Source organism: Gossypium raimondii, chromosome 1 (genome assembly GCF_025698545.1).
Source record: "Gossypium raimondii isolate GPD5lz chromosome 1, ASM2569854v1, whole genome shotgun sequence".
NCBI lineage: Eukaryota > Viridiplantae > Streptophyta > Magnoliopsida > Malvales > Malvaceae > Gossypium > Gossypium raimondii.
In genome coordinates this window covers 19,369,756-19,441,844 of record NC_068565.1, presented here as the reverse complement: position 1 = coordinate 19,441,844, position 72,089 = coordinate 19,369,756, and the positions used below count along the sequence as shown (strand labels likewise).

The window sequence follows — 72,089 nt, the reverse complement described above, 5'->3', positions numbered from 1 at the left end:
GCTTTTACAACAAACGCTGCTAAAAGGCTGATAATTAGCGGCGCTTCCTATAAAGCGCCACTAAATCCCTGAAAGCTGGCGAGACGATGTCGTTACGCTAGATTTTTTTGCGGCGCTTTCCCAGAAACGCCGCTAAAGACCTGAGCATTAACGGCGCTTTATAGGAAGCGCCGCTAATTCCGTGAATAGCTCGGGAAACGGCGTCGTTGCGCTTAGTTTTTTTTCGGCGCTTTTATACAAACGCCGCTAAATCCCCAAAATCTCAGAAACGGTGTCGTTGGGCTTAGGGTTTTTAGCGGCGCTTACTTAAAAACGCCGCTAAATCACCAAATGCTCTTGAAACGGCGTCGTTGCGCTAGGTTTTTTGCGGCGCTGTACCTAAAAAGCCGGTAATGTTTATTTTCAGCGGCGTTTTTAATGATGCGCCACTAATGGTCTATCTTTAGCGGCGTTTTGTATCCAAACGCCGCGAAAGACGCCGCTAAAAGCCTGCTTTGGTGTAGTGCTTGTTGTAGTGTTGTGTGATTTTTACACCTAATGTGGATTTGTTTCGCTTGTGATTCTCCCCATATCAATGTAAATAAGGAAACATACTTTTGTAGAAACCATGTTGTGTTAAAAACTCAAATTTCTGAACCTGATAGTCTTCTCTGCTACCTGTTGTTTTTCATCTTCGCACTCAAATTTTGTTTATTTTGTTATTTTCTAACCAAATTTCTTCTGTCTTCATATTCATTCTTTTGTTTTATAGTGACCAAATTTAAATTTAAAATTTCTTTAATTTTTAATATCATCCATTGTGGGCTATTAGTAGCTCGTACCGCTTCTCTAGTTCAGGTAGTTTAAGAGTTAAGCTAGCTTAGTGAATCGATTTCAGTATGCAACTCTTCCCCTTCATCCCTTGCTTCTTTGAAAGTGTTTGAGTGAAGAGTTACTAATTTTAAATAATGTAGTAATGTGTTATGTTACTGTATTAATCCTTTTCTTAAAAATAAAATAATTTCACATGAACACAAATGTCGGTTTAGATGCTATATTTTTCTTCGAAATTGAGTGAGAACAATTAAGATCTTTAATTACCTAACACTCTTTTTTTTTTTTAGCATATGGTTCCTGAATCCTGTCATCTGGAAACTTGTTTTTTCATTTTTAGAAAGCAACTTTTATATATATATATATATATATATATATATATATATATATATATATATATATATGTATGTATATATATCATTACCGTAAAATTGCCTTGAGGTGAGTTTTGTATTTCAATACGAGGCTATAGGATTAAGGGCACGTTTGATTCACTGTAATAGAATAGAGCTGTAATGGAATAGAACTGTAATAGTTCAATTATTTGGTTGAATGGAATAAAATAGAACTGTAATAATATTCTTGTGTTTGGTTGAATGGAATGATGTTGTAATAGCATAAGGAAAAAACTAAAATGACTAGAATACCCTTAGCAGAAATTTTTTAGGTAGATGATTATTGTTATTGTTATTAAATTTTAATAAGATTATTAATATAAATAATAAATAATTTAATCATATTTTAACATAATTATTATTAAATATAATTTAATAAAAATATATAGTTTAATAAAATTCTTAATATAATTATTCTTATATGAATTTACTAAAATCATAATATATAATACTATAAAAATAATATATAATCTACTTTATTATTTTTAAACCGCAATACATATTTAATATGCTAAAATATCATTAGTGAAACAAATAATTTAATTATTCTACAATAAAAAAATATTAGAAGTAATAAATAACTTGAGAATTATATTTTGCATAAACATAATATTCATATATTAACAAAAGGTTACATGATTTCATTAGTTTATATGTCATAATTCACATGTTATAAAATTTTATTATAAGAAGATACCCAATTGATTAATATAGTGTGTTAAATAAAAACGGTATTTTATTATAAGAAACCGTCAATATTGCCAAATGAAACTGTCTATGTATTTTTATATTATCGAAAACAACACTATCATCATTTAACACATTGGAATTTACTCATATATTGATAAAAGTAAAATTGAAATTTCAAAGATTTTAAAATTTACTCATAATAAATTATTTTGTATAAAATAAAAGCACCTAATTTTATAAATTCTCAATCTCGTTTATGAAATTAATTTTCTATATCCGTCTATTAAATAATTATTCTAAGTAAAAATAAAAAAACTGTAATATATCAACTCTTAAAATATTTTAGAATTTCGTCCGCAAATTTCTACTCGAATTATTAGTTAATCAATACAAAATTATAAATATAATAATATTTAATATTTTAATCATACAGCCAACTATTTCATTTGATAATTTACTAATAAAAAGCAAAACTTTTGAACAGAATAGAAATTCATTAAGTCTGATTAATTCAAAATGGCATTTAAAAATATTAAATAAATTTTAATACAAAACATTTTTATAGTAAAAAACTAAAATGAATTATAAAATAAAGAAAAATGATTTTATTTTAAACTTGTAAACGAAATCAGATGCACAAATGAAGTAAAACGAAAAAGGAAAGCTTAGAAGAAGATGACTTTATGAATTGTTTAGTGTAATAATAGTTAGAACAAAAATAATAACATAGAGAAAAAAGAATCAACACAATCCATATTTGTTTTTTTTCAATCACCAAATGAAACGAGAGTACAGTTCTTCCCCATCGGCTAAAGCTCAATACTTTTTCTTCAAGTAAGTCTATGCAGCCCAGATCAATAATTAACAATCCCACAACTCACAATAGTCACTCAATACTGGTTTCCACAAATTGTTACTACCACCTTACTCAACTAAACAAATAATCGAACAAGAAATGAAACAAATAAGGGTATATCAACATATCAGACTAAACCCTTTTTAGATGTATTATATTTTCTTTTATGAGATAAAAACTGCTAGATAAAAAGAGTTGCTCTGTTTTTCCCCCTCCTCATGAATACTCACTAAACTCCCAAGAAATAATCACAAATGTAATATTAAGCGGGCAAAGCATAATAGCAACTAATCATTAAAGTAAATGTCTGCCTTTTTCCTCAATCAATTGAAAGCAAACTTCCACAACACCACACAGCAAGATTATTTCAAAATCACAACACATAACATGTGATTCTATACCAAGAAAAAAAATTATAAGATATATTTGCTCACTAAACAAAAATAAATTCTAGCATATTTTGTGACTTTGGAACTCAAATAATCCAATGGTTGGGCTTAGTACAGCAGAGTGATCAGTATAAGTTTCAAGAACTCTACACTGAATGAAATTGACCCTAGCTTCTCAGGACAAGAAAATGGACCCTGTGAACTGTACATAACTATGGCAGGGATTACATGCAACCAAAAAACAGCAATACCTCTATCATCAATATTGATTTGTTGTGATAGATTTTCGTTATAGCAACCCTTGTTCACCACATCTACACCATCCTCGTTATTTATTCCTAAAAGCACTAATTTCCCATGCACAACTTCTCTAATTAGACAAGTGAATAACCATATCCGTCCCTCTATCGAGGCTAGCCTAAAGCGCCTAGTTTTGACCCTTTCCTTCATTCTTGTTTTCACAGGAACAACAAAGATAAAAAAATCTGTATAGTAACATTGATTCAGTAAAAGTAAAGATCACAGCAAAATATTTGAAAGAAATTTCTGATGCAGTTCCGATAAATGAGGTAGCAGGTGATGTTTTGCCTGATAGATTTAGTCAATTACACTGGAAGTTTGGTAATACACCACCAAAGGGGAGCAAGGTTTCAACCTGAAAAAACCATGGATGCCAAGCCTACAGCAAAATATGAGGTTTTGGATGAATGGACTGTCCAAGTAACATTGATCTAAACTATCATCATTACATTACATGCCCGATTAAACAACAACAATAGTGATAATCCATAAACACAAAAGAAGGCAATTCTGTTCAATCGAACATGCAATAGAATCAGTCAAAGAAAAACCCAATGGAAATCATATAACAAATATTGCAGATTAGAGGTGAAGCAAAACTAACCTGTAAAATAAACAAGGAAAGAGTGTGAGCTGCTAAAGAGTGAAACTGGTAATGACCTGTCAGGCAGCTGTGGAGTTAAGAGTAGAAAGAAAAGAAAAAATGATCTTCCCGGCCCTAACCCAAGAAATGGGTTTTAAGCAAAGAGTGAAAAAACATTTTTTCGTTCCTGATAAAATGAAGAAAAGAAACGTAGGAGAAGGAAGCTGAAGGCAGAAAAGTTTCTAACTACCCAAACGTAAGAAGGAAAAAAATTACCTCTGCAATTTGGAAAAGAAGGAAACGTAGGAGAAGATGAAGCTGAGGGCAGAAAATGGAAACTAGGAAAGAAACGGCGGATCGAATCCCTATTCAGTGCTGAAGGGAATGAATGGCTATTACAGCAGATGGGTGTAATAGGCCTGAATGGAATTAGGCTGTAATGATATTACAGCCAACCAAACTAACGTTTGGTGGTGGGCCTACCGAATTGGGGGGAATGCATTCCTATTCCCCACAACCAAACATGATGTAAGAGTAGCTAAGCAATTAAGAGCAAAATTGTGTTATTCAATTATTATTGGATGAGAATTGATTTATGTTTTATAGAGCATGTAATTTGCAGGGTTGAGATCACAAGCTTAGTTTCTTCATTTAATCTCATCATTTTTGTTTTTGCTTTGTTTTATTGAAGAAACAAGCTATTTAGTGAGGCAGAAAAACAGTAGGCCTAGGCAGGTTGCTATCACTATCTCACACCCTTTCCTTCGAAACAATCAACCTTAGCGACGTTTCCTAAATGATGTGTGTTTTTTTAGTATTACTTAAAGACATGTGACAAGTTTGATATTGTATCACAAGGCTAGCGTAGTTAAATAACTAGTTTATTATCTCGTGCAATATATGAGTTCGGTATTATACTATTATGTAATATGTATTAATTAAAATATATTATATTTATTTTCTCAAAACAGTTATAAAATTTGTAACTTTTGAAAAAGTAAAATAATATAATTCTTCACTTTTATATTTGAAAAGTAAAAATAATATAAATATATCACATATAGAACATTTTCTTTTGGTTTTGGAGGTTGAAATAATCTTACAAACTAACACATGATTTTTTTCTTCTAGGTTTGCTATGTCTTATCCCTTTTGTAATTTTGGAAAAATGAATAAATTTTAATTTTGGTCTCTCTATTATGCCTAAATTTGATATTTAACTACTACACCTTAATTTTTAAGGTAATATTATGTTTTAATATACTTGTTACAAAATTTGTAACTTTTTGAATTTTTCGTTTTAAGTTATATTTTTCTACCAAAAGAAATTCACACATTAAATGTTGATGTCATATAAATATAGTGTTACATGTTAAACATTAAAAATATTTAAATTTAAAATATTTACTTACCGCTTTTTAATAAAATACTAGAAAACTATTAACTATGTCATTAATTGCCCAAAATGAAATTTAAAATCCAATAATTTTATGATTAGATGTCGAATTGTAATTTACCTACAAATGTAGGGCCATTTTGAAGGTGCATGACATGGATGAATCCTCAAATACGAGACAATATTTATGTTCGTTATTTAATTTTAATACATGTATATAAATATATATATAAATATATATATAAGATTTATATGTATATAAATATATATAAGATTATTTAATTTTAATACATGTATATAATTTTAATACATGAATATATATAATATATTCAATAACCGGGTTATAAATAAGATTATTTTTGGATTTCAGGACTTGAATTTTTATGACTATGGCTAGTTCGAACACTCCTATACCTATGGACGATGGGTTTAATGAGTATGAAAGTGCTCTCAAACGTCAAAAGTCTACCACTTCAAAGGTGTGGGATGAAATGACAAAGCTTGATTGCGAGAACAAAAATGAATTGAAGGCACAATGTAATCACTGTAAGACTATCTTCTCTGCTAAGTCTTCTAGTGGAACCTCTCATTTAAGACGTCACCTAAATAGGTGTTTGAAAAAAGTTAATAAGGACATCACTCAATACACCATAGCCACTCAACCATCACCAGAAGGTGTTCCATCTATAAAAAACTATAAGTTTGATGCTAATGAGTGTCGTCAAGCTATTTCTACTTTTCTTGTGTATGGCAAGCATTCATTTAGGACAGTTGAAGAACCGGGATTTAGATACATGATGAGAATTGTTAGTCCTAATTTTAAGAATATAAGTAGACATACAGCTGCTAGGGATGTCCTAATGTATTATGCAAAAGAGAGAGATCATGTTAAAGAAGAGTTGGCTAGAGCATCTGGTTTAATTTGTCTAACTTCCGATAATTGGAACTCGGAGCATACTAATGATGAATATATTTGCATTACTGCTCATTGGGTTGACAAAGATTGGAAGTTACAAAAGAGAATCATAAGGTTTAGAGCTTTATTTCCTCCGTATGATAGTTTGAACATAGCGAATGAACCTGTTTTATGTTTATCTCAATGGGTTATAGATAAGAAAAATTTTATCATCACTTTGGATAATGCTTCTATAATGATGTTATGGTTTCTTGTCTTAAAAATCATTTTCGTGCAAACCGAGCAATTTTGTGTGATGGTGCTTTTTTTCAAGTTAGATGTTGTGCACATATATTGAATCTTATAGTTAAAGCTGGTTTGGAACTTGCTAATGATGTTGTTGGTAAGATTCGAAATGGAATTAGGTAAAAGTCAGGAATTCATAGGAAAAGATTTTATGATGCGACCGACAAAAGTTTTCATTTGAATGTGACCAAAAAGTTGCGTCAAGATGTGTGTGAGAGATGGAATTTTACTTATTTGATGCTTGAATCTTCTCTTTACTATAAAGATGTGCTAGATTATTGGGGCCAACGGGATAAAGATTATCAAATGTTTGCACTTTCTAACGAGGAGTGGAGAAATATTGCTATTCTTTGCAAATTTTTGAAAGTCTTTTATGATGTGACTTGTGTTTTTTCTGGTTCTAATTATCCAAAGGGTAATCTTTATTTTAGAGGGGTTAGGAAGGTTCACAAGGTCTTGCTTGATACAGTTAAAGGTCCTTATTCATTTTTAACTCCAATGGTTAAGCAAATGCAAGAGAAATTTAATAAGTATTGGGTTGAGTATTCGTTGATATTGTCATGTGCTGCAATTTTAGATCCTCATTACAAGTTGAATTATGTGCAGTATTGCTTTAAAACAATATATGGTATGCATGCTTCAGATTTTGTTGAGACCATTCTTTGCAATCTTAGACTCTTGTTTGATGAGTATGTTAAGAAATCCAAATCCACGTCTTCCTCTTTGGCTGAGAGTTCTAATGTTTCGGATAAAAATCCCGTTGATTCTGGTTTGGATGAACACAATGTTAATGGTGCTAATTTTGGGGGATATTTTGATGAGAGTGATGATTATAAATGGTATTTAGATGAATCTAGCACTAGGAGTGAAAAGTCACAGTTGGACATTTATTTGGAAGAACCGGAGCTTGAGTTGAATAGTCAAATAGATGTTTTAGATTATTGGAGCAAAAGTTTAGTTCGATACAATGAGCTTTCATTATTGGCTCGTGATCTTTTGGCAATTCCAATATCGAATGCAGCTTCCGAATCAGCTTTTAGCATGGGTAAGAAAGTTATCACACCTTTGAAGAGTTCACTTCAGCCAAAAACAGTTCAAGCCGTTGTTTGCTTGGATGATTGGATGCGAGCTAAGGGATTTTCAACAAGTAATTATTATTCTCGTTTTATTGTTGTAATTTTATATTATTTTTTCATCAATTTGGTTATCTAATTATTTATTCTTATTTCTTGTTAGAAATTGGTTGCAAAGAGGACGATGAAGACGATGAGGACGATGAGGACAATGAGGATGATGTTTCTTCGGTTGCTTTTTAGGATATTTCATTTCTAATTGTTGAAAATTTAATTTAGTTTACAATTTATATTTTGTTATAAAATTAAATATGTAGATTGGATAATGTATGGATATTTTGGTTGTTTGCTTATATTTTGCAAGTTTTTTATACAATTTTAGTGTTTACCAAAAAAAAACGGGCCGAGTTGGGCCTGGGCCTAGGAAGCGGGATTTTTTTGGGCCCGTCTCGGCCCATGATCACCTCTAGTATAGTAGAGTAATACGTATAAATATTGTTTAGGAAGATTCATTAAAATATCATGTGTCTCTTTATAAAATCATCATCATTTAATTAGTTCACAGGCCACCTACTATTTACGTAATTTGTCCAATTTTACATTCCATGCAAACTAAGCTCGTGATTAATTTCCAGTTCACACATAAAACGTATAAGACTGTTATTTCAGTTTCTTTTTCTATGTATATAAATAAATTGATCAATAATAAAGTCCTAGGAATAATATGATTATTCTTAAAAGGTCCTTAGTCAAGTATTATTGTGGGCTTAGACAATAATAATACTTTGAGACTAATGTGTAGTTAATTGATGAAAAAGTGTTGTCATTGATAAAAAGATGTCACATGAGCATGTGTTAGAGAACATCATACTGGACTAACCCACCATGAGTATGTTTCTTGGATTATTATGTAATAGTCACAAACATTACTCATAGTTATAACTATGTATATGATCCTCAGACTTGAGATCATCATTGTTTCAACATCGTGAGTTGTATATTTTGATACAGTCAAACGTCTACCGTAACAGGTTGAACTATAAATACTAATGTTAGATATAGCATAATCCATGTAGTGGGATATGATTAATCTAGATAGGATTTATCTCTCCTACATAATGAGAGGAATATCTTGGGTCACTTGATAGAGTAAGACTAGAAATGCATGGCCATGCTCAAATAAGTTTATATGAGATATCACACTTATTTGTTTATTGTAGTCTACTCTAAATATCAAGAAATATGATATTGGGCTATACAAGTGTGACTATACCATGACTTGTGTCCAATCTAGATATAAAAGATAAAAGAATATGATACATGAAAAGTTTATCATAGAAAGGTTATATCGAATCATGACTTCTTGTAACTTGGGTAGCAATGTTGCATTGTTAGACGCTACTTATTACTTGTAACATTAGAAATTTTCTAGTATTACTACCAACGTTACAAGAACCTACAGGGTCACTCTATGATTAAAGTGAATAGACTTCACGCCAATATAATGGGTGTATACCCTCCTACATATGATTACGTCGGATTCTTATCCTTGGCAAATAAATATTGCCTGGTGGACAAAATAGCCCGGCGAACAGTATTGCCTATCGAATAGCATGTCTGGTGGATAAAATAACTTGGCAAATAGAATTACTTGGAAAATAGATTGCCTGGCAAATACGATTCGCAATATCTTTCTAGAGTTAATATTTATGGAAGTTAGTATTGTTTTGGAAATAATATAATTTCAATTTCTTCCATGATTTTCTCTAAAAAGTAAAAGGGGAATTATTCTATTTTTAATATACATGATATTAATAAAAAGAATACAATCCCAGATTATGTAGTGTGAGTAAGAAAATCAAACTAGGCCTAGCAGCCAAAAAGTTCAAAGAGTTTTGTTGTTCATGCTTAACTGGGTGGACTACATAGAGGCCAAGACACTTTGTTGTGGCTAGGACTGACATCGCACAAAGGATTTCAACCAACAACGTTATTCGTCATTTTTTAATTTTAAGAGGTATATCTTCAACCCTATTTCAACTCGATTCATTCCTCATACATGGATTCATGGTTGATGATTGTCAGAATAATTTTTCTACTGCGCCACAAGACATATCGATGGTCAAACACATAACCACATAGGACGAGTTAGTAGAAAAATTTCTACATAAATTTTTCCCTATCAATAGAACCATCCAGCTTAGACGCGATATTACCAACTTCAAGCAATTTGAAGGTGAAACACTATACAATGCATAAGAGTGTTTCAGATCAGTGCTACGAAAGTGCCCTCACCATGGATTGTAAGAGTGGCTTCAAATTCAGGTATTCTATTATGGTGTAGATAGCAACATCAAGTCTGACATAGAAGGAGCAGCCAGAGGATCTCTTATACACCATACTTATGAGCGAGCATGTCAAATTATAAGTGACATGACCATGAACTCGTATATGTGGTTGAATGAGAGATTCACGTGCAACCCAAAGCCTCCAACAATGAAAGTGATCTGTGAACAGGATAAATACCAATAAATTTTAGATAAGTTGAATCTTTTGGAGACGACTATCAAGCCTGTGAGAGTGGAGTCACACTTGAAAAACCAACCGTATGAGGTGAGCTATATAGGTAATAGAAGTGGAAATCCCTATTCAAACATGTATAATCCCGGTTGGAAGGATCACCGAAATCTCAAGTAGGGAGGTAATCAAGAATGAGGAAACCAAGGGCAAAATAGACCTAACCCTCCATACCAACCTCTACATTTACAAATACCTCAAGAGAAACCTATGGGAAATGACCGCACTATATGTGGTCAACGATTAGATCAAATCAAAGTGGAGATGCAAGTCATACATTCATAATGTACTCAAACCTGAGCGGAGATAAACGACATAAAAGAGCAGATGCGCCAAATAATGGGTTTGTTACAAAAACAAATTATTCAAGGCATCCCCAGTAACACTAAGAATAACCCTTAGAGAGGTAGGAAAGAGCATGTAGTGATTGATAACTCTTGAAAAGAGTTATATTTTAGGCTTCTAAATAGAATTAATTATTTGAAATTAAGTAAGTACATCTGCATTTTTAGGATAATTTTAGAACATTGCATAACAAAGCTTGGATTGCGCTATATTGTTCATCAGTTATTACTTTTATTACTTGGGGAAGGAAAAGTTGTGGTTGTGGTTGGACACAGGTGCAGGTAGAAGAAGAGGATAAAGAGGATGTAGAAAGAAAATAAGGGAAGTGAAACATTAATGTGGCAAATGGTGAGATTGATTGTCAACACAATTGCCATGGCAATTATAGGAAGATGACTCAGTACTCTATCCACGTCACTCTCAGCCGGTTGGACGTGTACCAGAAAAACCACCCTAAAAAAGAGGATAAACAAATTTGTGCTGAGAGGGACGAATCCACCCAATAAAAGAGGAGAAAGAAGAAGAAACAGAGGGAGAATTAGTGTGAGAAAGAGATTGGTGATAGTAATTTTCTCTCTGCACAAAGAAGAACTCCATTGGAGAATTCCAGAAAAAGAAAAGGGTGGAAGCTTAGAAGAGAGCAGAATACAGATGTGAGGAAGGGGAAGAGAAATCATTCCTAGATTCACGAGCAATCTAAAGAACTAAAAGGAGAAGGAGTGTGGAAATAACTTCCTGCAATTCTGCCTTTATTTTCTAGATTCAAATTTCTATGATTCAAAATTATTTGAGAAATATTGATGAATGATTCTATTTTGATGTTTACTTTTCCACCCATGAACTAAGTCTTTTATGGGTTGGAGTTGTTTGGGTGAATGTTTTATCATTTTTAATGCCTAGGATTTGAGATTGTCTATATCACTGTTACATTTGATTTATGCTTATTTTAAATACATGCATGCAAGCTCTAAACATAATTGAATGTATGGTGTGTTCTTAGATGTATTTAATTCTGAAAAGGTTAAGAATACTGGATCTTGAATCGTTTGATGCAAGCGACTACTCGACAGAATATTCGTAGCACTCTAGACATAGATGTTGCAAGTTGTACAGAGAGGACGTTCATTGCAGTTATCAATCCCAAGTTCTATAGACGTACATGAACTTAGATTTTTAGCTTGAGATCTACCTACAGAAAGAGGCAGATCGCAATAGCGAATCTCTGGGCAGTAGATTAGGCGATATTTTGCCATGGCATAATTTTGATATGGACATTTCACCTAAATAATTCCAACCCTATTCATTCAACAACATAAATACTCTTGATATTCTCTGTGAATTGAATTGCCACATCATTTTTTTTGCCATATCAATTCTTTTTTCTTTATAATTTAATTTCAGTAATTCATTATTCAAGTTTCTTATTCACTCTGAGATTATTTCCTAATATTTAATGTACTCAATTTCTTACCAGTTTCCGATCCTTGTAGAGACGATACTTACTTATCACTTTATTACTTGAATAGCGTGTACACTTGCACAATTATAATAGTTATTTTACGCGCAACAGTGATCACCTTGCGATCAAGTAAGACACTTGATAACCCAAGGACACCCATACATGAAGAAGAGGTTGTATCCGAGTTTGTTGATAAGCTTGTAGAGGAAACCAAGCATAAAGATCCAATCGAAGAAATAGCGAAAATGATGGTTGAGTCAGTAATTTCAAAGCTGAGCACAACAAATGTACCATTCCTGTCAAGGTTAAAGGACAAACAGAGGAGGGAAGAGTCGGATTTTGTAAGTTTTCTTAACTTATTTAAATCCCTCAATGTTAATTTGTCACTCTTAGAACTCATTGATAAAATCCTGAAATATGCTAAGTACCTAAAGGAAATTATGGCAAGGCATAAGAAATTGAAAAAGAGTGAGCAAATCAATATTGACACCTTATGTAATGCTATCATCACGAAAAAGATACCCCCAAAATTAAAGGATCCTGGTAGTTTTACAACTCCAGTAGAGATAGGGGATAGGCATTTCAATAAGGCTCTTTGTGATTCAGGTGCCAATATTAATTTAATGCCTCGATCAATCTATTAGAAACTTAGATTAAGAGAGTTAAAAAATACTTCGATAACACTACAGTTAGTCGATAGGTCCCTAGTACGCTCAAAAGGTGTGCTAGAGGACGTATTAGTTAAAAGTGAGAGGCTTCATAATCCCGATAGATTTTGTAGTCTTCGAATTTGAGGAAAATCAAAAGATCCACATTTTGTTGGGTAGACCATTTTTGGCCACATCTAGATCCACCATCGATCTCGAAAAAAGTGAATTAATAATGAAAATCAATGGTGAAATAAAAGTGTTCAAATGCAGTCTTGATTCCCAAAGTGAGGGATTACTAGGGGAGGAATGTTTCATTTTATTCAATATAACCCCTAACAACCTTGATTGAAGGTACTTGTGTAAGTGCAAGTAAGCTAAATTCGAAGGAGCGGGACAAATGGAAAGATCCCGGTTGGAAGGGACTCTGTTGGACGGACTGTGATGATCAATAGAGGCAAAAAAATTCGATTGTAGAACTCAATGAGTTATCGGACGGTTCTGGTGGCAATACATAATTTTTAAACCATCAAATTTCAATTAAATTTGTAAATATTATAAATTAATTTTTGTTTTACAATTTTTTTATTTTAGTATTTTTATTGGTCATTTATGTTAGATTTTGTAGGAAGATGGTTTCAAGCAGCAAGAATTAATTATAATTTTCTATTCTTTTCTTTGTAGAAAAAATTTATCTAGAAATTTTCATTGTAGGTGTTTAAAAATTAAGTTCTTGAAAATATTAATTTTAATTGATCGAAATTTTCAACACTTTACCAAAAAGTGCATTAGTAAATTTTAAATATGAAATATATTTTTAACAATTATCTTTTAATGTTGACAATATTTAAAATATTTTACACTAATTTGTTTAATTTAAAATATATTTTACACTAAATTTTGCTAACAAAATAAGTAAGCAATAAGGCATTTTGTTGGCACCCAAATACCAAGGTTTAAACCCTACGTGGTGGGTATGCCTTGCATGTATCGAACTTTTTGCAGGTAATTAGAAAGACAATCGACGAGCAACCGAAGAAGGCCCAAAACAGGTCCGACGCGACAACGTTTGAAACAGTGAAGCAGAGACGACGTCTCAATGTGTTCCCACAAATATCGGGTTTCTTTTCCTAATTAAACTCTGCAATCTTTTCCTAGTTGAACTCTGATTAATCTATGATATTTTAATTTTATTAACACTCCGTATTTAGCCTATTTAATGGGTCTTTGTAACACTATTTAAAGATTTCATAGATATATCTGTTGTGTGAGATTTGATAAAGAATTTTGGTGAGAGTTTTTTAGAGAGCTTTGTTGCATAACGACAAATTTAGCTCCTAACATTTATCCATTTTGCTAATGGGTTCTATTTTTTTATTACTTTAACCTTAAGTTTCAAATTTTAGTCAAATTTCTTTGTTTGGGAAGGAAAATTTTATTAAATTGTTAACATTTTTAGAGAAGTCGACGTGGCTCTTGCATGGCAGTTTACATATACTTCATTGATGTCATACATATATATTTTTTTAAAAATTATAACCTATTGGAAATTTGTTGAATTATTTAATAATTTTTATTTTTTTAAATATTTTTATGAAGTACATGTGAATTCTGGCATGAGTTGTCACGTTAGTTTGCTAAAATTTTTATGGTTTAGTCAACTTTTCCATCTAGAAAAATGAAATTTGATTAAATTTTGAGAGTTAGGACCAAAGTGAAAAAAGGGGTAAATATCATTATGCCAAAAAAATTCCGAGATTAAAAGGATAGAGATTAAATTTTAAATGAGCAAAGAGTAAAGGGACTGAAACCTAAATTAGACCAAACAAACGAGAATTGCAAATCTAATATAAATATTAAAGCAGGAAAAAAAAAACCCCGAAAAACTCTCATCGAATAGAAGGTAACTCCCTCATCAGTTATCACCTTGGGACCTTGATTATAGGTTGTCTTTCATGTTTTTGCGCTTTAATCTTTAGTTTAGTACATTTCTAATTCTGGGTTTATTTTAAAAGTACAATTAGTAAATACTAGATTTCAATCAGACATTGATACCTGCATACTGTTCGATGAAATGCCTAAGAGAGAGAGTTAGTGTCGACATTGCTTAGTTTTGACATTGCAAAGTCTTTTGCTTGTTTCTTTTCAGATTAAAGGGCTTGAAAATGGGTTCTCAACAAGCTATGGAAGCATTCAAAGTATATCGTGTCCTTCTTAAAGCAGTGAAAAACCACATTGGAAAAGAAGAGTATAAAAAGCATTTTAGCCAGTATATAGCAGAGCAATTTAGGAAAAACAGTCAACTTTCAGACCCTTCTTTAGTTGCTCAAAGAATTAAGCTTGCCAATGATTATACTTATTTGCTTAACAGTGTGCATCATCACAAGGTAATTGCTATGTTTCATTGCTTTGGTTTTAGATTCACATATCTTATTTTGTCTGCTACGTTTATACAACATCTAATTGTTGATATAAGTAATATTATGCATTTTCTTAGTTACAAAAGATGATATCTTTTTACTTCTAATTATCCAAAGATGTTTATTTTTATATTTAAATGCCCTTTGCTTTTTTTGATGCGCTTCGGCTCTGCCAAGAGCCCTACGAGTCCAAGGGATACATCACACAAGTCAAGTATTGTCTTCGGTTGGGGTGTTGTCTCTTGACTTTGCCGAAAGCCTTGGTGGCCTCATAGAGTGAGAGCGTTTCAGAATGAAACCATGCACAAATTGAAGAGTTTGCTCACAGTTGGACTCAAGCTCATAAGCTATAAGGCTCTCAGCTGAGTTGGGAGACAAAACTACCGGGGACAATATTGAATTTTTGAGGGTCTAATCCTCAACAACTTTATTTTTCATAAAATAAAAGTTAAACTGCAAAACTAGTAATCAAAAGGAGTCTATTTCTCCTAGTTTAGCATTGACTGTTGCTTGTTAGACTGTGGACTCTGGTGTGAGTGTTGGAATCTGGTTTTGTGCCTAACACAGGTATATTCAATTTTTTAAAAACTTTTTCTACGGATGGTTCTAGGAAGGCTATATCTTCATGTCCATATCCAAACATATTGGATGATATGTTATGGGAATGTGACATGGTTTTTCTAAGATTGAAACAAGCCTTTCTTTTTGGCCAAGGATTAATAGAAGGCTTTAAGATGCTTGTTCATTGGTTTTTCTAATGGGAATATAGCTATAGTGTCCCTGTTTTTTTTTTCTCTTGCTGCTTGTATGGACTATGGTAACTTGTGTCAATCCATGCTACCTACCAATGCTTCATTTTTGTGCTTTTGAATGCAAGAAGTTTCCCGAAAGAAACGAATGTGATTTGCTTCCGGTTTTGCTACTTATTTGGCAGGACTTATTGTTCTCATACAACATAGCGGTTGATAGGTCAGATGAAATGAAAAGATTACTTGGAAAATCAGCTGCAAGTGTTGGTCTCAAGCTTCCTGAGGTTTATCAGCCTTGATGTCGGTGGATAATAATTTTCATCTTATTATTTGTCTACGGGAGAATAAAATTCTTCATCAGGTATCATTTTATTTCATATAATTCATATGTTAGTTTTTACGAGACAAATTCTTGATTTTTCTTTATCCAAGATGTTCTGCATGATGTGTTGTATTTTTTAATCGAAACTCTTGACAGTAACGAGGTTTTCATCGTGAGCATAGTCCTCTTGTTTGAGTTTGGCTTTCATATATTTCGATTTCCCAACAGTAATTTTCCTGTTGTGGTTGTTTTGTCAATACCGTGATCATGAGTTTTGCATGTTTCAAGACACAAGATAACATGATTGAAAGTATTCTTCTTACTGACAGAAATCAATTGCTAGCATTTAGGGTCTATTTGTTCAGTGGAGGATTTTTTCGTATTGAATGTTTGTTTCACGGAAGATAGTTTATCGACAACAAATCCCCTGAATGACCCAAGTCCTTAGAACTTGGGGCAGCATTGGGTTCTGCCATTGATGCTGTCTTTGCGTGTAACTTGTTCTTACTGATGATGATGATTAGGAGTCGTCGAAGTTGGTGCTTCAATGCGTCAATAAGTATGGTGAATAAGCGGAGAATACCGTTATGGGTGGGTCTGGTTGGTTTTGGGTCGATCATTTTGATTTTAAAAAATATTAGGTTTGGATTATTTTTTAGTTGAAGTTGGGTCATTTCGAATTTGAGTCTAATCAAATTTGACAGTTGGATTTTTCGAGTTTGGATCATCTTGGAATGAATGCTATTATGATGAATGATGAAAACGTATAGGTATCCAGATATATTTGGTAAAAGTCATGAACAATGTCATAAGCTAAAAATAGAGTAAAATGCAAATTTATTTATGATTTTCTTGTTATATTTTATACGCAGTTATGAAATTTAATATTATCTTCTTTTTTAATTCATTTTAAATTCGTTGACATAGTCACATTTAGAATTATAAAATGATAAATTATTGTATGATATAAAAAGAAAACTATTTTGAATTCAGTCAACAATTATTAAATATTGGCTAAATGTTCAAATTGAGCTCAACATTTTAGGGGTTGCTCATGTAAAGTTAAATTTTTTAAAATGGTCATATAATGGTCTAATCTTTTATAAAATGCTCAAATGAATGTCAAATCTTTCCAAATGGTTTCTCAATTATCATATCTGAAGTCTCAAATTATGTTTTATTTTTTTTCTTTTTATGCAGTAGTTATGTGTTTTATTCTAGATATGTCATCTTTACTTAATTTTCACTATAAATTGGATTGAAGTGCATGAAAATTATTATTTAAAGACTTTTGTGAATGTTAGGTTTTTATATGATCATTTTGAAAGGTTTAGTCCTTAAATGAGCAACTCTTAAAATGTTAGATTCTAACTTAAGCATTTAGCCTTAAACTTTTAACATTTTTAGCTCAAAATAAAAATAAAAAGGATATCGTGAACGGGCAATTTACCAATAAAAGTCTTATTTTTTCAAAAATTACCGAAATGGGCTCATTATTTTATTATTTACCGGAATGGTCCTTTTCCGGGAAATCGCGTCCACGTCGTAGCGATGTCGATTACAGCGTCGGGACATCGCGTCCGTCGCCAACAAGAATGTCTGTGCGTGCCAACAAGATCGCGACGCGATTTACTTCCACGTCGACAAGAATTGCATACGACGTGGACGCAATGTCACCCAGCGTGAAAAAAGGCTCAACGGTCAAAAATTTGACCGTTGCCCCCCCAACGGTCAAAAAAAATTATAAATACCCTCACCCCTTTTTATTTTTTCACAAACAAATCCTCTCTCATATTTCCTCTCAAATTCCTTCCAAAATTCTCTCAATTTCCTTCCAAAATTCTCTCAAATCTATATTTAATTTCAATTTCCTCTCAATTTCCTTCAAAAATTCTCTCAAATCCATATTTAATTTAAATTTCTTCTCAATTTTATTTTTTAAAATAATTTTAAAATTTTTTTATATTTTTATAAATCGTAAAAATTTGTCTGATTTCATCAATGGCCGTATCATTGACTCGTCTTGATAGGCATCACATATCGGTGGAACAAATGACAATGGTAAGTATTAAATTTAATTTTTAAATATTATTTAAGAATTTTTTATTTATGCATTTTTAGATAATTATTAATTTATTATTTGTTATAAAAGGTTGTAGATCGGGTATTGGAATGCAATATCCGGAATATGCATGCTCCTCCATCACCGTTGGTAGAGAACTACCTGCGGGAAGCGGGTTTCTGGCACGTGGCGACGGTGGGTTGGGGATGCAAGTTGGACCCGAAACTGATCAGTACGTAGATCGAGAGGTGGAGACCCGAGACGCACACATTCCATCTTCCATGTGGAGAGTGCACTATCACTCTAGAAGAAGTTAGTCTGCAATTGGGATTGCTGGTGGACAGGCACCCAGTCACCGGGTCTGCCCAATCTAGCAATTAGGAGGCAGTGTGCTACGAGTTTTTGGGCGCTATTCCGGAGAAAATGGAGGGAGGTAAGGTCGAGATGGGCTGGTTACGTGACACATTCCTTGATCCGAATGAAGATTCAACCGAAATTGAAAGAATCCGATATGTTCGGGCATAAATTCTTCAATTAATTGGAGGTTATCTGATGCCCGACACGTCACGGAGTCGCGTACATCTAAGATGGCTGCTAAAACTGGTTGATTTTAGAGCAGCCGGTGAATTTAGTTGGGGGTCTGCCGTCTTGGCAACATTATATCGGGAGATGTGCGCGGCGACGCGACCGAGGAGAGCAAACATCGGAGGTTGACTGTCACTACTGCAGTCATGGGCACGGTTTCGGTTTCCATTTCTACGTCCTCGAGTGAACCACCCATATACATTCCCACTCATAACGAGGTAAATTTTATTATATTACATTTTACAATTATTAGGTAGATTTTTAAAAATAAAAGTATGCTAAAAATTTGTTTAATTACGTGGAACCATCCGGCAAGTTATGCTCGATTACCGTCCTGTCTTGAAGATATACGGCTTCTATTGGACCGACGGTCGGAAGCAGAAGTAAGTATTATTGCAAATAGATATTTCCATACATTCGCTATTCGATTGATATTTAGTATTTAGTATTTAGTATTATGTATGTATATAACTAATATTTCTATCATGTTCATATAATTTCAATGGACACCATACGAGGATCCGGCAATTCGGGCAGTAACCCCGGAAGAGTTTTTACAAAATCCACAAGCTTGGCACGTGAAAGTCATGTTGGTCAACTACGCAACCGTGGAGCCGCACCAGACAGACAGAGTGCTACGACAGTTTGGATGTATACAACCGATTCTGGTGGATCTGAGGTGTTTGACGATCAACACAAAATCGACCTTCGGTAATTGAATACGGATTGACCGAGATACTGGTTTGAGTACACGGAAATGTGGGAAGATTGGTATGAATATCTACCTACTCGGGAACCAATCATCGTTTCAGAGTTATCGTGCGTTCTAGAATACATGTCATGGTTTAGGATCTATGGCAAGCTGTATTTACTGACGCCGGAGGAGAGGCAGCGGCAAATACGTGTCGAAAGGGCAAGATGCGGGCCTCTAAATCCAAGATGACAAGACAAAGGTAGCCCCTCAACGAGGCCCAAACATTCACCCGGCTCATCATCAGCGACCATGCAATCACCAGGCCCAACGTGAGCACCGACGCCCCCACCCGACGCAGTAGTTGAACCGATGATACCCACGCAACCGCCTTTTCAGATGATGTCAGGTGCGTTTCCTAGCCCTTATATGTACCCTAACCCTTATATGTATCATTTTCCGAGTCCTATGGCAGGTTGGAGCCAAATGTCCGGTTCAGCTCCATTTCCTGTTATGCTGATCGGACTGCCGATGTATAGGCCAGCCGCCCAGGAGGGATCGCAAAGGGAGCCGTCGGGGAGCTCTCCTTTTTACCAATCCCCACCAACGTATGAGTTTCAAACATCGTCGTCGTTCCTAATGCAAACACATCCACATACACTATTCTTTGAAGGTGGATCATCGTCCCAAGTCCGACAACTAGCTGCCGAACCAGAAGAACCAGGATCCCCACCGGAGGAAGAACAACCGTCGACGGCCGCCATGTGGCACTGAATCCCCCGGTCATAGACATTGATGGCCTAGCCTAATTTTTTTGTACAAATATTTTGAATATTTTGATATTATTATATGTGAAAAAATATAAATTTGTTGAGCTATTTTGATATTATTTGATGTAATAATAATTAAAAACCCTAGCCTAATTGTCTTTAAAACCCTTAATTAAAAACCCTAACCTAATTTAATTAAAAACCCTAGCCTAATTTAATTAAAAGCCTTAAACCCTTAAATAAAAGCCCTAACCTAATTTAATTAAAAACACTAATCCTAACCTAATTCATTTAAAAACCCTAAACCCTTCTACCAATAACCCTAACCCTAACCTAATTTAATTAAAAGCCTTAAACCCTTAAATAAAAACCCTAACCCTAATCTAATTCAATTAAAAACCCTAAACCCTTAAATAAAAACCTAACCCTAATCTAATTTAATTAAAAGCCCTAAACCCTTAAATAAAAACCCTAACCCTAACCTAATTCAATTAAAAACCCTAAACTCTTAATTAAAAACCCTAACCCTAACTAAATTTAATTAAAAGCCCTAAACCCTTAAATAAAAAACCCTAACCCTAGTCTAATTCAATTAAAAGCCCTAAACCCTTAAATAAAAACCCTAACCCTAACCTAATTCAATTAAAAACCCTAAACCCTTAATTAAAAACCCTAACCTAATTTAATTAAAAGCCCTAAACCCTTAAATAAAAACCCTAACCCTAATCTAATTCAATTAAAAACTCTAACCTAATTTAATTAAAAGTCCTAAACCCTTAAATAAAAACATTAACCTAATTTAATAAAAACCCTAACCCTAACCTAATTTAATTAAAACCCTAACCTTAACGTCATCGTTAGATTTGGGAAAATGTTTTGACCGGTACTAACAAATAATAATTTTACATAATTTGATAATTTTACTAACCATTAATACAATTTTTGACTTAATAATTTTACATTCACATAATGTTAGATTTGGAAAAATGTTTTGACTGGTACTAACAAATAATAATTGTATATAATTTGATAATTTTACTAATCATTAATACAATTTTTTGACTTAATACAATTTATCAATTAATAATTTCACAAACTTAATTTTTTTACAATTACATTCAACTATTGCGATTAGGGCATGATCGACTTGTATGGCCTGGATTCCTACACCATCCGCACAACTTCGTTTGGCTGGCTGTTTCTCGGATATCCATATTGTTAAGTATTCTAGTCGAGCAAGGTCGACCCTTTGGTTTGCGACATGATTCTCTATCCGGTAACAGCTTAAAAGGAGCAAGAGATACGGGCGGCCACTTATGTTCATCTGGGACCGGTGGGAAAACGCGTCTCCATACGTTGTACATGTTTTCTAATTTGTACACTTCGTCCACATAACTCATTGGATCCAGACAGAGTTTCTGACAAGCTGCAATAACATGAGCGCATGGATACCGAAGTGCATCAAACATCTCACAGACACAAGTCCTATTTAGCAAGTGTACACGATATTGCCCGCTAACAACACCTTGGTGCGGTCTGTCAAACTCAGTCACGCGAAACCATAAATTGTCTCGATCGTGACACACTGTGTGCATGGTGTTTGCCCTCGCCTTGACCTTGTTAATTTCTTGAACTACCTTACTGCACCATACATGGCCTCCCTACATCTGGCCTGCATAACTTGCTGCTCGCTTTGGAAATAGCGCCGCCAAACGAAAATATGTCTCTCGCACAACCGATGTTATCGGTAGATGGCGCGTTCCTTTAAGAACAGAATTTATGCATTCTACCAGGTTCGAAGTCATATGGTCATATCGTGAGGCGCCGTCGTATGCTTGTGCCCTTTGCTCAAACGTATGTTACAAAGGTAGTCCGCCCCTTCGCCGTTTTGGGATCGTAAAATTGCCAACATCTCGTGAAAACGATATTTATTTATTTCATACCCTGCCAATATAATATCATAGCGAATAATTTATACCACTTCTACCAATAAAACTAATTCAAATTGACAAACGAAATAACACAGATATAGACTAAATACCCATGTTGGTCACTTGTCGTCGTTCGCTCTTAGATGGATATTGCCTGTAGTAGTTCGAAGCAACATGTCTTAGGCAATATCTATGGTGTGTGCGCTGCCATAAGCTTCTCTCTCGATCAAATGCAGTTAGTATATCGGTGCCCCGATCTGAAATAACACAGATATCAGGTTGGGGGCATACATGCCACCTTAACCTAGAGAGAAAGAAATCCCAGTCATCAGACGACTCCCACGGTGTTATTGCAAAAGCAATTGGAAGAATTCTCCCACCGCCACCCTGTGCCACTGCAAGCAATAGCCGATGAGTATACCTACCGAACATGAAGGTACCGTCAATTTGTACCAACGACTTGCAGTATGGAAATGCGTCTCGGCATTGCTTAAAGGTCTAAAATAGGCGTTTGAACACTTGGCATCCACGTAGCAATCGGCCGTTGTAGTACGCATGTTCTGTTTCAAGGTTTGTGATGGCACCGAGGACGTATCTCTCTAGCACCTGACACCACTGCCATATTTCATTATATGAGGCGTCCCACCCACTATGCATCTTTTCCAACGCCTTTTGCTTAGCTATCCAAGCCTTGCGGTAAGAGGGCATGTACCCCATTTGGCTACGGATATTGGCAATTAACACCGGCACTGAAGTCCTGAATCTGCCTTTATCGTGGGCAGTATCAAGCTAGCTAACATAGCTGGATCCATTTTCGGATGATCTTGTGAAACACCTACAAAGGGAGTACATTAAATAATTAATAATTGCATAATAAAAGTATTATTCAGATACAGTCAATACTGTACCTGCAGCGCATGTATGTGGACCTTTGTACTTTTTTATCTCCCACAACCCTGTCCTTTTCCTTAACGAGGCGTAGATTTTCCATGAACATGTGCCGTCTTGCACCGCACACTTCGCCTCAAACTTATCAGATTTTGATTTAACGACGTGGTAGTTAACGCCATTTTTGATGCTATGTTGTTTCAAAGCACCAATAGAACTATCCTTGTTGGTAAACTGATTACCAACTTCAAGTTCACCGAAATCTACCCCCCGAACTTGTACGATCACGCAACCGGTGTGGTAGATCTGGAAACTCTAACGCATCATCTGCTGACAGATCGACATTATGCATGTGGGCTAGAGGTGAGTATGCTCTGAATCGTGGATTTTCTTCCTCATCTAAACTCCTGTCAGCATCTTCAACCTCTGTTGGAATAGGCTCTGGTTCAGAAAATAAGCCAACTTCTGCACCATCCGGCCCGGGCTCTCGAGGTGGATCCACATCCGAGTCATCTTCTAACCCACAATCATCTGCAGTGTACGAGGTCCCCTCACCGGTTGACGTCGTAGGCAGTACATCATCCCTTCTTCTGGGCATTTGATAACGTCCCCAATTGAATGTAGATTGCCACCCGCTAGAACTTGATGCCGCTCCCAGTACGTATTTCCAGCATCAAACATCGAGCCACCGACGTACATGTCCCATCCACCGACAGAGTGTCTTGCAGGGGAGGTGCAATCGACACCGCTACCGAACATGGGCTGTTCCGTATTTTGTAACCCGTTGACCGAGTGTCGGCCAGGGGTGGTGTATACATCTCGAACACCGATCGTTGGTACATCAGTTGGTGATGTAAATTGTACATATTACTCAATATAAGCTGTTCCACTAGCAAGATGAGTCTGCACCATTGCCTCCAAGCTACGAGCACCTTTTATGTCGAACGAGTCACATGTAACCGGATCAACAGAAGAACAAAATCGATATGTGATAGACAAAACTTTCATTGGCGTCATTCCAAAAATTTTACGCCTAATCCTTTGACGAAGTTCTGTCAAATCTATGTTCTGGTTAAAAACCAGTCGCACCGTATTCTCTGACAAAAAAATAACACCATTCTCGGTGTGGCAAACCTCACCATCGTAGTAAATAACAGCACTAATACGTTCACTCATATTTGAAACTCTAACCTTCTTAGCCTCTCTAAATTATTTCTGCTGTGACTTATGCATTCTGAGAACATTTTCTGCCTAATTTATAGCCTCAGCCCAAACATGCTACTGTAGCAAAATCGCTTCCACGAGGGCGCGATTTCACAAATTCTTCCCAAATAGCATCCTGGTATAAGCGATTTTATATTATTTGCTCAGAAACGTCAAAAAAATTATAGATTAAAAGACCTACTGTAGCAAAAGTGCGCTGACGTGGCCGCAATTTCACAAATTCTTCTCAAATAGCATCCTGCTAGAAGCAATTTTATACTATTTGCTCAAAAACGTCAAAAAAATAATTATTTCTTCCGTGACCTACTGTAGCAAAAGCGCGTCCACGAGGGCACGATTTCACAAATTCTTCTCAAATACCATCCTGCTAGAAGCGATTTTATATTATTTTATCAGAAATGTCAACTCGAAATTATTTCTTCCAGGACCCTAAAACCCTAAAAAGCTTGAACCCTAAACCCTAAAAGCCAAAAACACCTAACGTGGAAAAAACCGCGAAATCGAGTCCACGTCAGCGCGATGTCAGTGCACACGCGGACGCAATTTCCTGGCGCGTGCACTGACATCGCGCTGACGTGGACGCGATTTCGCGGTATTTGGACCATTCCGGTAAATAATAAAATAATGGGCCCATTTCGGTAATTTTTGAAAAAATAGGGCTTTTATTGGTAAATTCCCCATCGTGAACATAAGCAACTCTAAAGTAAATCTATTTATGGGTCGAGCTATTCATCTAGACCTAAAGACCTATCTAAATATTGAGAAGGTTTGTGCAAGAATAATAGGCCTGTTTAAAATATGGACTGGACTTGAGCATTCAAGGCTTGAGGTTGATCCAACCTGTTTTTAAGTTTGTAATATTTTATATTATATTACTTTTATATATTATATCATGTATAACACATCAAAATTAAATCTATAATAATATATAATACTACTACAATATAAACATTAAAAAATGTTAAGATAATTTTATATAATATTTTAATAAATAAAAAAGTATATAAAATTTTAAAAATATGGATGGTTTTGGGTAAAATTTTAAACTTATATTTTGAGCCAGGCAGAGCTTAGGCAAACAAAAAGTGTGTTAATATCATGCTTAAGCCCAGATCGAACTTGGATCGGACTAGCTCAACCCGTGAATTAAATTTAAAAATAAAACATTATACAATTTTTTTTGTCAAACTATTATATCATTTGAAATTTAAAAAATTAAAAAAAACTCTTAATATTTTTGTAATTAAATTTAAATGAAATATATTTTCATTAATAAATAGTAATTCGAGTCAGGTTAAATTTGTTAGAGGTAAAAAACCTTTTATCCATGCTTAATCTAAGTCGAGCCCACCTTATCAGATTGATGGCAGATTGTTCGCCTTTTAAACAATTTTTCACAAGAGAGGAATCTACTTACATCGGTGATTTTACACTTTTTCATAATTTTTGATACAATTAATATTTCAACAATCCTACTATTAAATTTATCAATATATTTATACTTGTCATGCATGTAAAATCAATTCAATATTTCATCTTATCAATTTTAAAATATTGTCAATATATATATATATATAATGATTGAAAGGTTTTTCATATAAAATAAATAGTTAAATTTTTTTAATTTATACGAAGCTGGATAGGCATGATAGAGAAATTATTAAAATATTAATAATATAAAAAGTTATATATATATATATTTATATATATATATATATTTTTGCGTGTGTTTTAAACAGGAGTTTTATAAATTAATGAACCCGGTCCAAAACTTCCAATTGGTTGACACATAAGCCCGATCAGAGGTATTTGGATTAAGCCCAAACTAAGTAGATCGAACCTGTCCATCTTAAAATTCTCAAAATTCCAATTTTGTCCACAATTAAGCATCAAAATTCCCATTTAAGATTATTATTTCATTTCCCTAAACAAGAAGCAGCAGCCTTCATCAGTCAATCTCCAAAAAAGTTGTGGAGAAAATAATATTACGTTTGGGAAGCGAGAAAGTGCGAGAAAATGAGCGGAGCAGGAAAGAAAGTAGTGGATGTGGCTTTCAAAGCAGGAAAGAGCATTGATTGGGAAGGGATGGCGAAGCTTTTGGTCTCCGATGAGGCTCGCAAAGAGTTCGCCACTCTTCGTCGCACTTTCGATGAAGTTAACTCCACTTTGCAGACCAAGTTCAGCCAGGTTAGGGTTTTCTATTCTCTCCCATCTCATTTTTTTTAATAACTTAGGACCATTGGGTTAATCTATAATTAGATCTTTAGGGTTTTAGTCTTTTTTTGGTTTATTAATGTTATTTATTGAAATAAATAATCATTTTTGAAGCTTCTATTTGTCAGTAAGGGTGATTTTTCATTTGATGCTTGTATTAACTTTCTTGGTGATAATCTGATTCTGTTAAGCAGGAACCTGAGCCTATCGATTGGGAATATTATAGAAAAGGAATCGGCTCGCGATTGGTGGATATGTACAAAGAGGCTTATGAGAGTAAGTTTTTTTTGTCATGGTTGGGTTTTCTTTCTATACTATTTCCTAGTTGCCCCCTTTATTCTTAGATCTGTTGTAGGGTTCCTAAAAGCATAAAAATGGTCTGCTTGCCTCATGTTTGAGGCCCTCACATGGTTGCAGTTTCCTTGATTTGTGAATTGAATTCACTTTTGTTTAAGCTCTGCTTCTTGTTATGAGATGATAATTTTATGATTCGGATGATGATATGGTCACCTTGACTAGTTACAATGTTCCTTTTTTGTTTTTATTGTCTCGGAATAATTAGTGAAGTGTGGAATTTAATTCTGTCATCCATTCTTCGATTGTGGATTTTTTTATCTTTGTTAAACATATTCCGATGGCCATATTGCCTATATGGATGTTGTGTTCATCGATTGTTATATTTTTTTATAGGAAAGTTCTTAATATTGTATATAAACGTGATTCTTGTTGTATATAAACCTGATTCTTGTCCAAAACGCTGTAAAAGTTTCTATAGAACAACTATGATTCTCATTACTCCTATGCTTTGGATGTTTGATGTAAAATAAACTTTAACTCAGACCTTTATTTGTTACAAAAAAAAAGAAAAGAAAAGAAAAGAACAATGTTTCTCAACCAATGAACTAGATGATTTTCAGGTTTTTTTTATGGTAAGGTGTTCCTCGAGCACCTTCTTGGAATTAACTGTGTTAAATGGAGCTGCTTCCTTTTCACTGTTTACTTGGCATATTGGTTGGTTACAATGTATAACTCTCTCTTTAGTGTAATTTCTTTGCTTTGATTATAGTAATTTGTCTAACCGGGTTGTCACTTGGCTACAACTTTTGGTATCCATGGTTTATTGTGTGAGTGGTTTCGATGAAGCTGTGGGGAGTTTGCGATTTCATCTGTTTTAATTTTATCTACATTTTGAGTTATTAACTCTCATCTTTACACATTTTATATGCTTCCTTTCAGGCGTAGAGATCCCCAAGTTTGTTGACACAGTCACTCCTCAATTCAAACCGAAATTTGATGCATTGGTGAGAATCAACAGCATTCTTGATCCTCTTTTACCTGTCTCAGTGGTTTTGGTTTTCTTTTTCATCATCTGATTTGGTTATTACTTGTGGTTAATAGTTGGTTGAATTGAAAGAAGCAGAGGAGAAATCTTTGAAAGAGTCCGAGCGTTTGGAGAAAGAAATTGCCGACGTTCAGGAACTGAAGGTAATTGCAAAACACTGCCCAAATGAATCTTCTCTTTATTGTAATTGTAGTTGCAATTGTTGATTTTTGTTCTATTCTTTTTTCTTTATTTGAACAGCAAAAGATCAGCACCATGACAGCAGATGAGTACTTTGAGAAACATCCCGAACTGAAAAAGAAATTCGATGATGAGATCCGCAATGACAATTGGGGCTATTGAGACATGTTTGGTAATATAAGGGTCAGGCTATAAAACAGTCCCAACCAGTATTTCTGAGTTGGTCTTATCATTTCTTTTGTTGTTTTAACCCCAAATGATGATTACCGAAACTCTGTTTTTTGTGGTAATTTCATCGGGAACTAATAATATTATAATTCACTTGAGAACCAAAGTGGATATTGCAAGACATGCTTTTCATTTAAGTGGCATCCATGTTCATGAGTTACATTCTTTTATTTCATCTGCCTCATTTGGGATGTGCAAAGCTAATGAATAAATCCTTATTTTTAGAGTGGAACCACATACAAGTTGTAATGTTGATTCTTAATCTAGCTTAAATAACTTTTGGCATTGCCTTTATGGTTCAGAAGTGTGCAAAAAGTATGATTGGTAAATTTTAAGTGGATGATGTTGTGAACGATGTTAGGGTGGGTTTGAATGGATGGTGCGTAAATAACAGTGACGGTGAGATTAGATGCCGTAGCAATATTGTTACGTGAGTGTAAAATAGCAGTGAAATTAGATACTGTAGTAATATTGTAACGCGAGACAAAAGTAAGCTAAACGCATTGCATCTCATCGTCTATACAAACTCACCCTTTAATTTGATAATAACGATTACTGTGAAATTAGTTAATATTATTAACTTAGTTAATTTAAGTGATATTTTCAAGTAATTTAATTTAAGTATATAAATTATATATTTGGTATTATTAATATTATAACGAATACTTTGAACAAAATAATAATGATAACAATTATTATTAGTTTGAGAATAACAATTATTTTTAGATCCATGCATCTATGCAATTTAATTATTACAAAATAATACATAATCATATTTTCAAATTAAAGTGAACTCATTAAAATACAAGTAATGTCATCTTATAGCTTTTATTGCATAATCAAGTGCATTGTCGAATTCACTATCATCATCACTTTCACCATCATGCATATCGTTTGGCTTAGTAATATTTCTCATATTCGCTATCATTATTTCCATATTTCATAACATTTACATTATCTAAACCTCGATGTTTTCGAGTAAAACTGTGTATCGTCATTGTAGGAACAACGATAAACTTTTGTTATTCAAAATTATAACTTGGCATGTCCCTTAAAATTGTCCATTTTTTAAGTATGTCAATAGTTTGCTCAATCACACTACATACTGATAAATGTGCATGACTGAATACTTCTTCTTTACCAGATATAAGTCTACATTTATTAAAGTCAAAGTAAATGATATCCTTCTCCTTTATACGGTTCAAAAAAACCTTTCATTTTTAAGATGTCCAAAATCAACAAGATAATATTTCCTATACGTCATTAGATAATAACCAATCAATTAAAATCACATTTAACCATAATGTTTTAAGTTGAGACCCGTTTTCGTTCGATCTCAAGAATTTATTCATTTGGTGAAAGAATCGTCGCAATATGTGTATTATCAATTGCACATATGCAACCCCAAATAAATAATCATATTTAGTATGCATGCATATTCAAAGCAAACAAGCATATTAAAATATAATATTGTACTCTAATATGTTACCTTAAAATACAACATATCTAAAATTCATTGTGTATTTGTTCACGTATTGACCTAAAAGTACAGTCATCAATTACAATTCTATTAATAGTCAACTTTGAAACTTTCTCAGGCATGATTGTAAAGTATTAACTTATTGATCCGAACCTTTGAAATGTCCATTGATATTGAGAAACTTTTGCATCAACACTCAACATATGCAAAAAAAAAAAAAACAGTACAAACAAACATTTCATGAGAAAAAATGTTTCTTAGAACTTTACAATTATATCGTTTTCAAAACCCTCAACAATCTTCTAACACCATGTTTGGTTGGGGGAAATGGAATATCATTCTCCTTATTCATTGAATAGTAAATCATTCATTTGTTTGGTTGAACATAATACTAATTTAATGGAATGACCATTACTTCCCTATTATTTGTTTTCTCGTAATAGCTATTTTTTGGAATGGCTATTCCATGAAATATTAAATAACAAAAAAGATTAATTTCTAGATTAGTCCTTTAAAACTTGGACTTAGAAAATATAAAGATATATTTTAATATAATTTAATATAAAACTAAAAATTAATATAATTTAAAATAAAACATTTTAATATAATTTAATATAAAATAATTATATTAAAAATATTATTAAATTATATTAAATAATAATTATATTAAAATATGATTAAATTATTTATTATTTTATTAGATCTTATTAAATTTTAATAACAATAACAATAATCATCTACTTAATAAAATTCTGCTAAGGGTACTTTGGTCATTTCAATTTTTTTTCTTATGCTATTACAACATCATTCCATTCAACCAAATACAAGAATACTATTACAATTCTATTCCATTCCATTCAACCAAACAATTGAATTACCGATTATAGCCCTTACAACTCTATTTCATTACAGCGAACTAAGCGTATTACAAATACGGTTGATAACATTTTGAAATTAATCATGCAACGTGAATCATGACCATCAAGGATCTCTTGGACTTATGCTTCACCTGATTTTTTCTAATTCATACATGGTTATTTCAATAAACATTTCTTATAATATAACTTCACAACATATGTTGCAACACTGAATAACCTATTAAAACTTTTTGTATGGTATCAATACTACCATAGTAGGTATCAGTGCCATAACTTGATTTGCTTATGTATTGATACTCGTTCTATGAGTGTCAATACCTTTGTTCAATTAAACATGCTTTGTATGTGTCGATACTTGATTGCAGGTTAGTCCCAAAACATACATCATACAATTTTAAACTATGCCATATCAATTTTTAACATTAAACTAGCACAAGTTAAAAACCCAAACAAAGAAAAAAGAAATAACTCATTAAACAACTATCATACCTTGAAGAACCATTTCTGCAATTGTTTTTGAAACATGGGTCTAAAAATTGGTTTGGTAGTAACTGAATGTCTGTAGATAAATCCTAAAGTTATGCTTGAATGAAAAAAATTGTTACTTCACTTTGTATTTGGGTAGATATGAATAAGTTTAATATAAGTGAATTAGTATTTTTGACCTGAAAAGTACTTTTTGAAAATACTTTTGGTTCTAAGCCCAATCTATTTGGGTTTGCTACGGCAGATAAAGTGTTTTGTAAAAAACACCCTAAAGGCAATCTCGAACAAGCTCTTAAACACACCCTTAAAATCACAATTTTAAATTAAACTTATTGTAACTTAGAGCTCACTCAACTCGAATTTATTATCGAATGATACCAAATAATATTATATGATTTAAATTTTGTTTTGATCTAAGTGTTTCAATTGTTTTGGTGTACTCATATTCATGACCCGACCACACTAGCAGGTAGACCTATTCATGGGCCGGGTCGCCCGACTTGGCCCGAATGATTGTCCGAAAAGTGGGAGAGTTTGAATAAAAATATAGATCCAAAAAATGAGCTTGGGCAAAAAAATAAAGCCCGTTTAGAAAACATATTGAGCCTCATGTAAGACTTTTTTGGCCCGAGCCCGGCCCGACCCGAATATACAAAAAAAATTGATGGGTGTCAAATCCACCAATATAAACCTACACCTAATTTTGCAAATTTAAGCAGTATAGGGAGTAGGGTCGATCCCTCAAAGACTGGGTTTACTGCAAATTGTTGCTCTCTTGACCAGATTTATGTCGGGACAGTTGTCGTGCCCAAGAAATTTGGGGGAGGATAAAATAAAAAACCTAGAACCTGAAATAAATAAATAAAACGCGTAAAAAGTAAAAGCTGAAAATAAATAATAAAAAGCAGTTAAATAAATCTGAAGAAAAATTAATTAAAATAAGCTCAGCTTTAGACACTGATTTTTCCTCGTCTTTGAACCGACCGATCCTCGAATTTAGATGAACTCCTCTTTTCCAATAAGCTAGTTATAGCTACCAAGGACGCCTCGGACACCAACTCTTCCTTGTGTAAATCAGTTATGGAACGTCCAATAACTAACCCTTACCGATCGAACAACCACGAAACGTTCGTGATTTAGAACTCCGACAGCTTTACGTTCTAGAAGAGCCTAGCTCGAACCAATGCCCTCAACCGCGTGGGACATTTAAATCCGGTTACTACTTCCCTTGACGGAACCAAACAGCAATCTCCACTTGGCACGCCAATGTGTTCACAGAAAACCGATTAGAAACGTTCCTTTCAGAATTCCAACTGTACGTCTAACCACACTAAATCAAACGACGTCTTTTTTGACTTAATGTTGATCTGACTTTGTGAGTTGACAAAATCATACTCTTAATTCGAAGAAATAATAAGTACTGGAATTTAGGAGTTAATTTGCTCGAAAAGCGTAACTCACGGGTTTTGACGAGGCTAATTCTACCTAAAGTGAAATGGATACTTAATAAAAAAACTTGGTAATTAAAAACTTGATTAATGACTTGATTCAAGACTTGATGATAAAATGAACAAAGTAGTCCACTATTTATACTAGTGGCTTTGCTAAATTAAGAGCCAACTAGTATAGAAAATCAAGGAATAAAATATTAAAAATCCCTACATAATCTCCCACTAAGTCAACAAAAATTTCAGCTAATTAATCTTGGAAAGATTCTGCTTTGGTCCTCCTTCTTTTCTTCTTTCTTCAATCTAGCCCAATTGTCTCCTTTTTCTTCTATTTAGCCCCAAATTACACCGCTGCACAAAATTCAACAAAAACATGAAAAAATTAGTGGTGCACTCTCATAAATTAACCAATTTAATTACATAAAATATGTAACTTTAGCATTTAATCAAATCCCCCTACTTAGCTTATGCTAGTCCTCGAGCATTTTGTATGTATCTGCAAAAAGAAAAAAAATTTCTCCAAAATAGGACTTGACCACCATTGTTTGCACAATTCAACAATTTAATCCTAGCACATTAACATCTCAAATAACCTAGCCTAAGAAGTAAGTAAATATATTTCAAAATTTATTAGAGCTTGATAGACCTACCCCTAATTTATTTTTATTTATAATAATAATAATAATTTTTTGTGTACTTAGGATATTTTCGAATTTTTTTACGCGAGACAAGATGACAACCCAAGCACCATGTTCTGATTACTCGATTCGGATGTCTCTAAGTGGGTTATTTCGCCCTACTCGTGATAGCTTGTTAGCGGAGTGAGTGCAAAGAAATTAGGTAGTCACACGAACCTTTTTGCGTGAGATGTGATGACAACCCAAGCACCACATTCCAGTTACTTAGCCCGATGTACAACCCCAATTTTTCACTCTTAACATTCGTATCAGAGGAGTATTTATTCATTTCTTCTTTTTTTTCTCTTTTTTTTTCTTTTTCTTTTTAAGAAGAGAAGGCAAAAAATTGACATGTGATATAAGGTAGGCAGTCAAGCAAATTCATAATTCCTAAAAAAAAAAAAATTCTTACCCACTAAGTCTAGACTATTGAAAAGTTTATGTGTAAAGAACTAAATAGCTAAATAGGTCAAACCATAAGTGTACCATCCTAATTTATCAAAAGAAAAATTTTAACTTTCACGGAAAACATGCAAAAACAGCGACAACGAATAAGCAAAATAGAACCAATATATGTTCCCTTCCCCCTACCTATTTTACATTGTCCCTAATGTAATTTGAATTGAATTAAATGATAAAAAGTAAAGGTAAGTAGGGAAAGGAAAAAGAAACTCCCCATGCATTTCAACATCGTGGAGGGTTGCCTAGTAGGTGTGTCCACGGTGTTAAATGGTGGGTAGGTGGATTAGGCCTTGGCTGAAATTAAAAGAATTTTGTGGGCTGACATGGGGGATTTAATTTTGTCTTGGAATGTCTCCCTACAAAATAAAAATAAAAAAAATAATAAGAAAAAAATTAAAATTAAAATGTGTATTTTTTTATTTCTTGAATTTATTAGCTAAGCTATAAACTCGAGAAATAAATTATTAAAAACTAAGATTACGAAATTTGGTAAAACTGTCGTGATACATGCACCAAGTAAGTTCCCAGGAAAGAGAGGCGAGTCACAATGGACATTCTTAAGTACCAAGTCTTTCCTTAGACAGAACTGATCCTCGACATGCATTTTCATTTTCCGTTTTACCAAAAATTTTATTTGCATAAAGGGAAAAATTTGGGTTGCCTCCCAACAGCGCTTTGTTTAACGTCGTTAGCTCGACGACCTATTATTCAAATTCTGGGCTCCTCGAGAACAATTGTAAGTGTTGCCAGTCCCTGGCAACGGCGCCAAAACTGATGGGTGTCGAATCCAACAATATAAACCTACACCTAATTTTGCAAATTTAACCAGTATAGGGAGTAGGGTCGATCCCTCAAAGACTGAGTTTACTGCAAATTGTTGCTCTCTTGACCAGATTTATGTCGGGACAGTTGTCGTGCCCAAGAAATTTGGGGGGAGGTTAAAATAAAAAACCTGGAACCTGAAATAAATAAATAAAATGCGTAAAAAGTAAAAGCTGAAAATAAATAATAAAAAGCAGTTAAATAAATCTGAAGAAAAATTAATTAAAATAAGCTCAGCTTTAGACACGGATTTTTCCTCATCTTTGAACCGATCCTCGAAATTAAATGAACTCCTCTTTTCCAATAAGCTAGTTATAGCTACCAAGGACGCCTCGGACACCAACTCTTCCTTGTGTAAATTAGTTATGGAACGTCCAATAACTAACCCTTACCGATCGAACAACCACGAAACGTTCGTGATTTAGAACTCCGACAGCTTTGCGTTCTAGAAGAGCCTAGCTCGAACCAATGCCCTCAACCGCGTGGGACATTTAAATCCGGTTACTACTTCCCTTGATGGAACCAAACAGCAATCTCCACTTGGCACGCCAATGTGTTCACAGAAAACCGATTAGAAACGTTCCTTTTGGAATTCCAACTGTACGTCTAACCACACTAATTCAAACGACGTCTTTTTTGACTTAATGTTGATCTGACTTTGTGAATTGACAAAATCATACTCTTAATCCGAAGAAATAATAAGTACTGGAATTTAGGAGTTAATTTGCTCGAGTGCGTAACTCACGGATTTTGACGAGGCTAATTCCGGCCTAAAGCTGAAATGGATACTTAATAATAAAAAACTTGGTAATTAAAAACTTGATTAATGACTTGATTCATGACTTGATTCAAGACTTAATGATAAAATGAACAAAGTAGTCCACTATTTATACTAGTGGCTTTGCTAAATTAAGAGCCAACTAGTATAGAAAATCAAGGAATAAAATATTAAAAATCCCTACATAATCTCCCACTAAGTCAACAAAAATTTCAGCTAATTAATCTTGAAAAAATTCTGCTTTGGTCCTCCTTTGCTTCTTTCTTCAATCTAGCTCAATTGTCTCTTTTTTCTTCTATTTAGCCCCAAATTGCACCCCTGCACAAAATTCAACAAAAACATGGAAAAATTAGTGGTGCACTCTCATAAATTAACCAATTTAATTACATAAAATATGTAACTTTAGCATTTAATCAAAAATTCTGCTCCTTTTACTTAGCTGTTTTTTTTTGCTATTTTCTTGTTATTTTTTTACTATTTTGCTACTATTTCATTATTATATTGGTACTATTTTGTTGTTATTGTTTAAATATTGTACAACTATTGTTTTATTATTAATTTTATTACTATTTTAGAGGTATTTGTTTGTTAAATTAGACCTATTTTAGTATTATTTAAGTATACATATATATTTATTATCAATTTGTTGACAAACAATTATTTTAATATTTTAGTATTTTTGATGTATTATATTTTTTAAAAAATTTATAAATAAATAATATAAAAAATTAATACAAATAGACCGGACCAGAACCGAATTTTAGTAATTTTATCCGGACTGAATTTGAACAAAATTTTAAGCCCTTTTTTTGGACTAGACCAAGCAAATAGCCTAAACTTTTGGTTCAACCCAACCCATAAATGCCTCTATCAAGTAAAAAGCTTTAATATCTTAAACCAAATATTAGTATTAATTTAATTAACATCACGATGAATTTGAGAATTTAAGGATTCTTTAAAAATTGTATAAATATAATATAAATAATTAAATTAAATTATTAAAAATTAATAATTTCATATTTTAATTTTATATGCATGTAATTGAAATATATTTGGGCTACAATATTTATAAAATATACATGTAATATTTAAAAAATGTCCATAAACCAGATTCATATAAAAAGGCATTTTCAATCTATACAAGTGAAAAATAAGAACGATATATGAAAACTGGATTTAAGATACAAAAAGTAACCTAAAAGCCCATCAACCAATCATCCTTGGCACCGGCATATACTAAATATATAGTTCAAAAACAAAGTCAAGTAAGGTTACAAAAATGAGTAGTAAACTGCAACAAAAATTACATGTCTTTTACCCCAAAAGAAAAAGGTGTTGTCAACAAATTAAATTTGAAGAACTTGCTACTATACCCCAAGTGCACAAAATTTTCTAACCAAAAAAATCCAGAGGTCTTTTGGAAGGATTTTTAGCCTTACTCAGATTTTAGCCAATTTCTTTTGGGACAGTTGATCCTCTTCATTTTTTACCATGGCTTTCTTTGCCAACTCGTAGCCGGCAAAGTTCATGGCGCCTAAGGGAGCAATCCAGAAAAACCGGGGTACTGCTCCTTTAAACAGACCAAGAGGTCCCTCGTGACGGAGTATAGAAAAGGCTACCACTGACATAGATATGGGTCGGCCCCCTGGAGCAGTCATCATTCTAGTTTTCATGACATCAAAAGGTGTAGTGACAACGGCAGCTAACCCTCCAGATACAGCTCCAACGGCAATAGTTTCCCATGGTTCCAGTTCCCGTTGAAGAAGTTGTTGGGCAAGCTAAAACAAGATGCAGAACGCAAATGATAATTCTTATAAAAGGTAAGCAACAAAGTTGTAGATGAAAAATATTTTTTGATAGAGTCCATATACCGCGGGAGACTATATCGAGTACCCAAAATTTCTAGGAATATTTTCCAATAAAAGACGGCCTAGACCAACGTCATAAAATCTGTAGTTCATTAGAGATCTATATACATACTGGTTTTGAATGGAGTTTTATAATTATAAGGAGCTTGCTTATCTAAGACAAAGCACCTTTTTAGCACTGATGCATGGGTGATACAAACAAAGTTCTAGTGCCTTGAGCATGGGCTTTGACTACACCAACAAATGACTCTTGGGATTAAATAAAAGTTCTCAATCTAAAGACAAATATCTATACCACCAACAAATATTGAGTGTAACATAAATGACATTGCACTCCAAAGAGAACACAAGTTCAAACTTGGAGACAACATTCTTGAGAGGGGCACTCACAAATCCCCAAAAGGATTAGTTTTCATGGACCATAGAATGAACATGGAAGATACCTTGGTTATACAAAAAAAAAAAAAAAAAAAGAAGAAGAAGAAGAAAAGAAAAAAAGACAACAATCAATACCTTTTTGGATTCAGCATAGAGGCCCATTCCAGCAACATAGAATGGCACCTCACGGCAGAGAGTGGCTCCAGTCCCACGGAAAAAACCTTTTAGACCGTCTTGGTTCCAAGTACCAACAATAGCTTCTCCAACGTTGTCAAAAAGACCAGCTTGCAAACGCTGCTTTAGTACCTCACAAGGAATCCGCACCGCTGTTCCCAAAAGTGTACTGCAGAATGATGCCATGGATTGAACCTACATAACATGTAACTACAAATTTTAGCACGGTTAGCAAAAAAAGTGTACCATACTGAAATTGGGAATTTGAGTGTTCAAAGATCAGTTCCTTCAGCATGAGCAAAAACAGAGACAAACCCACAAAAGCACATAAGGATGCACTAGCATACAAAGGAGTGATAAACTTCTTGAGCACATAAAAACACAAACAAAAAAAAAAAAAACAAGAGGATTTGAAAACCAGAGTAATGGGTAAATGCTAACTTGAAGTTAGATGTTACTTTTCAAAGTGGTATTGAAGATAAAATTGTATTAAACAGTTTCGAGTTTGCTTTATTCCGTTCCCCTCAAAAAACAAAGTTATGTTCTACTTCATTCATAGAGTGTGTATCAAAAGTTCACTATGCATGACCTCAGGAACCCCAGACAAATATTTGAATAAGGTAGCCCGTTCAATATCGCTTACGCAACAAAGAAGAGACTTCAGCTTCAACATGCGACTTTTACTTTTTCTTAGGAACGGCACTTGTAAGGAAATTTGAGCAATGTACGATAAATTCCTTACGATAGGAAAACCAAGGAAAGCTAAAGCTTAGTGTTATAAAGAAACAAGAGAAACCCAACCACAATTTCTTAGGTTATTTTTTATGTTCGTGCATAGAGTGCACATCAAAAGTGCACCATGCATGACTGCAGGAACCCTGGACAAATATTTGAATAAGGTAAGACTGTTCAACATAGCTTATGCAATGAGAAGAAGAAACTTCAGCTTCACAAGCAACTTGTCCATTTTCTTATTTCTAAGGAAATTTGTGCAATGTACGATATTCTTTCCAATGGGAAAACTAAGGAAAGCAAAAGCTTAGTGTTATAGAGAAACAAAAGAAACTCGATCACTATTGTGTATTGAATAATAGTGCAACAAGAAGTACCTGGATGTCTGGGAGGTTTGGAGCAACATTGATCAGTACAAGTTTACTTGCTTCAAATATTCCTGTTCGCAGGCCATGGCTGCAATGTTCAAAGAAAGCCAATCAGACAAATAAATGAAAGAAAAGAAAAGCCAAATCGAAGTCAGAAAAGAACAGAAAATATATAAAACCTTGAAAACTGTCCAAGAATTGCAGGGATTGAACCCCGATATAACCCCCGTACTCCAATTTGTGGAAGCTTTGAAATAATTTCAGGGAAGGTAAGCGTTGATGCTTGAACTCGAGTCTGATAAAAAAAGAAGCAGAAAGAACAGAAAAAAATATATCAAGAAAAGCCCTGTTGATTGTCACAAGATGTATTCCATAAAAGAGAATGGCATAGCCTAATACTAACAAAAAAAATGAGCTGTTTCAGAAAGAAAGCATGCAAGACTATGTGCATCTTTAAACATAGACACTCCATTGACCCCTTTTTGAGCTTAAGTGCTTTTTACTATTGATACTTTATTTTGTTTAATCATGAACAAGGATCGGTGAAGAGTCCGTAGGGGAACTTAGAACTACCAAAAAGATGCCTCTACCAAATGAAGGAGACAAAAAAATCTTATAACAAATATTGAAGTAAACAACATTACGTTACATAATAAGCAGGGGCAAGAAGACACGTAGAACCAGTTACACAATAAGTTGAAAATGTTCCGTTACTTGCACAACTAGGCCAAAGCCCGAACTATATTTATCAAAGAAAATGGACAAAACTCAGGTACCAGGAAACTGTATCAAATTATGGAGTACTTGAATAAGGCTTCCAGAAAATGTACGTAAAACTGAAAAGCAAGTGTCTAACAGCATTAGCAGGTTTATATTGCACAAAAGCAAGCATAAAAAATTTTAAACAAAGACCACCTGTAATATAACTCAACATATTGTAAGTTTCACAAAGACTATTTCCACCACATGTGAAGGAATATTAATGGTTATGAACGTGAACGTCACACATGAGCTCTCCAATCTCCATACTCCACACAGACAAATAAACACTAAGATGGCAGATTAGATGTGTCCTTGCAGAAGAACAAAAAGATATGATGACTAGATGTTAACAGTTAGTAGATTTTATTATGTAAAACAGCAATCAGCTGAAGCACGTGCCTTTATAGTATCAACTGGGTGCAGTAAAGATGTGGAGAGTGCACATGAAAGACCCCCAGCCAACGCGGATTTAAGAACACTTCCAGCATGTATTTCCACAGGTGGTGCAACAGCAACAACAGTTGCAGCTTCAAACCAGATATTCCTTTATGTAATATAAAAGGAAGTAGTGTCAAAGTGAGTCGTTACAAAACTAGTGAAAAGGAGTGCACAAGCAAAGCAAAAAGTATATGTTTACCAAAGGAGAAAGGAAGGTGAAGGTAGCCACTAGTAGTATTAGGCTGCCAAAACTTTAGACTAAACATATACATGGTTCAATTAGAAATAATAGCTTTTTTAACAAGGTATCCAAAACAGGAAGTACAGAGCAGTACTGCGGTAGAAAAAAACAATTTCACAAAAAGGACCTACATACAATAACTGGGTAGCCATGATCCAAATTATAAAGTTTTAATTTTGAAAGATACAGCCTGAACAGAAAGGCAATCCAATCATAAATAAAATTAGAACTTGAGCTTCAGCTGCAGTTCCTAAATAAGACTAAAATGGAATTATTAATCTTACCGAGGGTCATCTTGAAGTAGGCGATCAGAAGGCAACAGAAGCATAAAATTGCGGAAGTGTCCATATGAAATAGATTCTTCAGTGTCTGCATTCAGAAATCGCATCATAGCAACAGCATTGTCTTCATTTGCAGGAAGTCCAGCATTTTTAAGTGAGGCCAATATTTCACTTTTCTGGAGGGTCCCAGACTTGCTTAAACAGAGAGAAGTATAAGCTCGAAGAATAGTTGGCTCCTTCTGTTCCATCAAAGACAAAAACTGCTTCCAATTGAAAGATTTAGAAAATAGATGACTTCTCGTGCGGCGCATGAATTCCCGAGCATATCTCTGTGGCAATTTTCTTTTTCTCATAGCAACTTCAAGATCTTCTAAAGTTACATGTCCGTCACCATCTCTATCCAATTCTTCAAAGAACCTCCTCCCTAGAAGAAGAATACATGAGTAAAATTGGTGCATAGCTAGTTTACTGTACTAATCTTAATCACCATGGCAAAGTACCCAACATGAAATTAATGCTACAAAAACTCAAAGAATATGAACTCATTGAGGAGAAAGTTTGATAAATCTAATGAGTAGAAGACAAATTATCAATGATAAGTCATAAAAACAAAAACAGAACTTATGTTATGCTGGAATATTACAATCTGAAATTCAGAATCTTCAAGTTCAATTAGGATTAACGGAAAGGAGTTAACCAAAATCAGAATCCTACATACACAATTCATAAACTTCCACCATGAAGAGAAACACACTAACGGATGCTGCAATTCAAGGAACCGAACAAAGTGAAAGAAAAAGATGCAACAGTAGTTATTCACTAAGTTGCCTGAGAAACCATACCTTCAGACTCTGTGTATCTGAAGAAATCCTGCACAGAGAATAATTTCTTCTTGTCAGGATGGTCTTGTGAAGAGCGGCCCAAAAGCGGTAGAAGCTCAACCAATTCTGTCAGTGAGACGGTGGATAAGGTGGATCTCAAACGCTCCACATTTGATAGAGGAATGCTAAGAATCCCACTGGCCAGTTTCTGTGGGGAATTACCAGTCGATTCTTCCCTACGTTCGGTACTAACATCATCATCACCCTCTTCATTCACATGAGAAGCAACTCCAACCATACCTGACGGAACACCTCCCACTCTAGCAAACTTCAAATTTCCCAAAAACCCATTTACATCAGCTTTTTGACCTTCCCAAATGCTTGCCACTACTTTAAAGTAATCAAACTGAGAGGGAGGAGATGGAGTCTGTGGACATTCACAGTGCTTACGATTACTTTCCTGTAGAAGTTGATCAAACTTCTGAAGATTTTGAGTCAACTGATCAAGAATAAGCCCTATAAAACATTCAACATGTTTCCCATCACTATGTTCCAAACCCTCATTCTTTGCACTAAACTGAGCCTTTGCCTCTCTATGCTTACACTCAGATGAAGCCTTCGATTTCATGTCATGAGTACTTGAATGTCGACACCCTTTATCTTTGTCACCCATTTTCTGAATTCTTTTCCTACCCGTGTTAAACGAGCTTGGTATAGCCTGAACAAAACCATTAACCAACACTGACCAAGTAGCAGAAAACTGAAAGCAATTCATACAAGACCCTTCATCTCTATCCACATCCTTTTCTTTCAATCCTTTCCTAACCGCCTCAACCTTCTCGTTGTTCTTGCCATTTCCCGGCGAAAACATTCCTATAAAAGCCTTGATCGGAACTTTAACAGACGTCCCTTTCTTTCTCTCTTCACTACCAAGACAACATTGCCCATTATTAAGAATACTACCAAAATTACCATTACTCTTCTTCATACCAAATATTTGAACCTTATCATTCCTATCACTAACATTCAATTGAGGAACCAATTCAACAAGCTTTCCTTTATCATTCGACACCCCGAAACAACTTTCGACATCTTTTGCAGCTTTCTTAATACCCAATTCAAGAGGTAAAAATGCTTCTTTTACAAATTGAATCGAATTCGAAATCGATTCAATTGGATCATTTTTAGACAACATTACTCTTACCACCTCAAAAAACTCCTAATTCTTCAGTACAATGTTCTCCCCTCTGTGGAAATTCAACAAGAACCATATTCAACACACTTAAAAAATAAAAACATAATAATTGAAAAACCAAATCTTCAAGCAACTCAAAGGATGAAAAAAGATTATACTTCTAAAAAATCATATCAAAAAATAGATTCGAACAACCCGAAATCTTTAATTTCCTAAAATAAAAAGCAAAATTTGCACTTCTCCTAAGATTCTTACACCAACTTAAAAAGAACCCACCAAGCTAGAACCACAATAACACAAAATAAAAAAACCCAGAAGGAAAACTAAATCTATAGCCAATAAAAAGGACATACAAATGAATTAAAAGGAGAATTTACTTGGGAGGAGGATCCGTTGAAGAAACCGATGCTGCTTCTTAAAGCAAATCAAGCTTATCCATACTGACAAAATAGATAAATGGGGTATTAGTTTCTTGTCTGTTCCGTGGAAGAAGATACTATTTTCACCCGAAAAAAAGAGCAAAAAGAAAAAAGAAAATTATATCTCCAAAATGGGTTCTTCAGAATTCTGAGTTCTCAGTTCCTCTTGAAGTGAAACAAAGGGCTGTTTCAAAAAGGAAAATGGAAATTCAAGGACTAAATGCTAAATTTAACCCCCTTTTTCGATTTTCTTTTAAAGATAGCGAGAGATATGGTTGTGGGGTGGCAAAGCAGGAACCTAAGAAGGAAGAAGAAGAATAGGCCTCTGGTTTTTTGTATTTATTTATTTATTTTGATATTTTATTTTTATCGAATTATGGAAATGTTTAATTGGGGATAAATAAGCAGGAATGGATAAAAGGCTGACGCAAGGCTCTGTAGGACCTCTGTTAGGACTTCCATTTCTCCAAAGTATAATAACAATTTTATTCAAATTTAAATCTAAAATCGAAGTATTTATCCATTTGGTAAATAATAATAATAATAATTGAAATACTGTATAATATTTTGTATCTTTGTCTATTTGTGGTTACTTATAAGTAAACTTCTATTTTTATACAAAAACAATTATTATTATAATTTTCTTTATTATTAAGTGCTATCTGAGAAATAAATAAAATAATTATTTAATTAAAAAATATTAACTCAATTAGCATTATCTTAAAATTTTAAACTAAATTGTTGTTTATTATAAAAATATTTAAAATATATTAAGAAACCCAAAATATATATGCTTGTGAATAAGCATAAATCTTGCTACATATGCATAAAACATTTTAACAGACAATAAATTATTAAAAGCTTTAGTGTACAAAATTATTTTTGAAAAATATGTGTGGGAAAATAAACAAAAGTTGTATTAGTGGCTAAAATCGGTTGCCAAATAAAATTTGACATCTACCTTTCTTTTGCACTTGTTCTTGACACGTTTCTTTTAAGACTTAATTTTACACCTGAGTTTTAGTGAAAAATCTAAATTGAAAAAAACCCTTTTATCTTTCTTTTTATTTCCTTTTAGAATTAAGGAAGAGAAAATTTATTTGTTTTTGGGTTTTAAAGAAAAGTACTCAAGTTTTTATAGAAAAATTTTGAGTTTTACCTGAAAACCAATTTATTTGGTTTTTTTATTTTTAAAAAATTAATTTAGTCTTTTCATAAGAAGGAAAAAATTGGAGTTTTACAAAATTACCTTAATTTTTATAAGAAATTTTAAAATTTTAGAGGAGAAATATATTTTATCTTTTTATTTTCTTTATATATTTTTCAGAATTAATTTTATTATTTTTCAATAAAAGGAAAAACTTAGAGTTTTACAAATAATTCTTGAATTTTTACAGGAAAAGCTTGAATTTTTACATGGAATGGTGAAAATTTTGGTTTCATCTCAATAGCTAAATGACTCAGTTTCTTGTAAAACATCAGTTTTTTTTAAAATAAATTAATTCTAAAAAAGAAAACACTTGACCAAAATGAAAGTATACTAGAGTTGAGAAATTAAAATAAGTGTATGTAATGACAAATTAACAATAGTGACTAAAATGATTAAAGTATGTAATGACAGTGACTAAAATGATAAAAGTATGTAATGCCAATGTCCATTTTGTAAACTTTTATATTTTATGCCTAAAATAAAAATATATGAAAGTTGGGTGACTAAATGTATAGTTCATCATTACAATAATATTTATTTTAAATCTATGATTAAAATAGTTTGTTTTACATACAATTTTAAACAAGAATCAATACTATTAATAAAATCTCTAATTGAGTTGATATTACGGGTTAACCGGTATCAACTCGGTTAGAAAATAACTAATATACCCTTTCTCTTAAATAACTACTATTATTATTTTTGATGGCTTTTTGTCTTTTCATACTTTTATATAGTTTGTAAATAAAAGAATTAAAATTAATATATCTAGGGATTAAACTCATATTTAATGGATTTATAAACAAATTTTTACCATTATACCAACAATAATTATTGAGTAAATTAAAAAATTAACATAAAATGTTTCTCTCACTAAATTGTATATATATACCATTACTTAAGCCCTTGGAAATTATGGAAATATCTTTCGTAATTAAAATAAGTTATATTATTCGAGGGTACGTTAATCTTTTATTTTAAAAATAATAAAATATGCCTATATGATGGGATTTGAATCCATGCCGTTACGTTAGTAAAATTTAAATTTACCAATAAACTAAAGCTTTATTTTGATTATTTTATACATCTTAATTCTATTATGCATTTTATTACTTCCATCAATTGTAAATGTTATTGATTGGGTTATTGTCACAAATTAACTCGCACTGATTCAAGATTGATGAAAACATTATGATAAACAATTGTACTCATTTAGTATTCTTAACTTGATATATTTATATGTTTAAACTTCATTTTACTCACAATTTAATCTAATTGTTTATTTTAATATTGTACATCTTTCATGTGTTATTTTTAGTTAAGTACATTTTATTATTTATTATATATTATTTTTAAACATATATTTATATTATAAATTTGTAATTTCCATACACATATACATGTGATAGAATTTTTAGTTTGAATAATTTTAGTATCATAAAAATCGTATTTAAATAAGTAATAATATTATATGTAGTTATAGGTCGAATGACTAGTCAATTATTATTCTTTTGTTTTTCTTGGAATAATTATTCATTTGATAGTAAGTTAAACTTATCATTAATCACTAAATTAATAATAAGAATTTGTTTACTTAACAGGAAAAAATTATAATTTATTTATTAAATTATTCAATATTTTCTTTTAAGTGACAAGATAGTTAAAATCGAAGGTATATGGCTTTCTCTGTTCACACTGGTTGCACTAACCGAAAGCTTTCTTTCCCTTTCTATTCTACAATTTAGTTTTTTTTCATAAAATAGTTTCTGATCTCCGACTCTAACCGTTAATTTGACTTGGATCTAAAGTATGTACTTCTATTTGTCGATGAATATTAATCTATTGAACCGATCATTGAATCATCCCTTAAAGCTCGTTGGTTAAACTTTTTTTAATAAAAATAATAATAGTCTAGTGACTTAAATAAAATTTTTTAAATAGTTCATTGACTTAAATGAAAATTTTTGAATAATTCAGTGTCCAATTTGTAATTTTTTTAGTTAAGTGACCAAAATGAAAATTTACCCTTATAGAATATGGCCATTGAAGATCTGACGAGACTGCACCTGTTTCTCCAGAACCCAACTATCCTCCTTTTAAATTATCCGTATCATTAATTACAAAATTGGCGATAATTTATATGGTTGATGGTTCAAACTCAAACGTGGATGGTCAACTGTTTCAGAACCAACTCATTGCTGCAATGAGAAATATTGAACTTTAATTTTCTTTTTCCCAAAGGTATTACAATTACAATATAAACGCAAACACAATATAAAATCTAATAATTATAAAATATAATTTAATTAATAAAAAGTATAATAGATAAAGATTTTGAAAGAATTAGACAAAACAATATAGGTATATTTTTGGGACTAAAGATTTACACTTCGTCAGGGGCAAAGCAAATAGAATAATTTCGGTATTAATATCGAGTTATATAATTTTATAAGAACCAAAATGTAAATTTATTATTATTGCATTGCGGGCAATTTATAATTTAATCATTTATTAACTTAAAATTTCATAAAATTTCAAGAGTTAAAAAGTATAAATTTTCATATTTCTATTTGCCCTCTTTACATATGATAAAACTTGAATTTAAGAATGCAAAATACCTCTTTAGATTATAATAATATATTATTAAATAAGGCTTCGAAAATAACAATGTTATACTAGATTTAATAATTTAAGACAATATAAAAATATGATACAAACATAATACATTTAATAAACATAAAAAAAAACAATACAATAACAGATACACTAGTATCTATTAAATTATGAAGTCGAAAAATTATATAAAAATATATTTATTAAAAATTTATATGAGAATTAAACGAAATTTTGATTGAAATGATAAATTAAAATTTTAATAAAAGATTATACGTGTAGATTTATATTATATTTATATAATAATATTTTAAAAATCCTCATAATAATATAATTGATTTTGTAAAAAATAATTTTTAATTAAATTAAAATCTGATTGATGGATAATATTAATTCAATCAAATATTTAAAAGAGTAAAATAGATATTAGGTTCATAAACCTTGAAATTTGCATATATCAAAATATAAATTAAGGCATCATCAGCAAAAAGAGAAAAAAAAGAAGAGAGAATTATAAGGGTTTTGGAGTTTACTTTAACACCGTGAAGCATATGTCTGTTTAAGTTTCATGAGATAAGAGCTGAAAGACATTCAGCCTATACGAAGAAGAGATAAGGTGAAATTGGATCTTCACCAGACGGTTTAGTAATCTTCAGAATTTTTGCCATTGACCACTACCCTATAGCAACCTATCCTCAAACTAATCCTAACCCTAACCCAAACCCTAACCCTAACCCAAGAACTTCATCTCTCACAAAAACCCAATTTCCTCGTGATTGCTCTTAAAAAATTCAGCTCCTAAGTTTTTGAGATGAAATGTTTTAGAAACTAAATCAATGGTTGAACTCAAGTTGGATTGATTTAATTATTGCTCTAATAATAATCAAATAAAAATTAAAATTTACAAAATTAAAAACTATTAAAATAGTAAAAATCGATTTAACGTATTCAACCATCAAAAAATATTTATCTCAATTTTTTAGTTTTAAATGGTTCACTTAAAATAATTCAGCCACTTTTTTAGGATCGAATCAAATTAATTAGTCGAACTAATTAAATTGAGAACTGATCTAAAATAAAAAATCTGATCGATTTACCCGCAAATAAATTGAACCCATTTATTTTATTTTTAAATTCTTTTAATTAACAATTAATGATTTCATCAGGTCAGAAAGTAAATTTGAAAAGGAGTGCTGTTTTCTTGAGGAAAAGAAGATTGATCTTTAAAAGATATTTATTTTGGTAATAGTGTTTAAAAGAGATTTGAAAATATTCTTTCTACTAATTTTGTGTGATAGCACGATAGTAAAGGGTGTTTACTATTTTAGGCATGATTTGGGTTCAAATTATGCTATTTACATTGATTATTTATGTTTTGTCTTATTATTGTAATTCACAAAAAAAATATTTTTAATTTTTATATATACCATTTTGTTAGTAAAATAGATAAGGTGGGCAGACATTGAACAAAATTTATGATTTGTTCCTATTAGAAAATCTTTGAGCACATGACGTATTTTTATTTGGATAAATATAGTATTAAGGGTTTTCAAACGGTATTAATCGAATGTTTAATCATTAATTAAATTAAACTAACTGAATTAAAATGGTAATTTTATTTTTTTAGTTGAGTTTTGTTTTCTTTAAACTTAGTTTAAAAAGATGTCCACTACCAAAAAGGCCTAAAAACAAAATGTTGTGCAGCTTGACTATTGCTAACATTGGCAACCAAAACATTTTGGCATGGTAGTCTTTTAGTTCAACTTTGTATTAATTCCTGTCATGTAATATGTAACAACAATAGTAATTAGGTTGATAGGTACAGATACTTCAAGAATTTGCTATTCACGGATGAGAAACTAAGGTATAAAAGAAACCATCTGATTTCGATGCCCATGAAAAACAAAGTGATAAGTATTTAAAATAGAAGTTATTTAAATGTCTTGCATTACCAACTTAGGAGTGAAGTTTTTTGGGTGTATGATAGAATCCATTTTGTTCGTGTCTGAGAACTTTTTGTTGAATTTGTCATCATTGAATAACCTTGTAATTACTTGCTAAGTGACTATGAAAGTGGGTAGTAAAAGGGACACTTAGATGTAGGAAAGTGAGGTTGTAACTTGATAGTTAAGGAGCTGGGTTTAAATCATTATTTTTTTGTGTTGTGTTGATAATTGTGAATTGATTCTCTGAACAAGGCTCCATAAATGTAGGTTAAGTTTGAACTACATTAACGATCTTTGTGTGTAATTTATTATTATTATATTTTTTGTTGTGGCTACAACTATAATCACAACATAGCCAGGTGTACTTTCAATTCAACTGGAATCTAAGCATGCATCTAAATGGTTTGGTGAAAATCCTACTTCTGGCCAACTACAATGGAAGTAATGAAGGAAGGAGGCTCAATAACTCGGCCATCACTCTTATATGGATTGAATTGTTTCAAGAAAGAAAGAATAAGGGTATGCATTAAATCCATTGATGAAAAGGCGAGGAAAGTTGCTCCAACAAGATTGGTGCATCCTCAAACTATTGAAAAAACTCTTAAGCCTAAGGCAACCTAAAAGAAGACAAGGTTGTTAATTACAATTTTAAGGCATTATATACCATATTTGATGGGGCAGATCAACAAGAATTTAAGAGGATATCTAGATATGCATCTACTAAAGAGGCTTGGAACATTTTGAAGATAGCTCATGAAAGAACATCACGAGTAAAAATGTCAAAACTTCAAATGTTCACTACCAAGTTTGAAACTATATGCATGTCTGAATCTGAATGAAGCTCATGCACTTGGTGAGATCTACTCTAAAGTTTAAAAGGTGTTGAGGCCACAATGACAGAAGTTTAGTATAAAAGTTGTTGCTATTGAAAAAGCCAAAGATATTGGTTCCATGTGTGTTGATGAGCTTATTGGTTCTCTTCAAACATTTAAAATTAATATTGAAGAGTTTAGATAGGGGTGTTCTAAAAGCCAATTAAACCAAAAATTTGAATCAAATAAATTGAAAATTTTTGGTAACTCAATTTTAAGATATTTCAATTAGTTCATTCGATTTAAATAGTTAAATTGTTTCAATTTTCAATTTTGGGGTCCAAATCAAGTAACTGAATAAATCGATTTTGATTTTTGTTTTAAATTAATAAATAGTTTTATATCCAACCCAATATTATTTTGCTCAACCTTAATTTATAATATAAACTCAATCCAATTATCCAATTCAAAAATTAAATATAAACAAAAACCCCGCCAAATATAAATTTATAAACCCAATTTTATAGTTAATTTAAGAGTAAACTATCAAAACAATCACTTTTGTTTGTCTAAGGTTACATTTTAGTCACTTATATTTGAAATGTTACGTTTTAGTCACTTACGTTATCATGTTATCATGTTGTAACATTTTAGTCACTAAGAATTAATTGCTATTAATGGTGTAACAGTAAGGTGATGTGGCATGTTAAATCATCATTTCAAACGAAAATTTTAGGTTAAATTATACAATTGGTCTCTACATTTTTTTGTTTTGAGCAATTTAATTTTTTCTTTTATGTTTTTGAACTTTCCTTTTGTTTTCTTTATTTTCAATTCTCTTCTCCTTCTCCTCTATTTTCTCTCTTCCCATTTCTTTTAACTTAGTTTTTCTATGTTTTCCATTTCTTAAAACTAGTCCCCATACTTTTTTTGAACAATTTAATTTTTTCTTTTTATTTCTTTATTTTTCTTTTTCTTCCCTTTATTTTTCTTTCTTCTCATATTCTTCATTCCGAAACATAATCTTTGCTCGCTAAATAAACCAAGTCTTTATTTCTTTCATATGATTCCTAAATTGAATTTCACTCCAAACTGAATATCAATCATTCTTAATCAAATCTCGATTTGAATATAACCTAATTTTGAAACTAAAATTGGATCTAACTAATCACTATAAAAACCATATCCTTAATCAAATCTAAACATAAATCGAATTCTTTATATTCAAAATAATATTTTCCATTTCCAAAATTTTACAGAATCGTGTTGATTATTCATTTTCTTTTCTTTTCTTTTCTTTTCTGATGAATAAAATTAAGTAAACAATAAAATTGATCTAAACCTTCTTGGATATTCCCAAGCAAGCTTGATTGGAAGCCGAGCATGGATGAACAGAAGCAAGAAAAGGAGCATGGAACCAAACCGGTTTGGGTAAAGTTGAGGGTAAGTTTCGTATGGTGGTCGTTTTAGTCATTGAAAGTGTCGAGCTTGTTTGAAGAATCCGTGAAACAACACAGTTTCGAGAGGGTGAAAATGTTGTAGGTAAGATAGATAAGGTGGTTGTGGGGGTTGGTTAGGAGGTTAAAGGAACAGGCTCGAGAAACTTTGTTGAGGGTGGATTGTCTTAAGTCACGACTGATGAGGTCTTCGAGTGAGGCGAGCTTGTGGACTAGGTTATTGAGATATCCAAATTGATTCATTAAAGTGATGATGGACGATGAGGGTTTGTAATTGTGGGGTGAGAATATGCGAAACAAGTTTTATTTTGGTTTCAGCTTTCACCTTTTCTTCTTTCATAAATATAAAAAAGTTTTAACAAATAGAAAATATAGAAATACTACATTAAAATAGATGGAGAAGGGAAGAAATAGAGAGAGAAGCAAAAGAGAATGGAAAATAAAAAAAAGGAAAGTTAAAATAACATAAAAGAAAAAAATTTAAATTGCTCACAACGAAAAAAAAGGGGTCCAATTATATAATTTAACCTAAAATTTTTGTTTGAAATGATGATTTAAGGTGCTACGTCAGCTTATCGTTACATCGTTAATGGTAATTAACTGCTCAATGATTAAAATGTTACAACACGTTAATGTAAGTGACTAAAATGTTACATTTCAAACATAAATGACTAAAATGTAACCTGAGGTAATGAAAAGTGACTATTTTGGTAGTTTACCCATTAATTTAATAATAAAATTATATTATATTACATAAATAATTTAATTTAAAAACTCTTAAAAGGCCTAAAATAAATCCTAAATTTAAAACCCTCAATCTGCTAGTGCTACCTAGTGCCCATCTAGACCTGATCATGGGTCGAGGCCCGAAAGCCCGTCTAAAAAGTGGGAGGGTTTGGACAAAAATTTAAGTCTGAAAAATGGGCTTGGACACAAAATTAGGCCCATTTAGAGGCCTTGGGTAAGCATTTTTTAGCCCGGGCCCAACACAACCTGTATAAATTAAATATTTTGTAATAATAAATTATATTCACCAAAACAGTAGCTCTACCCACTTATGCCTGTTTTACAGTACAACAACCATGTACCTTTACCTTTACCATTATTCCCAAATTAGTTCCTATTTTCACCCAAAATCCCTAGGTGTCATTGTACCGCTCACCAGCCGATGAAGTTGTTGCTTCTTATACCGTTGGTGTTCAGTATTGTCGTCTTCTTCTTTGCTTTAGCCATTGTCGTCTCGCTATGCTGCTGGTCAATCTCATCCAATTTCAGGTATCTCCATGGTGTTGAAATATTTTCAAATATTTATAGTATTCCAATAACTATAAATGAATGAGTGTAATTAATCAAAAGTTATATTATTTGATTTTTTGAAAAATAATTATAACTATTTAAATAATATTATTTGAATAGTTATAATATTAAATGAATAATTATGTGTTTATTTTAAAGACATTATTATTCAGAAAGACACCTATTGAAAGATGTCTTTATGAAGAGACATGAAAATTCCTATAAATAGGAATGAGATTTCATTTGGAAATCACACCAACAAATTCTAATATTCTTTCTTTCCTTCCTTTATTTTCTAATATTATTAGATTATTCTATAAAATATTACTGCAGAAATCCTTTATAGAAATTGAGTTTCTTGTTATACATTGCTCAGTGTGTAGTGGGCTATTATCGTCAGTGCAAAACGCAAATAGTCATTGGCTTCATTGTATCCTCAAGGTTAATTTGCTTGGAACTCATTTGCACACCGAAGATAGATGGAGGCGAATATAACCTTAAAGATAGTGACTTGATACACCCTTGGAGCCTTGTCTTATTTCTTCTTTTTCTGTTCGAGTTCCATTTGTGTGTTCGAGATTTTCTTCACCGAAGATTCGTACTAACAATTTTAGGGTTATATTTCATGATGGGTACCACAACACATGAAAGTGGAACACTAAAGGAGTTGACTTCCAACTTTGTCAAACTTGATCGGTTTGATGGTGGCAATATTCGACGATGGCAGAAAAAAATGCACTTCTTATGATCAACTTTGAAGATTGCTTATGTTTTGGATACTGCAAGACCTGAAGAGAATGAAAACGAATCTATTGCTGCAACCTGAGAAAGACAAAACTGGGACAATGCTGATTACATGTGCATGTGCCACATATTGAATGGTTTATCTGATGGTTTGTTCGATACCTACCAAAACGAGGTCACCGCTAAATAATTATGGGACAAATTGAAGACAAGATACATGACCGGAGATGTTACAAGTAAGAAATTTCTTGTCAGTCATTTTAATAATTATCAAATGGTTGATAGTCGTTCTGTTATGGAACAATTCTGTGATATTGAAAAGATGCAGAATCAATTCAAGCAATATGATAGGAAAATGGATGAAATGATTATTGTATCCTCCATAATAGACAAACTTCCTCCATCTTGGAAAGACTTTAAAAGAAGTCTAAGACATAAGAAAGAGGAAATATCTCTTGAGGCTTTGACAAATCATCTTCGTATTAAAGAAGAATACTGAAAGCAAGATCAGAACCTAAATTCTGAAAATGCCAAAGTGTATGTTACGGAGGAAGTACAGACTACTAAACCATTCAAGAGAAAGTTCAAACAGACTGATAGAACACTTAAGTTCAAAAAGACACAAAAGGGCTCATGCTATCATTGTAGTAAGCTGGGACATTTCAAGAATGAATGTCAATTTTTAAAGAAGAAATCATCTTTTAAGGCTGATAATAACGAAAAATTTGTTACAATAATATCTGAAATTAATATGGCACAAGATGATAATACATGGTGGATTGATACCGGAGCAACCAAACATGTGTGCAAAGACAAAAGCATGTTCACAAAGTTTACACAATGTGAAAATGACAATGTCTTGTACATGAGAAATTCTTCTACCATAGTAATCAAAGGCAAAAGGGTCTATTGAACTACAATTCACTTCTGGAAATGTTTTAACCTTAATTGATGTATATTATGTACCAGAAGTTAGGAAGAATTTAGTGTTTGGAAGTTTGTTGAATAAGTTTGGTTTCAAACTTGTTTTTGAGGCATATAAGTTTATTTTGTCTAAGGGAAGAGTTTTTGTAGGGAAATGGTATATGTATGAGAGTATGTTCAAACTCAATATTATTAATAAGAACAAAAATAATATTTTTGCTTACATGGTTGAATCTTTTGTTTATGGCATTATAGATTAGGTCATTTGAATTATAGAAAATTGAATGACATGTATAAGTTAGATTTAATTCTGTTTTAATAATAAAATTGAAAATGCAATACATGTATGTTGACTAAAATTACAAGAAATCCTTTTCCTAAGGTTAAAAAGAAAACAAAATTGCTTGATTTGATACATAGTGATTTATGTTACATGTATAATGCTCATACATTAGGTGGAAAGAAATATTTTGTTACTTTTATTGATGATTGTTCTAGATATTTTTATGTATATTTATTGCATTCAAAAGATGAAGTGCTTGATAAATTTAAAGTTTATAAATCTGAAGTTGAACTTCAGTGTGAATCATTTATCAAGTGCTTAAGATCGAATAGAGGTGGAAAATACTATAATCCAAGTTATTTTGAATCCACTAGAATGTTCCATCAAGTTTCAGCCCCTTACACACCACAACAAAATGGTGTAGCTGAAAGGAAAAATAGTCTTGACTGAAATGGTAAATTCAGTGTTATCATATTTAGGTATTGGACAAAGTTTTTGGGGAGAAGCTGTTCTAACAACTTGTCATATATTGAATAGAGTTCCTAATAAGGAAACAAAAATAACCCCCTATGAACAATGGAAGAAAAGGAAACAAAACCTTAAATATTTTAAGGTTTGGGGTTGTAGAGCTATTGTCAAAGTTCCAACACCTAAACGTAAAAAGTTAGGTGAAAGAGGAATTGAATACATATTTATAGGATATGCACATAATAGCAAGTCATATAGGTTCATGGTAATTGAACCAAATGATTCAATTTCAATTAATACTATTATTGAATCAAGAGATGCTATTTTATGAATATAGATTTAATTCTATATCAAGACAATTACAGCCACAACAATTGATTCATTCTTCAAATGAGAATGAGATTCTATTGGAACAAAATTGATAATAATGATGAATCTTGTCAAGAATTAAGAAGAAGTAAGAGAATTAAAAAGGTCAAAGATTTTGGACCAGATTTTATTATGTTTCTTGTAGAAGGAAAAGGTGAAAGTATATGTAATAAGATACATTATTGTTATAATACAGAATCTGGTCCTATTACATTTGAAGAGGCACTGAAATCTCAAGACTTTACTTTTTGGAAGGAAGTAATAAATGATGAGATGGATTCAATAATGGGAAATCAAACTTGGATCTTAGTTGATCTTCCACCGGGTTCCAAACCAATAGGTTGTAAATGGATCTTCAAAAAGAAAATGAAGGTCGATGGAACCATTGATAAATTTAAAGCAAGGTTGGTAGCCAATGGTTTTACATAAAAACAAGGTATTGATTACTTTGATACCTATGCTCCAGTAGCAAGAATTGCTACAATTAGACTCTTAATATCACTTACCTTTATATATAATTTGGTTGTTCACAAAACAGATGTTAAAACTACATTTAAATGGTGAATTGGAAGAGGAAGTGTACATGGAACAACTGGAAGGATTTGTTGTTCCAGGACAAGAGCATAAGGTATGTAAGCTTGTTAAATCTTTATATGGACTTAAACAAGCACCAAAACAATGGTACAAAAAGTTTGACAAGGTTGTTTTAGCTAATGGCTATAAAATAAATGAATCCGATAAGTGCATATATAACAAATTTCAAAATGGAAAAGGTGTCATAATTTGCTTATATGTAGATGACATGTTCATTTTTGGCAAGAATTTGGAACAAGTGGAAAATACAAAAAAATTTTTGTCAAACAACTTTGCTATGAAGGATACGAGTGTAGTAGATGTTATTCTTGGGATTAAAATAACCCGAGATGAAGGCACTATAGCTTTATCACAATCACATTACATTGAAATTGTGCTTAAAAAGTTTGATCTTTTCAACTATATACCAGCATCTACACCCATGGATCCTCAAATAAAATTAGTATCTAATGTTGGTAGAAAAATTGGCCAATTGAAATATGCAAGTCTAATTGGTTGTCTTATGTACATAATGACTTGTACAAGACCAGATATTGCATATGATGTTTGGAAATTGAGTAGATACACAAGTAATCCAAGTAGTTTGCATTGGCAAGATTTGAATAGAGTACTTAGGTACTTAAAGAAAACTATTAACTATAGATTGTGTTATAATGGATAACCTTCAGTTTTAGAAGGGTATTCGGATGTTAGTTGCATTACAAGTTTGGAAGATCATGCATCTACTAGTGTCATGGGCCAAAGTGCAAAGCCCGTGACCGTTGCACAAGATGCGTCCCATGGAGGTCTATCGATTAGATGGGGAACATTTAGCCTACGAAAGCTAGCCCAATTCAAAGAACTATTGGAGAAGCCTGTCAGATTGAAGCCTGGTTGGCCCAATAAGGAAGACATGGTAACTTAGGCTAATATGGTAACTAATCTTAGAAGATAGAGGGAATCATATCTTGTAAAGACTAGATTAGATTTGATATGGAATATCTTGTAAATCCCTAAAATAAAGGGATATGGTTAATCTTGTCCATCGATGTAAATGTATCTTGACCGTCGGTTTTAGGGGAGCTCAACTATAAATAGAGAGCCTCCCCTCATTTGTACTCATTCCATTGTATGTTGAATTATTAAGAGTAATAAAATTCTGAGAGCATTTACTCAAACACCTTATGTGCATTCTTTTCTGTGGTTTTCTGTTGTTCTTTGGTTTAGCTTCTTTTGGCATAAATCGCTTCCGCTCTTCAAGTTGGTGCCTTGGAGGAGTTCTTAAAGAATCCTCACTTGAGTTAAGGCCAACTTAGGCGAGTTTGGACGAACGGATCGCAAGAGAAAACTCTAGCCCCGTGACAATTGGTGTCAGAGCTTTTGGTTCGAAGGCACTATTGGGATGTCGAAAGAAGTTGTTGGTCAGAGTGAGCCAATAGAGACCCGAGGAAGGGCCACAAAAGTGAGTCGATCAAGGGACTTATTGTCAACTTTGGAGGATCGAGTCGTCACTTTATTGGAGTCCATGGGGGACGTCAAGGAGAGGATCGATGATGTTGATGATAGATACAATGATGGGTTGCGAACATTGCAAGAGCAGCTCAGGGAATTTATGTGGGATACTATCGGTTCCTTGGAGAATAAGCTGGCTGGAAAGGACGATGCTCTCGAGGCTGTGGTGACAGCTTTGAAGGAGGAGATCAATGAGCTTAAGGGGGAGCTCATGATTTTCAAGGCTACCGTAGGGAATGGAATGTTGGCTTCAAAGTCGAAGCCACAAGCGATGGATGTGCCCAAGCCGAAGGCATTTAAAGGGGCAAGGTCCGCAAGTGTAGTGGACAACTTTCTTTGGGACATAGAGCAATACTTCCGTGTGATAACATCGAGGATGATGTCACAAAGGTAAATATTGTTGCTATGTATTTCACTGATGTGAGACGTGGTGGTACTGAAATTGGGACTTGGAGGGAGTTTCAAAGTAAATTTAAAGCACAGTTTTACCCCGAGTATGCCGAGGATGAAGCTCGAGCAAAGTTGCAACGGTTAACGCAACGAGGCACGGTTAGGGAGTATGTGCGGGAGTTCAGTGAACTTATGCTCCAGATCTCTGATTTGAGAGAGAAAGAAGCATTTTTCTCCATTACAGATGGGTTGAAACCATGGGCGAAGTAAGAATTGCAACATCGAGGAGTTTGGGAACTTACCAATGCCATGATGCTAGCGGAGTCCATAGTGGAACTTGCTCCGAGAAGGGATAGGTTTGAATCTTCCAAGCCCAACAAGAGGGGCAATGGTGGGTACCATGAGGAAGATGAAGATGGAAAAAGCTATGATGGCAATAGTAGTAGCAGGGATGGTGATGATAGGAAACCACAAAATGGGAAGTGGAGACCTAATAGCCTGAAAGAAATGAGGGAAAAGTTGCGGTGCTACTTTTGTAAAGGACTGCACATGAAGAGGGTCTACCCAAAGGTATCTTCAGTTTCGGCTATTAAGAGAAATGATGAGCCGGAAGAGGCGAAGCCTATTGAGGAAAAGCCATCAAAGGTCAATTCGATGGTGCTCATTCCTAAGAAGAGGAATGGTAAGGAAGGGTTGATATTTGTAGATATCAACATTGCGGGTCAGAAGCGAAGTGCTCTTATTGATACGGGAGCATCGGACTTGTTCATATCAGAAAAGGCTGCAAAGAAGCTTGGTTTACCGATTAGGAAATCGAATAAGAAGATCAAGACAGTAAATTCCGAAGAGGCCCCAACTATGGGAGTAGTTCAAAATATGGAGCTACAAATCGGTGAATGGAAGGGCAAGGAAGATTGTGAGGTAATCCAATTAGATGATTACGATTATGTACTTGGCTTAAACTTCCTTGACAAGATTCAGACAGTTCTGTATCCATGGGCCGATCAAATTTATATTATCACCGGTCCGTTAACAAAAATTGTTGTACCGGTGCATCGAGATATGAAGGTGGGGGCAAAGGTGTTGTCATCAATCCAACTAGTCGAGGATGTTTCGTATGGGAGGAACATTGACTCGATAGAACAGAAAGTTACAAAAGCTCCTTCGGAAGTGTTAGTGGTGCAAAAATTCGATATGAAACCTGCGGATTCGAATGTGGAGCTGACACCTTCGGAAAAGGTGGGTTGTGCATCGGGCTTCAAGAAAAAGGGAGCGATGCAAAAACTATCGGGACGAGTAAATGCTACGAGTAAGGTACATTGTGAACACTTTGATAGTGTTTTGAATTCTGACTTGTTGGCTTGGCAAGGTCGTATGAGCCTTTTCAAAGTTCATGAGCAAGGAGGCCAATGGACTGTGGGCAATACGAAGCCAAGATGTGGGAATAAAGATGATTCAAGCGAGAACAAGTCAAAGTTAGGGCAAGTTAGAGCAGAGACTTCTTGCCAATAAGATGTACCAACGAGTGCAACGGTTGAAGTGAAGATGCGACGGAAGCCGAGGCAAAGGTTTCGAAGGAAGGGACAACCTGATCGCAAGGCAAGTTAGGGAGAAGCCAAGGCATCGAGAGGGTTCAAAGGCGAATTAAGTCAATGCCATTCAAAAGTCACAACAAGGGTGTTGCGAGAATGGGTAGGGGAGAATGTCACGGGCCAAAGTGTAAAGCCCGTGACCGTTGCACAAGATGCTCCCCATGGAGGTCTATCGATTAGATGAGGAACATTTAGCCCACGAGAGCTGGCCTGATTCAAAGAACTATTGGAGAAGCCTGTCAGATTAAAGCCTGGTTGGCCCGATAAAGAAGACATGGCAACTGAGTCTAATATGGTAACTAATCTTAGAAGATAGAGGGAATCATATCTTGTAAAGACTAGATTAGATTTGATATGACATATCTTGTAAATCCCTAAAATAAAGGGATATGGTTAATCTCGTCCGTCGATGTAAATGTATCTTGACCGTCGGTTTTGGGGAGCTCAACTATAAATAGAGAGCCTCCCCTCATTTGTACTTATTCCATTATATGTTGAAATCTTAAGAGTAATAGAATTCTGAGAGCATTTACTCAAACACCTTGTGTGCATTCTTTTCTATGGCTTTCTGTTGTTCTTTGGTTTAGCTTCTTTTGGTATAAATCACTTCCGCTCTTCAATTTGGTGCCTTGGAGGAGTTCTTAAGGAATCCTCACTTGAGTTAAGACCGACTTAGGCGAGTTTGGACGAAAGGATCGCCTAAGGCCGCACGGATTGCAAGAGAAAACTCTAGCCCCGTGACACTAGTGGATGGATCTTCATTCTTGGTGAAGGAGCCATTTCTTGGGGTTCCAAGAAACAAACATGTATTACTGATTCCACCATGGCAGCAGAATTTATTGCATTAGCCGCTGCATCTAAAGAAGTAGAATGGTTAAGAAATTTACTTTATGATGTACCTTTATGGCCTAAGCCAATTTCACCTATTTCTATCCGTTGTGATAATGAGGCTACTCTAGCAAAGGCATATAGCTAAGTACATAATGGAAAGTCTAGACACATTGGATTTAGACATAGTTATGTCCAACAATTAATCTCTGATGGAGTGATCAGTATTAATTATGTGAGGTCAAGTGAAAATTTGGCGGATCCTTTAACAAAAAGTCTTGCTAGAGATGCAGTAAAAAGGACCTCAAAAGGGATGGACTTAATCCCATTAATTAGAGTCACCTATGGTGGAAACTCGACTCAACGTTTGGTAATGATAAGGGAATGATGAGTAATGTACTCTTAATGAACCCATAACATAAATATGTTAGAGTTTTATAATTACGAGAACACTCCTGATGGGGTTTACCTATGTGAGTGGAAGTGTGGCCATTTTTAAGAGTTCAAGAGCTTGGCTTTGACAGCACTCATGAAAAGAGGACATAGACACATGACCATAATAGTGTCCCTAGATACTATGCATTGATCGATGTTGAAATCATTGTGTGATATGTGTTCGGTTAATCAAATGGAATAGTTGGTTCAAAGCTTAGTCTACCATGCAATTTTGATTAACTTTAACATGTTTTCACTAAGTGAAGGTTCAATCGTAAGATACATTTATTTATGCAAATTGATTTCCAAGAATATCAAAGTCTAAAATATTTTGAAAATGGGGGGAGATTGTTGGAACATTTTCAAATATTTATGTGCTCCAATAACAATAAATGAATGGGTGTAATATTCAAAAGTTATATTATTTGATTTTTGAAAATAATTATAACTATTTAAATAATATTATTTGAATAGTTATAATATTAAATGAATAATTATATTTTTATTTTAAAGACATTATTATTCGAAAGGCACCTATTGAAAGATGTCTCTATGAAGAGACATGAAAATTCCTATAAATAGGAATGAGATTTTATTTGGAAATCACACTAACAAATTCTAATATTCTTTCTTTCATTCCTTCATTTTCTAATATTATTAGATTATTCTATAAAGTATTACTGCAGAAATCCTTTATAGAAATTGAGTTTCTTGTTTTACATTGCTTAGTGTGTAGTGGGCTATTATCGTCAGTGCAAAACGCAAATAGTCATTGGCTTCATTGTATCCTCGAGGTTAATTTGTTTGGAACTCATTTGCACACCGAAGATAGGTGCGGGCGAATATAACCTTAAAGATAATGACTTGATACCCGCCTTGGAGCCTTGTCCTATTTCTTCTTTTTCTGCTCGAGTTCCGTTAGTGTGTTCGAGATTTTTTTCACCAGAGATTTTTACTAACACATGGCTTCAAGAGAAACTATGTTTTTTTCAATCCCTTCCATATTCAATCCTACTTGTCCTTGAAGTTTCCAGTAAATCAAATTTTCTTTTTGGATTTTTGCTTCTTTAATTTCTTGATTAATCGATGAGTTTTTTTCGTTCTTCAATCAATTAATGCATCATTTTTTTAATGTTTAATGTTATATTGAATTCATTATTAAAGATTGTTTCTTTAGTCTATTTTTTGAATGAGAGATACGTGGATTTTAAGTTTTGAATTCACTATTAAAGTGTCTCAAAAAATTGAATTCCTAGTTATTTAAAAGTTCTTCAACTTTACTGGAGTTAACAAATTTCTTTTAAAGCTTGAACTTTTTTTTGCTGTTGATGTATGGTGTTGGAATTCTCTGTTTCAAGGTTCCCAATTATTTAAAGCTTGAATACACTGTTAAAGTGTCTAAAAAGCTATGAACTATTTTTTTGCCATTGATGTAAGGTCTTGGAGATTCATACTAATTTACGTGTTATTTAAGTTTTTAGAAAAATAGGTAATTGTTAAGTGTCAGAATGAGATTATCATAGTTCTCAAGACTCAAGCTTTGTAACTTTAAATTTCAGCTTAAATTTTTTACCCTTAGACCAAACTATGTCAGCTAGATTGATTATTAGCGTTAAAAAGAACCCGAAGGACACAATGTCGAAGAAAGATAGTCGAGTTATAGGAGAAAGCATGATAAGCCCATCATAAGCTATATTCTCAAATCAGAAGTGATAATTGTTTTTTTCATCTTTTATTACATTTGGGGCAACTTAATTTTTTAATTCTTTTTCTGCACTTTAAATTTGGGCATTTTGGTTGATTGGTTGATATATGGATATTTTGGTTGGTTAATTACATTTTGCAGGTTGTTTTTGGTGTTGTTTTGCTGTCATTTTTAATGTTGTTACACTACCACTTTTAATATTGTTTGGATATTCTAGAACTTTTATTTTATTTTTAATATCTTGACAATCTCAAACTATATGAATTAGTGTTTGATTCTTTATAAAATATAAAACATGAAATCATATTTAGACATTGTAATGTGTTGGTAATGAGTTGTAACAATCTATTGCAATTTACTTTAGCAACCACAATGTTGAGACTTATTTACTTTAGCAGTTGCCTTGTCTTAATTTTTGAAATGGAGATGATAATGTGGAAATTTTTTTGGCTATAGGATGTTCCCTGGTTAATTTTTCATTTGATCATTATCTTCTTTGTAGGCCTAATATTATTTTTTACAATAACTTTGGTCTCTTCTTAGGAGTATAAACTAGGTTCTGTTGCATATTGCAAACCTCAAAATGGCTACCTTATCATGTTAAAGTTATTATTGTCATATCACTTTTCCTAGATAGGCTTGTATTGCATCAGCTTGCCTGTGCATTTGAGTTTTGTGATGCGTTGGCTTTAGACTATATTAGAAGCTTAGGAACAGGGGCAAAACAAGGAAATTTTTTTAGGGGGCAAAATTAAATTTTAATTTTTACGATACAAAAAATGCAATTTTATAATTTTAATAGACTATATCTTTATAATTTTTAAAAGATTAAATCAAATTTTTATATTTTTAGGAGTGGCCAAAGTGTAATTTTACCTTTATTAATTTAAAATTTTAAAAACTTTAGGGAGCATAAATGGAAAATTTTCCATTTTAGTAGGGGCGCACCCCACCGGGTTCACCCTTGCTTATGAACTATTGTTTTTGATTCTTCATTTGATCTTTGTCTCTCTCGTAGGCTTATTTAATTATTAGGTACTTTTAACTCAACTTGATTCTCTTCTTTAGGGTTATAAGAACTAAAAATTTTAATACGGGTTGGGCTTGACATTTATTATCAGGGTCGGGCTTGGACAAAAATTTAGGCCCATTTTTTCGGCCGAGCTGAGCCCGGGCCTAACAATCAAGACTAAAATTCTGTTATGGCTCAACATGAACCCGACCCGACCCATGAACACCTCTATGCCAAACACACTCACCACTAGATCACCACCACCTAATGTCTACCATCAAATCTATTCATCATTTGTCCATCACCATCATCCATCATCTGATCTCTTCATTCTCCACCATCATCGTATGCTATTTCCTTTTTCTTTTCTGCCCAACACTATAAGTCTTAATGCACCTTCGCCTTCAAGCTTCAACTCTCTCCTCCTAACGCACATTCATTGTTGGATCTCACAAAGGTAACTTGTTTTTTCATTTGATCTCATCTTAATTTGATCTTTTATGATTTTATTTTATTTTTGTCAAAAAAGTTCCTTATTCTTTGCTATAATCTTAAATATTCATTAAGAAACAGTGTGAAGTTGAAGAAACGAAATTGAAGGAGAAAAAAAGAAGAAAAAAACGATTTTGAATCTTGAAGGTTGACTAAAACTATGGGTCAAAATCTATGCATTTAGAAATTCAATAGTCAAATAGGGAAAAAAGAGTCAAAATTGATAAACCAAATAGAATCGACCTTATTAGGTTTGACTAATTTGGTTCCAATCCTTAATTCGCATCAATTTAATTAGTCTATATAGATTAGTCTATTTATTCAATTATTACCATATTAAAATTGAACTAATCAAATGCAACAGATGTGAAAGGGGTATAAGAAAAAATTTTCCTTTGTTATAAAAAGTAACGTGGGCACATTTGTCGACATAGATGAGATTTTTATGGCTATTGAAGAATTGCAAGAGCAACTGGCCCTGTTTCACAAGAATTTCAACGAAGTGTTCAATAGAAACTCCAATAAATCGAAAGATAATGAGAACAAAGGCAACTAGAAAAATTCATTTTGTAAATCAAAATCAAAATAGAAAACAAAAGGGATCCAATGCGATGAGTGTGAAGGATATAGGTATATTTAGGCAGAATGTGCAAACACATTAAAGAAAAAGAAGAAGTCCTTTAGCATCACCTAGAGTGATAAATCTAAAGACTAATGACTGTGATGATGACCATGTAAGTAACTATGTTTTTTTTTTTTGCTAAACTTAAAGGTTTTGTACCTATAAGTGCAACCTCAGTAGAAAATAGTGACAATGATAATGATGTGGATAAAAAATTGGTTGGATCTTAGAAAGTAATACTATACTAATGGATTCCACCAACACCTTGTGGTATTTTGATAGTGGTTGCTCAGGGCATATGATTGGTGATATGATTAACTTAAAATATGTTGCAAGCTGCTTTAAGAGTAAAGTAACTTTTAGAGATGAGAAGAAAGACAGTCGCCAGAAAATGTACACTTTATTAAGGGTTTTCTTGACCTTGAAAATGTATTACTTGTACAATGATTGAAAACTAATGTAATAAGCATAAATCAAGCATGTGACCAAAGACTTAATATGTGATTTAACAAAAATAGTTGTGATGTAATTAATGAAAAAAAATTTTGGAATAAGAAGAGCAAAAACTTTTGATAATTGCTACAAAGTTTTTAATGAAGTTATTTTCAATAAAGCTACTATGCAAGATCTAGATGTGTGACATCAAAAGATTGGTGGTGTGAATTATCGAAGCTTACAAAGAATTGATCAATATGATGCAATTAGAAGACTTTTAAAACTCGAAAGTGTTGTGACCAAACGTTGTGGAGATTGTGTTTTGGGGAGACAACACATGGTGACCCATCTAATTTTGCCACAAGTAGTGACACAATTAAAGGTTTTCTTGACCTTTAAAATATATTACTTGTATGTGGATTGAAAGCTAAGTTAATAAGCATAAGTCAACTATATGACCAAAGGCTTAATATGATATTTAACAAAAATAGTTGGGATGTAATTAATGAAAAGAATTGTTATAATAGGAGGAGCAAAAATTTTTGAAAATTGCTACAAAGTTTTTAATGAAGTTATTTGCAATAAAGCTACTATGCAAGATCTAAAGGTGTGACAATATCAAAAGATTGGTGATGTGAATTATCGAAACTTACAAAGACTTTATCAATATGATGTAATTAGAATACTTTCAAAACTCAAAAGTGTTGTGACCAAACCTTGTGGAGATTGTGTTTTGGGGAAACAACACATGGTGACCTATCTAATTTTGCCACAAGTAGTGACACAATTAAAGATTTTCTTGACCTTGATAATGTACTACTTGTACAGGGATTGAAAACTAACTTAATAAGCATAAGTCAAATATGTGACCAAAGGCTTAATATGAGATTTAACAAAAATAGTTGTGATGTAATTAATGAAAAAAATTCTTATAATAAGAGGAGCAAAAAAATTTGAAACTTGTTACAAAGTTTTTAATGAAGTTATTTGCAATAAAGCTACTATGCAAGATCTGGAGGTGTTACATCAAAAGATTGGTGATGTGAACTATCGAAACTTACAAAGACTTGATCAATATGATGCAATTAGAAGATTTTCAAAAGTTGAATGTGTTGTGATCAGACCTTGTAGAGATTGTATTTTGGGTAAACAGCACGTGTTGTCTCATCTAATTTTGCCACAAGTAATAACACAATTAAATTTTTCCTTGACCTGAAAATGTATTACTTTTACAGGGATTGAAAACTAACTTAATAACAAAAGGCTTAATATGAGATTTAACAAAAAATAGTTGTGATGTAATTAATGAAAAAAATGTTATAATAAAAGGAGCAAGAACTTTTGACAATTGCTACAAAGTTTTTAAGGAAATTATTTGCAATAAAGCTACTATGCAAGATCTGGAGGTGTTACATTAAAAATTTTGATGTGAATTATCGAAACTTACAAAGACTTGATCAATATGATGCAATTAGAAGACTTTCGAAACCCGAAAGTGTTGTGACCAGACCTTGTGGAGATTGTGTTTTGGGGAAACAACACATGTTGTCCCATCTAATTTTGCCACAAGTAGTGACACAATGGCCATTGGAATTTCTACACATGGATCAGTTTGGTCCAACGCAAAATAAAAAAAAAGCATAGGAGAGAAAAATATATATGTTTTTGTTTGTGTTGCTGATTTTTCAAGATTTACTTGGGTTATATTTTAAAGGACAAATAATGTGCTTTTTGTGTTATCAAGAGACTAAAAAATAATTGGTAAAAATAATAAAATGATTTTACTAATGAGTAAAAGGGGAGAAATAATTGGTAAGATCATTCAAATCAGGAGTGATAATGGCTTAGAGTTTAAAAAATATGAATTTGTAGATTTTTGTGACAATGTTTGGATAACTCATAAGTTTTCAGCTTAAAAAATTTAACATAATAAAGCTATAGAAATGGGAAAAAAAAGTCCTTTAAGACATAACAAAAGTAATGTTGATTTCAAAGAAGTTGCCACACGAGTTTTAGCCAAAGTTGGATGACCAACATTGTGATGTGGCTAGTGTTGGACAAATGAAAGAAGCAATTTCAAGTACAACATCGAGATGTCTTGGTCTTGTTGTTGCAACCCTAAGGAAGAAAGAATTAGGGCATGCCAAATTTGAACCCAATGTCACAAGGTTGGCCAAGCGACGTTACAATTATAAAAAAATATTATAAATAAAACAATAGTAAATGACATTTTAACATATAAGAAAACTTGTTAATAAAAGATAATTTGGATACCTATTACACGTGTATGTGTGTGGAAACCATGTATTTAAGATACATGGTGTGTTTGAATATAACATACAATAAATAATGAAAACGTAAGGTTTGAAATTAATTAGCAATAACACATGCAATACATATAATATTAAATTGAATAGTTCGATTAAATTGTGAGTAAAACAAAATTTAAACACGTAAATACATCAAATTAAGATTATTAAATGCACTACAAATGTTTATCATGGTGTTGTCATCAATCTCAAGTTGATATTGTGTTAACTTGTGATTCCAACTCAATCAATAACATCATCAATATTAGAAATTCTATAACCTGTTTATGTGTGTGGAAACTATGTACTTAGAACGCAAATACTAGTTTAAAAATAACATACAATAAATAATGAAATGTATTATTTGAAAATAATTATTAATAACACATGAAACATGTGAAATAAAAATAGATTAAATTGTGAGTAAAATAATTAGTTTACATGAAACACATAAATACATCATATAATAGAATACTCACTACAATTGTTTATCCCGGTGTTGTCATCAATCTTAAGTTAGCGTCGAGTTGGCTAGTATACCTATCACACACGTATGCGGGTAAAAATCATGTATTTAAAATACAGATATGTGTTTGAATATATCATACAATAAATAATTAAAATGTAAAAAAATAAAACTTTGGTAATGGTAAAATCAATATTTTATTAATAAAAATAACACAAGTTCAAATCCAACCACATGAAATTTTTTATTGTGTTTTTAAATTAAAAGACTAAAATAACCTCGAATAATATAACTTTTTTTAATTAAAAAAGGGCATTTTCATAATTTCCGTTATCGAGTTGGTGCTCGATTGACTTGTGGCACCAACTCAGTCATGAGTTTAAATAATAATATAGATATACAATTGATAGATGTAATAAAGTGTGCGTAATAAAATTAAAATGTAAAATATATATATATATATATAAATAAAACTTTGGTTGAGTGGTAAATTTAAGGTTTTTCTAATGCAATTAGTGTGTGTTCAAATCCTCCATATGCATATATTTTTATTATTTTCTAAATAAAAGACTAAAATACCCTTGAATAATACAACTTATTTTAAATATGAAAGGATATTTCTATAATTTTGCTAACTAATTGAGTTGGTACCGATTAACTCGTGACACAAACTCAGTTATAGGCTTAAATAATAGTATAGATGATACATTTTATAGTTATGATTGTAAATTTTGTATACCTTATTAATTAAATAAAATACATTTTAAAATTATTTATAAATATAAATTATATAATATTTAATTAGAAATATATTTATATTGAAAAATAATTAAGTGGTAAAAATAACTCTCTAGTTCCTCTCAATTTCAATATTGAGCAAGTTAGTCTCTTTAAAAAAAAAGCAGAGTAATTTAATCATTGACAATTTCAAAAGTGAGCAACTAAGGACAATTAATCATGATAATTAATATTTTTGTCTATTGTACATAATTTTGATTGACATAACAACAAATTAAGTTCTTAATATTTATATATTCTATCAATTTAGTCCCGATTCTAAAAGAATGCTTGAAAAATGTAAATATATATATAATAATATATAAAAACTTTAGCTTCAAATATATATAATAGACAAAATGTGAAAACTTTAAGGGTTAAATTTGTTATTATACCAATCAAAATTATATAAAATTGATAGAAAAATATTAATGTTGTGATTATTTGTCCTTAGATACTTACTTTCAAAATAGACAAGGAATAACACCTTTAATTTTTTTTGAGAAGAACCAATTTATTCAATATTGAAACTAAGAGAGACTGGAGTGGTCTTTTTCCTTTACCATTATACACAAGTTTGCAAATACATAATTTCTTTTTAGTACAATGCAAGAAAAGGTTATGGCCGTGAGAAACTGTTAAAGGCTTTTGAGGCACGTGTTGCCCATTACTTTGCTTCTTTACATTGTTGGTTGTTGCATGATGGTTGATGTTGAATGGTGACAAATTGGAAGAGTTGTCTAACTTCTTCATGAGTTTTTTGGAGTTTCCAATCTCTCTTAATGCGTTCCAGTATAATGTTTTGCCATTTTTTTTCATTGCCAAGAAGCCTACAAGAAGTAATATTGTGAGCATTAAGAGTTAAAAGAATAGAGCATAGAATTAAAAGCCTATTCTAGAGCTTGCTTGCGATTTTAAAGCTTTGGATGGGAAAACCTAAGAGCCTTCGAGGTCATGGGCAATTGCAGTTCCGCCAGTCATACCATTTTGGTTATTATGAGCAATGTATAAAGAATGACCGATTTTAAGTGGTGTCGAACAATGTAGTTTTAGAACCTTATTTCCGTAAATCGAAGCCATATAGACAAAATAGGATGATATCTGAAGTTAATATGAGAATATAAATAAGATCAGTTAAGTAATTTAACCGAGACAACCGTTAATTAAAGCTCGTAGAATAAATTGTAAACATCCTATTTCTATTAAATTTTAATTTATAAAATGCTTAGGGACCTAGTTAGTAATTACCCAAAGGACTAAAATAGTTATTAAACCATTTTCTTCTTTTGATCTCGGGAAATGATGACAAATTGCACTTAGTTTTAATTTATAATTAAAATGTAAATAAATGACTTAACTAATGAATTAACCATGATTAATGAAGTTTAATTAACTAATTAATCCTAGTATATATACTTATGTTAGTGAAAGATGGAAACATCATCTTTCTCATTTAGTTCATGTCGTCCAAACAAAAAAGAAAATAAAACCTTTGCTTCAATTTCAATTTCAGTTCAATAATTGTAAAGGTAATCAAAGCTAATTCTTTGAAATTTTTATAGATTCTTGATCATGGGAGCTTGATTTAGCTAGCCCATGTTACACTCGGATCTCCCAAAAACCCGAGCTCAAGGAAGAGCCTAGGAGCCGATTATCTAGCGATAGAAATTTGTGGACTCTAATGAGATATTTAGAAACTTAAATGGATGGTTCGGGAACGATTAGATTCCATATTGGTTTAATTAGATTGAAACCGATTGGTTCCATAGTAGGAGATAAAATGATTAGAATTAAGTGGCGGTACTGGCCTGTGGAGACCATGTCGCTGGAGTAAATATATAGGCGTTTGCTTATCTTTTCTCTTGTTTTTTATTTGTTCACACTGCGGCTTCTCACATTCAAAAAGAATGTTAATACTTCGTACATATTTAATTAAAAGATTAAAATAGTTGGTTGAAAGGCCCAACAAAAAGACGGGTCTAGAGGAGTTCAAGGATAGAAATAACCAAGACTCATCTCAGCTACTGTACAAATAGAAGCCAATCCCCTTTCATTTATTTCTTTATATTCTCTTTCATATTCCATTTCTTCATTCCCTTCTATGCGACTCTCTAGAGTTCCCAAATCTTTCTTTCTAAGCATCATTCTCTTCTGTTGCACTGGAGAAGAAAGGGACATAACTGTAGAGCGTTTTGCATGATGTAGTTGTAGTATGATTTGGAGTCCAAAACTAGAAAAATTGAGAACTAATGCCAGGACGAGGGAGGCTTTGACATTTAGACAAGCTAAGTTGATAAAGCGATGAAGAATCATGTGAGATTCTATACTCTATTTTCGGATGTGTATGGCTGGTAATAATTTGCGTTACTATGATGTACAATCACTGTTGCTTGAGAATGCTATGCATGCACAAGGTTGTGTGGGTAATAGCATATTGTTTGTATATCGATATGCATAAAATGGTTGTGTTAACCCATGTATAAGATTGGCGTGCTATATGTCATTGTATCTATTATGCCTGTGCTTGTGTGCTTATAAATTGTGGAGTGTGGGAAATATCGAAAGGTTAGATGAAGTTAGGATTGGAAAAAGGGGAGATTCTGTTAGATACCGTCATACATTGCTATTGAGTGCACTCATGATGTGTGAAGCACCGGGTCTTGCGAAGGGTATATTGTGGTGTTCAAGCATCAAGGTTAGGATGGCAAATGGAGGAATTGGTGGAGGAATATGGAAAAAATAAATTGGAATTCCGTTATGATTTCACCATCTGGGATTTCTAGGAGAAAATCGTGATGTGTAAAGCTCCGGGCCTTGCCAGGGGGCACTTCGGTGTTTGAGCATCAAGGTAGATATAATATGAGATGATATTAACGGCTATTAGGTTCCATAGAGTAACACCACAATAGTGATTAGTATGATTTATGGGGGGACACCTCACAAAGGTTTAAGCTATAAGACCCTAGCTCGGCTATAGCAACCAGCAATGTCCGTCGGGATAGTAAACACATGGATTACGAAGTGTAAGACTATAGCTCAGCTATGGCAACCAATAGAGTCCGCTAGGACATTAAACATGGGGCCATATTGTGCAAGACCATAGCTTGGCTATGACAGCATATGGAGTCCACCGGGACAGTAAACATGAGGTAGTCCACCGGGATAGTAAATTCGGGGTTCATAGGTGAATACCTTAGCTTGGCTAAGGCAATCATTAGAGTCCATCAGGACATTCAACCAGGGTGCTATATCGAGTAAGATCAAAGCTCGGTGATGGTGATAGCTAGAGATTGCCAAATGAGAAAAACTCTATGGCTGATAGAACAAGGAGGACCAAGGGGTCGTGGAGAAGGGACAACTTTAGGCAAAATAGTCTACCAAGATCTACACGAAGATTAAGTCAAATTGATTAATTGAAGGAGGAATCCACAGAGGACTAACTTGGGACGGATAGTCGGCCAGGAACAATGGAGTAGACGAACTCTAAACTTAAGGAAGTAAATGTAGGATGGCCAATGGTAGACATTGAGCGTTACATCTAAGGTTGTGAGAGAATAGGAAGTGAGGTTGAAGCCTAATCCAGTTTGTGCCTTGGAGGACCCTTACCGTGAAGAGACATGTGTGTATTGTAACAGCTCATTTTTAGTGGTGTCAAAAATCGTGTCTTTGGGGCCACCAAATCTGATGAGTAAGTTCGTAAGTATTATTATTTAATATTTACGAATCAAATATGGTTTTAAAAAGATTTTTGATATGATAATTTATGTTATTCGAATGATTA

General features: G+C 32.8%; 3 protein-coding genes and 1 long non-coding RNA gene across 6 annotated transcripts; 2 read left to right on the top strand and 2 right to left on the bottom strand.

Annotated features, from left to right (window-relative positions):
* Positions 1 to 3,179: 3,179 nt before the first annotated feature.
* LOC128041911 (uncharacterized) lies at positions 3,180 to 4,463 on the bottom strand. The gene is made up of 3 exons (XR_008196979.1): positions 4,303 to 4,463; positions 4,048 to 4,103; positions 3,180 to 3,822 (listed from the first exon to the last, which is right to left on the bottom strand). It is a non-coding gene; the product is annotated as an uncharacterized LOC128041911 (long non-coding RNA).
* A 10,032-nt stretch (positions 4,464 to 14,495) lies between these two features.
* LOC105785311 (uncharacterized) lies at positions 14,496 to 16,410 on the top strand. 2 transcript variants are annotated; one of them, XM_012611357.2, is made up of 3 exons: positions 14,496 to 14,627; positions 14,874 to 15,111; positions 16,079 to 16,410. In XM_012611357.2, exons 2-3 carry the CDS (start codon positions 14,890 to 14,892, stop codon positions 16,190 to 16,192), a joined length of 336 nt encoding a protein of 111 aa, XP_012466811.1. In that variant the 5' UTR covers positions 14,496 to 14,627; positions 14,874 to 14,889; the 3' UTR covers positions 16,193 to 16,410. The 2 variants fall into 2 exon arrangements, with proteins under 2 accessions (XP_012466811.1, XP_012466810.1); XM_012611356.2 differs by having other exon boundaries at positions 14,591 to 14,669.
* Positions 16,411 to 26,291: 9,881 nt separating this feature from the next.
* LOC105785310 (ATP synthase subunit d, mitochondrial) lies at positions 26,292 to 28,490 on the top strand. The gene is made up of 5 exons (XM_012611353.2): positions 26,292 to 26,553; positions 26,775 to 26,856; positions 27,817 to 27,881; positions 27,979 to 28,065; positions 28,163 to 28,490. The coding sequence occupies exons 1-5, from the start codon at positions 26,383 to 26,385 to the stop codon at positions 28,262 to 28,264; spliced, it is 507 nt and encodes a 168-aa protein (XP_012466807.1). The 5' UTR covers positions 26,292 to 26,382; the 3' UTR covers positions 28,265 to 28,490.
* An 8,062-nt stretch (positions 28,491 to 36,552) lies between these two features.
* LOC105785309 (uncharacterized) lies at positions 36,553 to 43,397 on the bottom strand. Of its 2 annotated transcripts, none has more exons than XM_052632747.1 (8): positions 42,973 to 43,397; positions 41,446 to 42,671; positions 40,607 to 41,027; positions 40,043 to 40,187; positions 39,061 to 39,176; positions 38,891 to 38,969; positions 37,743 to 37,976; positions 36,553 to 37,139 (listed from the first exon to the last, which is right to left on the bottom strand). In XM_052632747.1, exons 2-8 carry the CDS (start codon positions 42,617 to 42,619, stop codon positions 36,801 to 36,803), a joined length of 2,508 nt encoding a protein of 835 aa, XP_052488707.1. In that variant the 5' UTR covers positions 42,620 to 42,671; positions 42,973 to 43,397; the 3' UTR covers positions 36,553 to 36,800. The 2 variants fall into 2 exon arrangements, with proteins under 2 accessions (XP_052488707.1, XP_012466805.1); XM_012611351.2 differs by having other exon boundaries at positions 42,997 to 43,397.
* Positions 43,398 to 72,089: the final 28,692 nt, after the last annotated feature.

Coding starts and splice junctions, on each gene's coding strand:
- LOC105785310 (XM_012611353.2), top strand. CDS start 26,383: ATGAGCGGAGCAGGAAAGAAAGTAGTGGATGTGGCTTTCAAAGCAGGA. Junction 26,857..27,816: donor GTACAAAGAGGCTTATGAGA/GTAAGTTTTTTT, acceptor GCTTCCTTTCAG/GCGTAGAGATCCCCAAGTTT. Junction 28,066..28,162: donor CCGACGTTCAGGAACTGAAG/GTAATTGCAAAA, acceptor TTATTTGAACAG/CAAAAGATCAGCACCATGAC.
- LOC105785311 (XM_012611357.2), top strand. CDS start 14,890: ATGGGTTCTCAACAAGCTATGGAAGCATTCAAAGTATATCGTGTCCTT. Junction 15,112..16,078: donor ACAGTGTGCATCATCACAAG/GTAATTGCTATG, acceptor CTTATTTGGCAG/GACTTATTGTTCTCATACAA.
- LOC105785309 (XM_052632747.1), bottom strand. CDS start 42,619: ATGTTGTCTAAAAATGATCCAATTGAATCGATTTCGAATTCGATTCAA. Junction 41,028..41,445: donor CAGATACACAGAGTCTGAAG/GTATGGTTTCTC, acceptor TTCTTCTTCTAG/GGAGGAGGTTCTTTGAAGAA. Junction 40,188..40,606: donor CTACTTCAAGATGACCCTCG/GTAAGATTAATA, acceptor TATTACATAAAG/GAATATCTGGTTTGAAGCTG.